This window comes from Bufo gargarizans, chromosome 4 (assembly GCF_014858855.1).
Source record: "Bufo gargarizans isolate SCDJY-AF-19 chromosome 4, ASM1485885v1, whole genome shotgun sequence".
In the NCBI taxonomy this organism is placed as follows: Eukaryota; Metazoa; Chordata; class Amphibia; order Anura; family Bufonidae; genus Bufo; species Bufo gargarizans.
In genome coordinates, this window is record NC_058083.1 from 529,139,855 (window position 1) to 529,211,943 (window position 72,089).

The following is a 72,089-nucleotide window of genomic DNA, read 5'->3' on the forward strand; positions in this document are numbered from 1 at the left end:
CTTTGCTGATTTGCAAGGGGGTTAGATGAAAGACTGATGGACATCGGCTGCAGGTACCAACTGTGGTCTTTCAGCAGGAGACTGGGTGGGAGACAATGTGAAGGAATTGGATCCACTGTCAGCAACCCAATCTACTATCGCCTGTACTTGTTCAGGTCTCACCATTCGTAGAGCAGCATTAGGCCCGACCAAATACTGCTGAAGGTTCTGTCGCATACTCGCACCTGAGGAAGGTGTTTCACTTGTGTGTGTAGCTGGCACAGATCGACCACGTCCTCTCCTTGCAACAGGAGCTCCACCAGCAGCACCACGACCTAGGCCACGTCCCCTATTTGACGCTCTCCTCAAATTTTTCAAAAATAGGATCTTGCCCTGCATAATCGGCGCAGGCGCAGTGGAGATGCCGGCACAGGGAGTGGTCAGACAGTCACTGAGCCTGCGCCGAATACAGACGCACGCGGTGCAGGCGCGAGAATTCGGCCGATGGATGAGATGGAGGCTGGCATTCTAGAGGAGATAGGCGGGCTTGACGGACGAGCGGGGCGGAATATGGAGTCAGTGGACGGAGCCTCTAGGTGCTGAAAAGACGCCACCAGAGGCTCATTTGCATAGCAATAAAAGTTGTTTTTTTAGTGTAACGGCTGCACACAAAGGTCTTAGAATAGCATGGTTAGGTAGAGCAGACACTAGCAGATCGCTAGTGTCTGACAGCTAATTAGGTCCAAATGAGGTGGTAGAAACCCTTTAATTAATAGAATAGAACGACCGTATGTAAAGGGTGTATCTCACACTGCCTAAACAAGACTAGGCCTCAATTAAAGATCTTTTTGCCCAAAATGGCTGTATTTCAAATGCCTGAATCAAACCCCTGTATGTAGAGGGTGTATGTCACAGGGCCTGAACCAGCGTAGAGCTGAATTCAATATTGGTGCACCAAATGGCGGTATTTGAATCTCTGAATCTAACCCAAATGTATTAAGATACACCATCTCACAATGACATCTGCATCAAAGGCTGCCAACTAAATTTTTTTGTCCCAAACGAGTGTTTGTTTAACAACTGAATTTGACAGCAGTATATAAGCCTGTAATTTCACACGTGCTGATGCTGCAAGGCCTGAAAATAGTGTTTTTTGACAAAAAAGTGTGTTTTTAAAACCCCAGAAAATGATGGGTGTATTTCTAGCTTAAATTGCACACTGACTAATCCAGATGTTGTAGATTGCCCAAAAAGTATTTTTTTTTGGTAGCAGAATATGAAAGCTATAATATTAATGTGGGTTTGGATGGCACCCTCCGACTAACAAGGAAAGGGTGCTCCCCCTAAAAAAGAGACACCCCAATCTTATAAGGAATGCAAAATGTAAAGAATTAGTGGGGCACACCTACATCTGGAATTAACACAGACCGCTAGCTGCTATGCTATGCTATGCTGCTATTAGTATTTTTTATATAAAAACATAAAATATCAAGGGTTAACAGTAAAAAAAAATATCAATAAAATACAGCTATGTATACGTGTGGTAATATATTATAATAAGATAAGGAACTAAAAAATTTATGTAACCAGTCTGAAGGTAATAAATAGGTGAAACCAATAATGCCGCAGTTGGATAAAGCTACCAACAGTCTTGTATATTGATATTGGATTGTAGCCAATAGACTGTTGTATTATATATCCAACTTAGGTGCACTTGTAGTGTCCGTGGTTCCCCTTTATGTCGACGATTTTTGCAACGACTTGTGGATGTAAAAAGTTCCGGTAGGAATGATGCCTTACAAATGAGGATAATTTTCCCAGTTGTTAGATGTGTACTCGTAGCTAGAGCGTAACAATCTGCTACTACACCATTACTGATCCAAGCTGTGTTACTCACTGTTTGGAGCGATGATGTCCGAGGTTTTCGTGCCTAGCGTGGCGTCCCATGTTTTGCGGCACGGAAGATCTTACCTCCGGTCTATTCTACAGTGAGTAATGAACTTTTAAGGCTTTAAACAGTCCACTAGACGCCGGGGTCTATAAATATTAGCGTTTTTTTCTTCCTTAGAGACGTGTATACACCAGACGCGTTTCAGAGTTAACACAGACTCCTTCCTCAGTGGTCAAGTCTCATATGTTATGTGATGGTTTATATAGTCCTAGGTCAATCTTCTCATTAGAGTTGTTGCATCACCTTAGGGTCAACCCGAAAACCTGTATCGAACCTAACTGGCCATTTAGTACTTTATATATGGTTGGTTACATAGAGGATTAGAAACATATTTAAAAATGTTAAAACCATATATACAGTATCCGCTACATATTAGCTTAACTGAGTATTTATATTTCCTAGGATAATCATTCGTAAGAGGAGTGCGATTTTTAAAATATGCTGCATATCCTTAAGTCAAACTAGTTATACAAACCATAAAAAATTATGAAGTGAAATCTAAATTTCTACAAAATGTGCTATTTAAGATAAAGGTACATGCATTTTATTCATGTGCGATTTTTTATATATAGATATAGAGTGCGTTTTTTTCCATTATATGCATTTTATTTTAAAAATTAAAAAAAAATTGAAAAAAAATGAAAAGTGATGTTATGTGTTGTGATATAACATATTTGTTAAACTTCCATTTATATCTGTTTATGAATAACCAGTTTGAATCAAGTTAATTACGTTACTCTCCCTTCATTTCTTATACCGACAAATAGTACCATTTAATTTACAACATAAAAAGATCAGATATATAATTAATAAACATTGGCATCATGTTGTCAAAGATAAAACAATAGGACATACAGTACAGACCAAAAGTTTGGACACACCTTCTCATTCAAAGAGTTTTCTTTATTTTCATAACTATGAAAATTGTAGATTCACACTGAAGGCATCAAAACTCTGAATTAACACATGTGGAATTATATACATAACAAAAAAGTGTGAAACAACTGAAAATATGTCATATTCTAGGTTCTTCAAAGTAGCCACCTTTTGCTTTAATTACTGCTTTGCACACTCTTGGCATTCTCTTGATGAGCTTCAAGAGGTAGTCACCTGAAATGGTCTTCCAACAGTCTTGAAGGAGTTCCCAGAGATGCTTAGCACTTGTTGGCCCTTTTGCCTTCACTCTGCGGTCCAGCTCACCCCAAACCATCTCGATTGGGTTCAGGTCCGGTGACTGTGGAGGCCAGGTCATCTGGCGCAGCACCCCATCACTCTCCTTCATGGTCAAATAGCCCTTACACAGCCTTGAGGTGTGTTTAGGGTCATTGTCCCGTTGAAAAATAAATGATGGTCCAACTAAACGCAAACCGGATGGAATAGCATGCCGCTGCAAGATGCTGTGGTAGCCATGCTGGGTCAGTATGCCTTCAATTTTGAATAAATCCCCAACAGTGTCACCAGCAAAGCACCCCCACACCATCAGACCTCCTCCTCCATGCTTCACGGTGGGAACCAGGCATGTAGAGTCCATCCGTTCACCTTTTCTGTGTCGCACAAAGACACGGTGGTTGGAACCAAAGATCTCAAATTTGGACTCATCAGACCAAAGCACAGATTTCCACTGTCCATTCCTTGTGTTCTTTAGCCCAAACAAGTCTCTTCTGCTTGTTGCCTGTCCTTAGCAGTGGTTTCCTAGCAGATATTCTACCATGAAGGCCTGATTCACACTGTCTCCTCTTAACAGTTGTTCTAGAGATGTGTCTGCTGCTAGAACTCTGTGTGGCATTGACCTGGTCTCTAATCTGAGCTGCTGTTAACCTGCGATTTCTGAGGCTGGTGACTCGGATGAACTTATCCTCCGCAGCAGAGTTAACTCTTGGTCTTCCTTTCCTGGGGCGGTCCGCATGTGAGCCAGTTTCTTTGTAGCGCTTGATGGTTTTTGTGACTGCACTTGGGGACACTTTGAAAGTTTTCCAAATTTTTCGGACTGACTGACCTTCATTTCTTAAAGTAATGATGGCCACTCGTTTTTCTTTACTTAGCTGCTTTTTTTCTTGCCATAATACAAATTCTAACAGTCTATTCAGTAGGACTTTTAGCTGTGTATCCACCTGACTTCTCCACAACGCAACTGATGGTCCCAAACCCATTTATAAGGCAAGAAATCCCACTTATTAAACCTGACAGGGCACACCTGTGAAGTGAAAACCATTTTAGGTGACTACCTCTTGAAGCTCATCAAGAGAATGCCAAGAGTGCGCAAAGCAGTAATCAAAGCAAAAGGTGGCTACTTTGAAGAACCTAGAATATGACATATTTTCAGTTGTTTCACACTTTTTTGTTATGTATATAATTCCACATGTGTTAATTCATAGTTTTGATGCCTTCAGTGTGAATCTACAATTTTCATAGTCATGAAAATAAAGAAAACTCTTTGAATGAGAAGGTCTGTCCAAACTTTTGGTCTGTACTGTATATTACCCAATAAACCTCAAATTACTTTTACTAAGGCTCCAAATCTAGGTCTGCTGGCAGCCCCAACAATCATTAATAAAGCTTCAAAAACACAATCAATCCAAAAATGGATGGGTCTTTCAGGCTTTTATAGATGTGGATCATGTATGGGATGTAAAGTTACCTCATTCCCCCAAAAAACTATTGAGGTAAAATCCACTAGCAATACTCATAAACATAAAATCAAAGAATTTCTGACATGCAGTACGGAGCGTGTTATATACCATACATCATATAATACCCATGTAAAAAACAATACGTGGGCAGAACCAAAAGAACTTTGAAAAAACTTATTGCAGAGCATATTGCAAATATAAAAAAAGATACGACAAACACACTTTGTCCCTCCATTTTAAGACCTCACATAATCAGGACCAAAAAGGAATGGTGTTTGCAGCCTTGGAAAAGGCGAACACCCCCTGGAGAGGGGGAGATCATATAAGCAAAATGTCATGGATGGAATCTAGGAAAATATTGGAATTTAATACTATCCTCCCAGAGGGATTAAATGCGGAATTAGAGGTTTTCGGTTTCTTGTAGTGTATGGAGTGTAGGGGAGTCCTCCAGCGGATGGAAGCATGGTTGTATGTCCGTCCCGGCCCAGTCTTGCTGCAGGATCTCCCTCTCCCCCTACATGATACTATTTGTCGGTAGTATGCTGAGTAAACACATGTCCTGAAAAATACTTACCCCAACTGGACGATCAGCTACCATCCTTTCGCAAGCATAACAAGCCCTGTATAAGAAATTAAGGGAGAGTAACGTAATTAGGGTCCATTCACACGTCCGTGGTGTGTTCCGGACCCGCAAATTGCGGATCCGCAACACACCCGGCCGGCACCCGCTATAGAAATGCCTATTCTTGTCCGCAGCTGCAGACAAGAATAGGACATGTTCTATCTTTTGCGGAGCTGCGGACCGGAAGTTCGGGGCCGAAACCCGGAGGTTCGGGGCCGCGCTCCGCAAATGCGGAAGCGGAGAGCACATAGTGTGCTCTCCGCTTCACGTCCGGGCACATAGAGAATGAACGGGTCCGCACCCGTTCAGCAAAATTGCGGAACAGGTGCGGACCCTTTTGCGGACGTGTGAATGGACCCTTAACTTGATTCAAACTGGTTATTCATAAACAGATATAAATGGAAGTTTAACAAATATGTTATATCACAACACATAACATCACTTTTCATTTATTTATTTTTTTCACATTTATTTTTATTTAGTTTTTCAAATAAAACACATAAAATGGAAAAAAAACGCACTCTATATCTATATATAAAAAATCGCACATGAATAAAACGCATGTACCTTTATCTTAAATAGCACATTTTGTAGAAATTTAGATTTTTAATGGTTTGTATAACTAGTTTGACTTAAGGATATGCAGCATATTTTAAAAATCGCACTCCCCTTACGAATGATTATCCTAGGAAATATAAATACTCAGTTAAGCTAATATGTAGCGGATACTGTATATATGTTTTTAACATTTTCTAATATGCTTCTAATCCTCTATGTAACCAACCATATATAAAGTACTAAATGGCCAGTTAGGTTTGATCCAGGTTTTCGGGTTGACCCTAAGATGATGCAACAACTCCAATGAGAAGATTGACCTAGGACTATATAAACCATCACATAACATATGAGACTTGACCACTGAGGAAGGAGTCTGTGTTAACTCCGAAACGCGTCTGGTGTATACAAGTCTCTAAGGAAGAAAAAACCGCAACACATATTCTGCGGATTATCCACGAATCTTCGGAGCGCTCCCGAATGCTGTATACGAATAAGAAACAGTCTCGCCGCCGCGTCTAGATTAAATATTTACGAGGAAACGCCGATTATCAAAGAGGGTCTAATATTTATAGACCCCGGCCTCTAGTGGACTGTTTAAAGCCTTAAAAGTTCATTACTCACTGTAGAATAAACCGGAGGTAAGATTTTCCGTGCCGCAACACGTGGGACGCCACGCTAGGCACGAAAACCTTGGACATCAGCGCTCCAAACAGTGAGTAACACAGCTTGGATCAGTAATGGTGTAGTAGCAGATTGTTACGCTCTAGCTACAAGTACACATCTAACAACTGGGAAAATTATCCTCATTTGTAAGGCATCATTCCTACCGGAACTTTTTACATCCACAAGTCGTTGCAAAAATCGTCAACATAAAGGGGAACCACGGACACTACAAGTGCACCTAAGTTGGATATATAATACAACAATCTATTGGCTACAATCCAATATCAATATACAAGACTGTTGGAAGCTTTATCCAACATTATTAGTTGCACCTATTTATTACCTTCAGACTGGTTACATCCATTTTTTAGTTCCTTATCTTATTATAATACATTACCACACGTATACATAGCTGTATTTTATTGATATTTTTTTTATAGATATACTGTTAACCCTTGATATTTTATGTTTTTATAGAATATGACAGCTGTATATATTCAACTTGAATTTAACACTTGCAGATCAGGAAAAATACTGTTTTTGGGCCAAAAAGTGTGTTTTTAAAACCCCAGAAAATGAGGGGTGTATTTCTACCTTAAATTGCACACTGACTAATCCAGATGTTGTAGCTGGCCCAAAAAAAATGGTGATTTGCAATGTCCCAAAAGCTCAGATAGAGTGCTGGTGCACTGAGCTTGCATAAAATGGCAGCCGCCGCCCATCTAACTAACAGTATTCTAAAAGTTAGGTTTTTTTGGTCAATGAGCTCAGGGCAGGGTAAACCGATAGTGCCCTGCACCCACACAACTATTTGTCTGTAGATCGCTGAGTTAGATTCTCTCCTATTCTCTCCCTGAAATCACAAGTCCAGCAGCATCCTCTCCCTACACTAGTAACGCTGGGTTCAGACCTGAGCGTACTTGAACGTACGCTCTGTATGCGCGATTGTACGGGCGTTTGCAATCGCGCATACAGAGACAAGCGAACGCCCATTGTCGCGCGTTCCCGCTGAAGTCTATGGGCAGGAACGCGCGACAAGACGCCCCAAAGAAGCTCCTGTACTTCTTGGGGCGTCAGGCGTTTTACAGCGCGATCGTACGCGCTGTAAAATGCTCAGGTGAGAACCATTCCCATAGGGAATCATTGGTTCTTGCCTGTTGAGCGTTTTACACCGTGTAGGAACGCGCTGTAAAACGCTCATGTCTGAACCCAGTCTAAGAGCAGAGTGACGGGCGGCGCTACGTGACTCCAGCTTATATAGAACCTGGGTCACATGCTGCTCTGGCCAATCACAGCCATGCCATTAGTAGGCTTGGCTGTGATGGCTTCTAAGGTCAGACAGTTAACCGCTTGGTGATTGGCTGCTTTCAAAAAGCGCCAAGAAAGCACCGAACACCGAACCCGAACTTTCACTGAAATGTTCGGGTTCGGGTCCGAGGTCCGAAACTCCTAAAGTTCGGTTTACAGTTCGGGTTCGCTCAACCCTAGTGGTGATGCCTCATGCACACAACTATATGGCTCTTTCACAGGAGCGGATGACAATTTATCTCACTGTGGTTTTGTAGTAAAAAGATCACAGAGAGGCACGGAGCGTTATCTATCCTGTTAATGCTCCGTGTCTCTGCTGTCCGGAGCGGGGTTTGGCATTCTTTCACACAGCGGATTCCACACGCGGCATTCGCTCGTGTGAAAGAGCCCTATCTGTTTTGAAGTCCACAAGGTGCAGATCAGCAAAATACTGATGTTGACGAGAATGGCGTTTTTATGAGCAGCCTCTGAAAGTCACTCCATCTAGAGTGCAAATGCTGTAGAGAGGACCTGCCAGGAGCAACCGATAGAGGAGTCTATCCTTATGACTTAAGGACCTTTGATGATGTCATGGTCAGGTGAGCAGTCACATGACAGAGGAATAACGCAGAAGTGTTTTTTTCCCCACTGTTTAGCACTTCCTGTTATGTGACCAATGTGACATCTTCAAAGGTCCTGAAGCAACTGTTTACCTCCAGCTCATGTAACTGATCACATGACTGTGACACCATCAAAGGTCCTACAACCACTAAACATTACCTTTATTTAATGTAACTGATCACATGACTGTGACGTCATCGCAGGTCCTGCAGCCCCAGGAGGTGAGATCTGCAGGTCAGTTATTGGACTTGGTTCTGGGTTTATTAGAATGGAGCGGTTCTATAGGTGATATATAGCAGGTCCAGCCAGCAGGGGGCAGCACCGGCCATAGAGAGTCTCTGCTCACAGGAGGGGAGTTCTCCTCAGACATGTCTGCTCTCCCCAGATGGTTGGGACATTTCTGGAATATTGGTTCTTCTCACTGTTTAGCTGCTGGCCTTGGACATTACAGGGTAATTACAGCTGCTCCGTCCCGTTCACTTGAATATCTATTATATTGTGATCAGCAATCTGCTATATACACAGTCCGTCCCATTATTCTGACCACTTCTCACTCTGGACGTCAGCAGCGTGTAGCTCATGAAGGAAGTCACCTGTACTGAGCTGGGACATATAAGACACGCCCGGTAATGCCCACTTTGGCACAGGAAACCGCAAATTTGCTAGGACTTTCTGAAAATCAGGGACAGTCCCGGCAAATTAGGGACTTGAGAGTTGGCAAGTATGGTGTATAAGGTGTACTATGCTGGCTTGGTGGGTATATAAGGTGTGTTATAGGCAATCTGCACACATATCCATCAGTGGGTATATAAGGGGTGTGATAGGCTGTCTGCACACATATCCCTCAGTGGGTATATAAGGTGTGTGATAGGCTATCTGCACATATATCCCTCGGTGGATATATAAGGGGTGTGATAGGCTCTCTGCACATATATCCCTCGGTAAGTATATAAGAGGTGTGATAGGCAGTCTGCAAACATATCCCTCGGTGGGTATATAAGGGGTGTGATAGGCGATCTGCACACATATCCCTTGGTGGGTATATAAGGGGTGTGATAGGCTCTATGCACAAATATCCCTCGGTGGGTATATAAGAGGTGGGATAGGCGGTCTGCACACATATTCCTCGGTGGGTATATAAGGGGTGTGATAAGCTGTCTGCACACATATTCCTCGATGGGTATATAAGGTGTGATAGGCTGCTTGCACACATATCCCTCGGTGGGTATATAAGGCGTAATAGGCTGTCTGCACATATATCCCTCGGTGGGTATATAAGGTGTGATAGGCTGTCTCCACACGTATCCCTTGGTGGGTATATAAGGTGTGTGATAGGCTGTCTGCACACATATCCCTCGGTGGGTATATAAGGTGTCATAGGCTGTCTGCACACATATCCCTCGGTGGGTATATAAGGTGTGATAGGCGGCCTGCATACATATCCCTCAGTGGTGATATAAGGGGTGTGATAGGCTGTCTGCACACATATCCCTCGGTGGGTATATAAGGTGTGATAGGCTGTCTGCACACATATCCCTCGGTGGGTATAAAAGGTGTGTGATAGGCTGTCTGCACACATATCTGTCACAACCAGACAGCTGAGAAGCTCTGACAGAAGCCTTTCAGAACCTCCTCCTTGAGTTCTCTTTGTTGTGCTGTTCAGTTCCTCATCTCGTTAGCCTCTCTCAGCTGTCATGGAGTTGGACTGATTGCTTCCCTTTAAATTCCTCCCCATAATGCATTACTGGGCGGCTTATACTTACTTCCTGGAGTGTGTGTGCATGCTGATCTTGTTTTCCAGAGTCTGCTACAAAGTTAAGTGCTGAACATTTATCTGTTATTTTCTGTTTGCTGGATCCCAGGTGACCCTGACTCCCTCCGTGTCTGGTGTAGGGAGCCGGTGGTCGTGTCCCCTCACTATTGTAGGGTGTTCAGGGGTTATATAGTCGAGGTACGTGGATATGCAACCATCCACCTCTGGGATCGTTGCATAGGCTGAGCAGCCAGGGAAAGTCTCAGGTCTTGTGCAGGGGTCTCCCTTATGGTTCCTTAGCTTTGGATCCAGTGAGTCATATATGCATGTTGCTTTGTCTTGTTTCCTGTACACCGTCCGTGACATTATAAGCCGCCAAAACCGTCTCAAGCATGGATCCGGTTTCACTTTTGGCTGAACGCTTCCAGGGTCTTTCATTGGAGGTAGCTGATCTCCGTAAGACTTTTTCTCAGCTTCAAGTGACCGGTTCAGCTTGCGTTCATGGAGTTTGTTCTGAGCCTAAGATCTCGCTCCCGGATACGTTCTCTGGGGGTAGTGAGAATTTTGTGCGTTTTAGAGAGGCTTGCAAACTCCATTTTCGCCTTCTTCCCCATTCCTCTGGTGATGAGGAACGGAGGGTGGGGATCATTATATCGCTGCTCAGGGGTAACGCTCAGTCGTGGGCCTTTTCGCTGCCGGTGGGGGCACGGCCTCTCCGTTCAGTGGATGAATTCTTTTTAGCCCTGGGTCAGATATATGATGATCCGGATCGTATTGCTCTGGCTGAGTCTAGACTACGTCTATTATGCCAGGGTAAACAATCCGCAGAAATATACTGCTCAGAATTTCGGAGATGGAAAGCTGATACTTGTTGGAATGATGCTGCACTCCGAAGTCAATTTTGCCATGGTCTTTCAGAGGGATTGAAAGATGCATTTGCCTTTCATGAGAGGCCTATTTCTTTGGACTCTGCTATGTCTCAGGCCGTTCGTATTGACAGGCGTCTTAGAGAGAGAGGAGAGATGTCCCCTTCCTGTCATACTCAGTCCCAGGACAGTGCAGCGGTCTCATTCAGCAGGAGCCCATGCAGCTGGGGTTGATTGCTTCTGACAATAGAAGATTCAGCTCGCATGGGAGGGTTTGTTTTTGTTGTGGAGGTATAAATCATTTGGCAAATGTTTGTCCCTCTAGGAGATTCAGGCAGTTTTCTGGGAGTAATAAAGAAACAAACAGTAAAAAATCTTTTAAAAATGTTCCGTCTGTTACTATTGGCAGGGTTGAGGCGGAGATTGAAGGTTTTCCGTTTGCTTGTAGTTCCCGTTTTGTCCTGACGGCTAGGGTGGCGCTAGAGAGCAAGAACATTTTTTGTGAGTGGAGCAGCTGTCAATCTCATTGATAATCAATTTGCAATAACTCATGGTTTCCAGGTGCGCACTTTGGGAAAGGATATTCCTGTTTTTGCTATTGATTCCGCTCCACTTAATCAGAAATCATTAAAGGGCATAGTTCACAATATCCGTTTCATGTTGAGGATGTGTCATGTTTCGTCCTTAGCGGTTTGCCTACTCCTCTAGTGTTGGGGCTACCCTGGCTCACTAAACATAACCCCACCATTGATTGGCAAGCGAGGCAAATAAATGGTTGGAGTGACTTTTGCAGAGAGAATTGCCTCACGACATCTGTTTCTGAGGTTGCTACTAAGACTGTACCATCTTTTCTCTCTGAATTTTCGGATGTCTTCTCTGAGAGTGGAGTTCAGGATTTGCCCCCGCACAGGGAGTACGATTGCCCTATTAATCTCATCCCAGGCGCCAAACTGCCTAAATCTCGTTTATACAATCTTTCCCAACCTGAGAGGATCGCTATGCATGCTTATATCTCTGAGAGTCTGAGAAAAGGACACATACGACCCTCGAAGTCACCTGTTGCCGCTGGTTTTTTCTTTGTTAAGAAAAAAGATGGTTCTTTAAGACCTTGTCTGGATTTCAGGGAGCTGAACAGTATCACTATTCGTGACCCTTATCCGCTTCCTCTGATCCCGGACCTGTTTAACCAGGTTGTTGGGGCTAAAGTATTTTCCAAATTAGATCTAAGAGGGGCATACAACCTGGTCAGGGTCAGAGAAGGAGACGAATGGAAGACGGCCTTCAATACCCCTGAGGGCCATTTTGAGAATTTGGTTATGCCTTTTGGTTTGATGAATGCCTCAGCCGTTTTTCAGCATTTCGTGAACAGCATTTTTTATCATTTGATGGGAAAATTTGTATTAGTGTATTTGGATGACAGTTTGATTTTTTCTCCTGATTTCAAAACTCATAAGGAACATTTACGTCAGGTCTTGCTCATCCTGCGGGAGAATAAATTATATGCAAAACTGGAAAAATGTGTGTTTGCGGTTCCAGAAATTCAATTTCTGGGGTTTCTTCTCTCCGCTTCTGGTTTTCGCATGGACCCCGAGAAGGTCCGCGCTGTGTTTAAGTGGGAGCTTCCTGAGAATCAGAAGGCGCTGATGCGTTTTTTGGGCTTTGCCAATTATTACAGGAAGTTTATTTTGAATTATTCCTCTATTGTTAAACCACTCACTGATATGACCAGAAAGGGGGTAGATTTTTCTTCTTGGTCAGTAGAGGCGCGTAAGGCTTTTTCTAATATCAAGGAGAGTTTTGCTTCCGCTCCCATCTTGGTGCAACCTGATATTTCTTTACCCTTCATAGTTGAGGTTGATGCTTCTGAGGTGGGTGTGGGGGCGGTCTTGTCTCAGGGTTCCTCTCCTGCCAAATGGCGACCGTGTGCCTTTTTCTCGAAAAAACTCTCCTCCGCAGAGAGAAATTACGATGTGGGAGATAGGGAATTGTTGGCCATCAAGTTGGCTTTTGAGGAATGGCGCCATTGGCTAGAGGGAGCCAGACACCCTATTACCGTATTTACTGACCATAAAAATCTGGCCTACTTGGAGTCAGCCAAGCGTCTGAACCCGAGACAGGCCAGATGGTCTTTGTTCTTTTCTAGGTTTAATTTTGTTGTCACGTTCCGCCCTGGAGTTAAGAATGTGAAGGCAGATGCCCTGTCACGTTGTTTTCCGGGAGGCGGGAATTTTGAAGACCCGGGTCCCATTTTGGCTGAAGGTGTGGTGGTCTCTGCTCTTTTTTCTGAATTGGAGGCAGAGGTGCAGGCAGCCCAGTCAGAGGCTCCTGATCTTTGTCCTCCTGGGAGGTTGTTTGTGCCTCTCGCTTTAAGACACAAGATTTTTAAGGAACACCACGATACGGTCCTTGCTGGGCACCCGGGGGCAAGAGCCACACTGGATCTCATCGCTCGGAGATTCTGGTGGCCTGCGCTTCGTAAGTCGGTTGAGGGTTTTGTGGCAGCCTGCGAGACTTGCGCTCGTGCCAAAGTCCCTCATTCACGGCCATCAGGTCCTCTCCTTCCCTTACCCATTCCTTCCCGTCCTTGGACACATCTGTCCATGGACTTCATAACGGACCTGCCTCGTTCCTCAGGGAAGACTGTGATTCTGGTGGTGGTGGACCGTTTTAGCAAAATGGTGCATTTCATCCCTTTTCCTGGTTTGCCCAATGCTAAGACGCTGGCGCAGGCATTTATTGATCACATTGTCAAATTGCACGGTATTCCTTCAGACATAGTCTCTGATAGGGGCACGCAGTTTGTTTCCATAATCTGGAAGGCTTTCTGTTCTCGCTTGGGGGTTCGGTTGTCATTCTCTTCTGCTTTCCACCCGCAGTCGAATGGCCAGACAGAGCGCGTCAATCAGAATCTGGAGACATATCTGCGCTGTTTTGTGGCGGAGAATCAAGAGGATTGGTGTTCTTTTTTGTCCCTTGCTGAGTTTGCTTTAAATAACCGTCGTCAGGAGTCCTCTGATAAGTCACCATTTTTTGGTGCATATGGGTTTCATCCGCAGTTTGGGACTTTCTCGGGAGAGGGGTCTTCTGGTTTACCTGATGAGGACAGATTCTCCTCGTCTTTGTCATCTATTTGGCAAAAGATTCAGGATAATCTAAAGAGCATGAGTGAGAGATATAAGCGTGTGGCAGATAAGAGACGTGTGCTTGGTCCTGGACCTGAATGTTGGTGATCTGGTGTGGTTGTCTACCAAGAATATCAAATTGAAGGTTCCCTCCTGGAAGTTGGGTCCTAGGTTTATTGGGCCTTACAGAAATCCTGTCTGTCATCAATCCTGTTGCCTACCGTCTTGATCTTCCTCAGACTTGGAAGATCCATAATGTTTTTCATAAGTCCTTATTGAAACCTTATGTTCAACCCATTGTACCCTCGCCTTTGCCTCCTCCTCCGATTATGGTTGATGGGAATCTTGAATTTCAGGTCTCTAGGATTGTGGATTCTCGGCTTGTCCGCGGTTCTCTCCAGTACCTTGTTCATTGGGAGGGTTATGGTCCTGAGGAGAGGATGTGGGTCCCAGTGACGGACATTAAGGCCTCTCGTCTCATCAGGGCTTTCCATAGGTCCCATCCTGAGAAGGTGGGCTCTGAGTGTCCGGAGTCCACTCGTAGAGGGAGGGGTACTGTCACAACCAGACAGCTGAGAAGCTCTGACAGAAGCCTTTCAGAACCTCCTCCTTGAGTTTCTTTGTTGTGATGTTCAGTTCCTCATCTCGTTAGCCTCTCTCAGCTGTCATGTGGTTGGACTGATTGCATCCCTTTAAATTCCGCCCCATAATGCATTACTGGGCGGCTTATACTACTTCCTGGAGTGTGTGTGCATGCTGATCTTGTTTTCCAGTCTGCTACAAAGTTAAGTGCTGAACATTTATCTGTTATTTTCTGTTTGCTGGATCCCAGGTGACCCTGACTCCCTCCGTGTCTGGTGTAGGGAGCCGGGGGTCGTGTCCCCTCACTATTGTAGGGTGTTCAGGGGTTATATAGTCGAGGTACGTGGATAAGCAACCATCCACCTCTGGTATCGTTGCATAGGCTGAGCAGCCAGGGAAAGTCTCAGGTCTTGTGCAGGGGTCTCCCTTATGGTTCCTTAGCTTTGGATCCAGTGAGTCATATATGCATGTTGCTTTGTCTTGATTCCTGTACACCGTCCGTGACAATATCCCTCGGTGGGTATATAAGGTGTGATAGGCTGTCTGCACACATATTCCTCGGTGGGTATATAAGGTGTGATAGGTGGCCTGCATACATATCCCTCAGTGGTTATATAAGGGGTGTGATAGGCTGTCTGCACACATATCCCTCGGTGGGTATAAAAGGGGTGTGATAGGCTGTCTGCACACAAATCCCTCAGTGGGTATATAAGGTGTGATAGGCTGTCTGCACACATATCCCTTGGTGGGTATATAAAGGGTGTGATAGGCTATCTGTACACATATTCCTCGATGGGTATATAAGGTGTGATAGGCTGCTTGCACACATATCTCTTGGTGGGTATATAAGGGGTGATCGGCGGCCTGCATTTATTTCCCTCAGTGGGTATATAAGGGGTGTGATAGGCTATCTGCACACGTATCCCTTGGTGGGTATATAAGGTGTGTGATAGGCTGTCTGCACACATATGCCTCGGTTGGTATATAAGGTGTGTGATAGGGTGTCTGCACACATATCCTTCGGTGGGTATATAAGGTGTGATAGGCTGTCTGCACACATATCCCTCGGTTGGTATATAAGGTGTGATAGGCTGTCTGCACACATATCCCTCGGTGGGTATATAATTTGTGATAGGCTGTCTGCACACATACAGTATCCCTCGGTGGGAATATATGGTGTGTGATAGGCTGTCTGCACACATATCCCTAAGTGGGTATATAAGGGATGTGATAGGCTATCTGTACACATATTCCTCGATGGGTATATAAGGTGTGATAGGCTGCTTGCACACATATCCCTTGGTGGGTATATAAGGGGTGATAGGCGGCCTGCATTTATTTCCTTCAGTGGGTATATAAGGGATGTGAGAGGCTGTCTGCACACATATCCCTCGGTTTGTATATAAGGTGTGTGATAGGCTGTCTGCACACATATCCCTCAGTGGGTATATAAGGTGTGATAGGCTGTCTGAACACATATCCCTTGGTAAGTATATAAGGGGTGTGATAGGCTGTCTGCACACATACAGTATCCCTCGGTTTGTATATAAGGTGTGTGATAGGCTGTCTGCACACATATCCCTCAGTGGGTATATAAGGGGTGTGATAGGCTGTCTGCACACATATCCCTCGGTGGGTATATAAGGTGTGATAGGCTGTTTGCACACATATCCCTCGGTGGGTATAAAAGGTGTGTGATAGGCTGTCTGCACCCATATCCCTCGGTGGGTATAAAAGGTGTGTGATAGGCTGTCTGCACACATATCCCTCGGTTGGTATATAAGGTGTGTGATAGGGTGTCTGCACACATATCCCTCGGTGGGTATATAAGGTGTGATAGGCTGTCTGCACACATATCCCTCGGTGGGTATATAATTTGTGATAGGCTGTCTGCACACAAATCTCTCGGTGGGTATATAAGGTGTGATAGGCTGTCTCCACACATATCTCTTGGTGGGTATAAAAGGGGTGTGATTTGCTGTCTGCACACATATCCCTCGGAGGGTATATAAGGTGTGATAGGCTGTCTGCACACATATCCCTCGGTGGGTATATAAGGTGTGATAGGCTGTCTGCACACATATCCCTCGGTGGGTATATAAGGTGTGATAGGCGGCCTGCATACATATCCCTCAGTGGTTATATAAGGGGTGTGATAGGCTGTCTGCACACATATCCCTCGGTGGGTATATAAAGTGTGATAGTCTGTCTGCACACATATCCCACGGTGGGTATATAAGGTCTGATAGGTGGCCTGCACACATATCCCTAATTACTGTCATTGGTAAAAGGGGCGATTTATATGAGTTGCAGGAAGGGATGATCATTGGCTTTTGGGCCCTGGTTGGCGGTATTTCTAAAAGTGCACTGTGTGAACTGTTCTCTGTGTATGGTGAGAGGACAAATGGTACCATTGTAAATAAGTGACATGGAAACTGCTGAGCACCACATGTCATTGATGTGAGAGGGGAACGCCAGCTACGAAGGTGCACAAGTGCGACCGAGATGCCACCGTGGAGCAGCTCGCCACTAAAATGAACACAGGGCTACCAGACGTGTGTCTAACACAACAGTTCAGAGAACCCTACTGCGTATTGAGCTCCAAAACAGACGAACGGTCACTGCATCTCTGCTAATGAAGTTGCATCTCTGCTAATGAAGTCTGCACACATATCCCTCGGTGGGTATATAAGGGGTGTGATAGGCTGTCTGCACACATATCCCTCGGTGGGTATATAAGGGTTGTGATAGGCTGTCTGCACACATATTCTTCGATGGGCATATAAGGTGTGATAGGCTGCTTGCACACATATCCCTCAGTGGGTATATAAGGCGTAATAGTCATTTGAGGATACACTATCCTCAAATGACTAACAGTCTATAGTAAAAGGTCATAAATGCAGCATCTATAGAGCTATCAAAAAAAGCTATCAACGGCCAGCCACAAGAGAGCAACTGCTATTAATAAACTGCTACTGCAATATTAGTGTGACAAATGAACAAACAAATATAAGAATTGCACACACTGGTGCTCTGGAGATAGTTTTAATTTAGTAGGTTAGACATCACAAAAACGTTCACCAATTATTATTAAAAAAGTAAATAATAAAAGTTAAATTTTAAATTAATACAAAAAACATAATATGCACCTGTCAAGAGTAGGCAATCAGTAGTCTATGACTAAATGTAAATACAATAAAAGTGCCTCTACACGTGCAGGGTATATATGAATGTAATATATGATAGTCTGTCTGCACACATATCCCTCAGTGGGTATATAAGGTGTGATAGACTGTCTGCACACATATCTCTCGGTGGGTATATAAGGGGTGTGATAGGCTATCTGTACACATATTCCTCGATGGGTATATAAGGTGTGATAGGCTGTTTGCACACATATCCCTTGGTGGGTATAAAAGGTGTGTGATAGGCTGTCTGCACCCATATCCCTCGGTGGGTATATAAGGGGTGTGATAGGCTGTCTGCACACGTATCCCTTGGTGGGTATATAAGGTGTGATAGGCGGCCTGCATACATATCGCTCATTGGTTATATAAGGGGTGTGATAGGCTGTCTGCACACATATCCCTCGGTTGGTATATAAGGTGTGATAGGCTATCTACACACATATCCCTCGGTGGGTATAAAAGGTGTGTGATAGGCTGTCTGCACCCATATCCCTCGGTGGGTATATAAGGGGTGTGATAGGCTGTCTGCACACATATCCCTCGGTGGGTATATAAGGTGTGATAGGCTGTTTGCACACATATCCCTCGGTGGGTATAAAAGGTGTGTGATAGGCTGTCTGCACCCATATCCCTCGGTGGGTATAAAAGGTGTGTGATAGGCTGTCTGCACACATATCCCTCGGTTGGTATATAAGGTGTGTGATAGGGTGTCTGCACACATATCCCTCGGTGGGTATATAAGGTGTGATAGGCTGTCTGCACACATATCCCTCGGTGGGTATATAATTTGTGATAGGCTGTCTGCACACAAATCTCTCGGTGGGTATATAAGGTGTGATAGGCTGTCTCCACACATATCTCTTGGTGGGTATAAAAGGGGTGTGATAGGCTGTCTGCACACATATCCCTCGGTGGGTATATAAGGTGTCATAGGCTGTCTGCACACATATCCCTCGGTGGGTATATAAGGTGTGATAGGCTGTCTGCACACATATCCCTCGGTGGGTATATAAGGTGTGATAGGCGGCCTGCATACATATCCCTCAGTGGTTATATAAGGGGTGTGATAGGCTGTCTGCACACATATCCCTCGGTGGGTATATAAAGTGTGATAGTCTGTCTGCACACATATCTCACGGTGGGTATATAAGGTCTGATAGGTGGCCTGCACACATATCCCTAATTACTGTCATTGGTAAAAGGGGCGATTTATATGAGTTGCAGGAAGGGATGATCATTGGCTTTTGGGCCCTGGTTGGCGGTATTTCTAAAAGTGCGCTGTGTGAACTGTTCTCTGTGTATGGTGAGAGGACAAATGGTACCATTGTAAATAAGTGACATGGAAACTGCTGAGCACCACATGTCATTGATGTGAGAGGGGAACGCCAGCTACGAAGGTGCACAAGTGCGACCGAGATGCCACCGTGGAGCAGCTCGCCACTAAAATGAACACAGGGCTACCAGACGTGTGTCTAACACAACAGTTCAGAGAACCCTACTGCGTATTGAGCTCCAAAACAGACGAACGGTCACTGCATCTCTGCTAATGAAGTTGCATCTCTGCTAATGAAGTCTGCACACATATCCCTCGGTGGGTATATAAGGGGTGTGATAGGCTGTCTGCACACATATCCCTCGGTGGGTATATAAGGGTTGTGATAGGCTGTCTGCACACATATTCTTCGATGGGCATATAAGGTGTGATAGGCTGCTTGCACACATATCCCTCAGTGGGTATATAAGGCGTAATAGTCATTTGAGGATACACTATCCTTAAATGACTAACAGTCTATAGTAAAAGGTCATAAATGCAGCATCTATAGAGCTATCAAAAAAAGCTATCAACGGCCAGCCACAAGAGAGCAACTGCTATTAATAAACTGCTACTGCAATATTAGTGTGACAAATGAACAAACAAATATAAGAATTGCACACACTGGTGCTCTGGAGATAGTTTTAATTTAGTAGGTTAGACATCACAAAAACGTTCACCAATTATTATTAAAAAAGTAAATAATAAAAGTTAAATTTTAAATTAATACAAAAAACATAATATGCACCTGTCAAGAGTAGGCAATCAGTAGTCTATGACTAAATGTAAATACAATAAAAGTGCCTCTACACGTGCAGGGTATATATGAATGTAATATATGATAGTCTGTCTGCACACATATCCCTCAGTGGGTATATAAGGTGTGATAGACTGTCTGCACACATATCTCTCGGTGGGTATATAAGGGGTGTGATAGGCTATCTGTACACATATTCCTCGATGGGTATATAAGGTGTGATAGGCTGTTTGCACACATATCCCTTGGTGGGTATAAAAGGTGTGTGATAGGCTGTCTGCACCCATATCCCTCGGTGGGTATATAAGGGGTGTGATAGGCTGTCTGCACATATACAGTATCCCTCGGTGGGAATATATGGTGTGTGATAGGCTGTCTGCACACATATCCCTAAGTGGGTATATAAGGGATGTAATAGGCTATCTGTACACATATTCCTTGATGGGTATATAAGGTGTGATAGGCTGCTTGCACACATATCCCTTGGTGGGTATATAAGGTGTGATGGGCTGTCTGTACATATACCCCTCGGTGGGTATATAAGGGGTGTGATAGGCTGTCTGCACACGTATCCCTTGGTGGGTATATAAGGTGTGATAGGCGGCCTGCATACATATCGCTCATTGGTTATATAAGGGGTGTGATAGGCTGTCTGCACACATATCCCTCGGTTGGTATATAAGGTGTGATAGGCTGTCTGCACACATATCCCTCGGTGGGTATAAAAGGTGTGTGATAGGCTGTCTGCACCCATATCCCTCGGTGGGTATATAATGGGTGTGATAGGCTGTCTGCACATATATCCCTCGGTGGGTATATAAGGGGTGTGATAATCTGTCTGCACACATATCCCTTAGTGGGTATATAAGGTGTGATAGACTGTCTGCACGCATACAGTATCCCTCGGGGGAATATATGGTGCGTGATAGGCTGTCTGCACACATATCCCTAAGTGGGTATATAAGGGATGTGATAGGCTATCTGTACACATATTCCTCAATGGGTATATAAGGTGTGATAGGCTGCTTGCACACATATCCCTTGGTGGGTATATAAGGCGTCATAGGCGGTCTGCATACATATGCCTCAGTGGGTATATAAGGTGTGTGATAGGCTGTCTGCACACATATCCTTCGGTGGGTATATAAGGTGTGATAGGCGGCCTGCATTCATATCCCTCAGTGGGTATATAAGGGGTGTGATAGGCTGTCTGCACACATATCCCTCGGTGGGTATATAAGGTGTGTTAGGCTGTCTGCATACATATCCCTCGGTGAGTATAAAAGGTGTGTGATAGGCTGTCTGCACCCATATCCCTCGGTGGGTATATAATGGGTGTGATAGGCTGTCTGCACACATATCCCTCGGTGGGTATATAAAGTGTGATAGTCTGTCTGCACACATATCCCACGGTGGGTATATAAGGTGTGATAGGCTGTCTGCACACATATCCCTCGGTGGGTATATAAAGTGTGATAGTCTGTCTGCACACATATCCCACGGTGGGTATATAAGGTCTGATAGGTGGCCTGCACACATATCCCTAATTACTGTCATTGGTAAAAGGGGCGATTTATATGAGTTGCAGGAAGGGATGATCATTGGCTTTTGGGCCCTGGTTGGCGGTATTTCTAAAAGTGCACTGTGTGAACTGTTCTCTGTGTATGGTGAGAGGACAAATGGTACCATTGTAAATAAGTGACATGGAAACTGCTGAGCACCACATGTCATTGATGTGAGAGGGGAACGCCAGCTACGAAGGTGCACAAGTGCGACCGAGATGCCACCGTGGAGCAGCTCGCCACTAAAATGAACACAGGGCTACCAGACGTGTGTCTAACACAACAGTTCAGAGAACCCTACTGCGTATTGAGCTCCAAAACAGACGAACGGTCACTACATCTCTGCTAATGAAGTTGCATCTCTGCTAATGAAGTCTGCACACATATCCCTCGGTGGGTATATAAGGGGTGTGATAGGCTGTCTGCACACATATCCCTCGGTGGGTATATAAGGGTTGTGATAGGCTGTCTGCACACATATTCTTCGATGGGCATATAAGGTGTGATAGGCTGCTTGCACACATATCCCTCAGTGGGTATATAAGGCGTAATAGTCATTTGAGGATACACTATCCTTAAATGACTAACAGTCTATAGTAAAAGGTCATAAATGCAGCATCTATAGAGCTATCAAAAAAAGCTATCAACGGCCAGCCACAAGAGAGCAACTGCTATTAATAAACTGCTACTGCAATATTAGTGTGACAAATGAACAAACAAATATAAGAATTGCACACACTGGTGCTCTGGGGATAGTTTTAATTTAGTAGGTTAGACATCACAAAAACGTTCACCAATTATTATTAAAAAAGTAAATAATAAAAGTTAAATTTTAAATTAATACAAAAAACATAATATGCACCTGTCAAGAGTAGGCAATCAGTAGTCTATGACTAAATGTAAATACAATAAAAGTGCCTCTACACGTGCAGGGTATATATGAATGTAATATATGATAGTCTGTCTGCACACATATCCCTCAGTGGGTATATAAGGTGTGATAGACTGTCTGCACACATATCTCTCGGTGGGTATATAAGGGGTGTGATAGGCTATCTGTACACATATTCCTCGATGGGTATATAAGGTGTGATAGGCTGTTTGCACACATATCCCTTGGTGGGTATAAAAGGTGTGTGATAGGCTGTCTGCACCCATATCCCTCGGTGGGTATATAAGGGGTGTGATAGGCTGTCTGCACATATACAGTATCCCTCGGTGGGAATATATGGTGTGTGATAGGCTGTCTGCACACATATCCCTAAGTGGGTATATAAGGGATGTAATAGGCTATCTGTACACATATTCCTTGATGGGTATATAAGGTGTGATAGGCTGCTTGCACACATATCCCTTGGTGGGTATATAAGGTGTGATGGGCTGTCTGTACATATATCCCTCGGTGGGTATATAAGGGGTGTGATAGGCTGTCTGCACACGTATCCCTTGGTGGGTATATAAGGTGTGATAGGCGGCCTGCATACATATCGCTCATTGGTTATATAAGGGGTGTGATAGGCTGTCTGCACACATATCCCTCGGTTGGTATATAAGGTGTGATAGGCTGTCTGCACACATATCCCTCGGTGGGTATAAAAGGTGTGTGATAGGCTGTCTGCACCCATATCCCTCGGTGGGTATATAATGGGTGTGATAGGCTGTCTGCACATATATCCCTCGGTGGGTATATAAGGGGTGTGATAATCTGTCTGCACACATATCCCTTAGTGGGTATATAAGGTGTGATAGACTGTCTGCACGCATACAGTATCCCTCGGGGGAATATATGGTGCGTGATAGGCTGTCTGCACACATATCCCTAAGTGGGTATATAAGGGATGTGATAGGCTATCTGTACACATATTCCTCGATGGGTATATAAGGTGTGATAGGCTGCTTGCACACATATCCCTTGGTGGGTATATAAGGCGTCATAGGCGGCCTGCATACATATGCCTCAGTGGGTATATAAGGTGTGTGATAGGCTGTCTGCACACATATCCTTCGGTGGGTATATAAGGTGTGATAGGCGGCCTGCATTCATATCCCTCAGTGGGTATATAAGGGGTGTGATAGGCTGTCTGCACACATATCCCTCGGTGGGTATATAAGGTGTGATAGTCTGTCTGCACACATATCCCTCGGTGGGTATATAAGGTCTGATAGGTGGCCTGCACACATATCCCTCATTACTGTCATTGAGCAATTTATATGAGTTGCAGGAAGGGATGATCATTGGATTTTGGGCCCTGGTTGGCGGTATTTCTAAAAGTGCGCTGTGTGAACTGTTCTCTGTGTATGGTGAGAGGACAAATGGTACCATTATAAACAAGTGACATGGAAACTGCTGAGCACCACATGTCATTGATGTGAGAGGTGAACGCCAGCTACGAAGGTTCACGAGCGACGGAGATGCCACCGTGGAGCAGCTCACCACCAAAATGAACACGGGGCTACCAGACGTGTGTCTAACACAACAGTTCAGAGAACCCTACTGCGTATTGAGCTCCAAAACAGACGAACGGTCACTGCATCTCTGCTAATGAAGTTGCATCTCTGCTAATGAAGTCTGCACACATATCCCTCGGTGGGTATATAAGGGGTGTGATAGGCTGTCTGCACATATACAGTATCCCTCGGTGGGAATATATAGTGTGTGATAGGCTGTCTGCACACATATCCCTAAGTGGGTATATAAGGGATGTAATAGGCTATCTGTACACATATTCCTTGATGGGTATATAAGGTGTGATAGGCTGTCTGCACATATATCCCTCAGTGGGTATATAAGGGGTGTGATAGGCTATCTGCACACATATCCCTCGGTGGGTATATAAGGTGTGTGATAGGCTGTCTGCACACATATCCCTCGGTGGGTATATAAGGTGTGATAGTCTGTCTGCACACATATCCCTCGGTGGGTATATAAGGTCTGATAGGTGGCCTGCACACATATCCCTCATTACTGTCATTGAGCAATTTATATGAGTTGCAGGAAGGGATGATCATTGGATTTTGGGCCCTGGTTGGCGGTATTTCTAAAAGTGCGCTGTGTGAACTGTTCTCTGTGTATGGTGAGAGGACAAATGGTACCATTATAAACAAGTGACATGGAAACTGCTGAGCACCACATGTCATTGATGTGAGAGGTGAACGCCAGCTACGAAGGTGCATGAGTGCGACCGAGATGCCACCGTGGAGCAGCTCGCCACCAAAATGAACACGGGGCTACCAGTTCAGAGAACCCTACTGCGTATGAAGCTCCAAAACAGACGAATGGTCGATGCATCTCTGCTAATGAAGTTGCATTGCCAGAAAAGGCTTACATTTTCGTGGCAGTATTGGAATTGGACCTACGCTGATTGGTAAATGGTTGTCTTCTCCGTCATGTTTTCTGCTTCATGCAACGGATGGACATTGGTGCGTAAGGAGAGAAACATCAGAGAACAAACACCCGGCAACCATTGCCGGAAGAACACAAGCTGGTGGGGGCAGCGTTATGGTCTGGGGAATGTTTTCCTTCATTCTCTGAGCCTACTCATCCATGTGGAAGGCACTCTCACAACCAATTTGGGTATACAGGTCCTTCTAAAAAAATGAGCATATTGTGATCAAGTTCATTATTTTCTGTAATGTACTGATAAACATTAGACTTTCATATATTTTAGATTCATTACACACCAACTGAAGTAGTTCAAGCCTTTTTTTGTTTTAATATTGATGATTTTGGCACACAGCTCATGAAAATCCAAAATTCCTATCTAAAAAAATTAGCATATTTCATCCGACCAATAAAAGAAAAGTGTTTTTAATACAAAAAAAGTCAACCTTCAAATAATTATGTTCAGTTCTGCACTCAATACTTGGTCGGGAATCCTTTTGCAGAAATGACTGCTTCAATGCGGCGTGGCATGGAGGCAATCAGCCTGTGGCACTGCTGAGGTGTTATGGAGGCCCAGGATGCTTCGATAGCGGCCTTAAGCTCATCCAGAGTGTTGGGTCTTGCGTCTCTCAACTTTATCTTCCCAATATCCCACAGATTCTCTATGGGGTTCAGGTCAGGAGAGTTGGCAGGCCAATTGAGCCCAGTAATACCATGGTCAGTAAACCATTTACCAGTGGTTTTGGCACTGTGAGCAGGTGCCAGGTCGTGCTGAAAAATGAAATCTTCATCTCCATAAAGCTTTTCAGCAGATGGAAGCATGAAGTGCTCCAAAATCTCCTGATAGCTAGCTGCATTGACCCTGCCCTTGATAAAACACAGTGGACCAACACCAGCAGCTGACATGGCACCCCAGACCATCACTGACTGTGGGTACTTGACACTGGACTTCAGGCATTTTGGCATTTCCCTCTCCCCAGTCTTCCTCCAGACTTTGGCACCTTGATTTCCGAATGACGTGCAAAATTAGCTTTCATCCGAAAAAAGTACTTTGGACCACTGAGCAACAGTCCAGTGCTGCTTCTCTGTAGCCCAGGTCAGGCGCTTCTGCCGCTGTTTCTGGTTCAAAAGTGGCTTGACCTGGGGAATGCGGCACCTGTAGCCCATTTCCTGCACACGCATGTACACGGTGGCTCTGGATGTTTCTACTCCAGACTCAGTCCACTGCTTCCGCAGGTCCCCCAAGGTCTGGAATCGGTCCTTCTCCACAATCTTCCTCAGGGTCCGGTCACCTCTTCTCGTTGTGCAGCGTTTTCTGCCACACTTTTTCCTTCCCACAGACTTCCCACTGAGGTGCCTTGATGCAGCACTCTGGGAACAGCCTATTCCTTCAGAAATTTCTTTCTGTGTCTTACCCTCTTGCTTGAGGGTGTCAATGATGGCCTTCTGGACAGCAGTCAGGTCGGCAGTCTTACCCATGATTGCGGTTTTGAGTAATGAACCAGGCTGGGAGTTTTTAAAAGCCTCAGGAATCTTTTGCAGGTGTTTAGAGTTAATTAGTTGATTCAGATGATTAGGTTAATAGCTCGCTTGGAGAACCTTTTCATGATATGCTAATTTTTTTAGATAGGAATTTTGGGTTTTCATGAGCTGTATGCCAAAATCATCAATATTAAAACAATAAAAGGCTTGAACTACTTCAGTTGTGTGTAATGAATCTAAAATATATAAAAAGTCTAATGTTTATCAGTACATTACAGAAAATAATGAACTTTATCACAATATGCTAATTTTTGGAGAAGGACCTGTAAATCCATCCTTTCAGATCACGTTTACCTTATATGTTTATTGTCTTCTCAGGGCCAGATAGTCTTTTCTAGGAAAACAATGCAACATGCCACACAGCTAGAAATGTTCGACATTGGTTGGAAGAGCATGACCAAGACTTCCAATTACTACTCCGTCCCCCTATTTCCCCAGACGAACTCGGACTTGAACTTAGGACTACCTTGATAATTGTGTTCGCTCTATGGATCCTCCCCCGCACCCTCTCCAGCAGCTGTGGGATGCACTGCAGTCAGCATGGGTCCAGATACCTATGACAACCTACCAGGACCTTATGGAGTCACCACCAGCCCATCTAGCTGCTGTCTGTGCTGCACACAGCGGTCACTCTGGAGATTAGCTGCTGCTCAGAATAATGGTACTTCACTGTGTATGGGATATCTCAATAACTAAGTAATTTCAATTGTACTCAGAAATACTTTGTAATTCTAAATTTATGAGACACTTTTCTTCATGTAAGATGTTCCTCCAGATGTGATTTTGCTCTCAGTCCTCCATGTTTCCCTCAGGTATCTTAGATACAGGACTTTCTTCTTTTTAAAGACAATGGTCCTTTCCATCAATGACCCACCAAGGATGGAGAAGTACAGAGACCACATGGCTGCAAGGATATTGGACCTCACCCTGGAGATCATCTCCTTGATAACTGGAGAGGTGAGAGTCTCACATGACATCACTCTTATCTCTAGTAATATAACAGGGAAATGTCTGGAAAGGTGAAGGATTCTTAGAATCTCTGTAGTGATTGGCGTCTCCCCATACACAGGATTACACAGTAGTGAAGAAGTCGTCTGGTGAGTGTGTGACACCCCGTGTGTCAGGAGGATGGAGCAGGACCCAGAGCCCCATCACCGAGCCTCCACCTCATTCCCTGATACATGAGCAGAAGATCCTAGAACTTACCACCAGGATCACTGAGCTTCTGAGCGGAGAGGTGAGCGCTGCTGAGAATGCTGGGACATTATACAATAACGCCAAGGGAGGGGTCTGGTAATGTCTGTGTCCTTGTGTTGTCAGGTTCCTATAAGGTGTCAGGATGTCGCTGTCTATTTCTCCATGGAGGAGTGGGAGTATTTAGAAGAACACAAGGATCTGTACAAGGACGTCATGATGGAGAATCACCAGTCCCTCACATCACCGAGTAAGAGGAGACCTTCCATGACTGTAGAGGAGAGACCAGTTTTGAGAGTCAGATTTCCCTGTCATCTGATCATCACATATTGACAATGTATTTAGTCACTGTGTGTATTTCCTATAGATGGATCCAGTCAGAGAAATCCACCAGAGATATGTCCCAGTCCTCTGTATGCCCAGGACTGTCCAGAGGAAAAGCAGAATGTCCCACTGGATCATCAGGTAGATGAAGCTGAGGTTTCTACTGATGTAATGAAGCTTTCTACTGACCTCCTCCAGCAGCAGTGGAGTATACTGTACGCTCCACTGCATCTAAGGGCTCATGCACACAAACGTAAGGGCTCAGTGTCCATGCTGCGGATGCAAAATTATTGACTTGAATGGGTCCACATTCTGAAAGATACGGCAAACGATAGATCATGTCTTATATTTTGTTGTGTGGAGTCACAGACCCAAAAGCCAACGGAAGCGCTTCGTAGTGCTCTAGTTGGTTTCCGATCCGTGCCTCCATTTCGCAAAAGATAGGACATGTCCTATCATTTGTACAGGGGCGTAGATAAGGTTTGAAACCCCCCCCCCCCCAGAGTGTTTGTCCTCCTAACCTGCCAGAGAACGGGCCAGGGCGTGCCGCTGCCTGCAATAGCGCTGCGGGCATTGCGGCACACAGAGAGGTGATGGAGGCTGCAGGGCGGGCAGCATAGCCGTGCGCACAGGGTGTGCCTGGTATGCCTGGGCACACCCTAATCACACCCCTGTGCTCCGCTTCCTGCACTGCTGCCTGCCAGCCCCGCACTAGTGTCCAACCGGCGACCGCACAGATGGTAACTATGACACAAAGACACATACTGTAGACAGTGTATTCAGTCCACCCCCACTGCTCCTGTGCCCCGCCTCCGTGACTCCGTCTTCAGGCGGCCGGCCACGTAACGTCACTCACTCTGACGTCACGCGCCTGCTCCGCCTTCATTAATGAAGTGGGAGGAGCATGCACCTGCGGCGTGACGTAGTGAGTGACGTCACGTTACACTGCCGCCGGCCGCCTAGTTTTAGTGTTTGAAGAGCGGGAGCGAGCCTGCCTGCCTGCCCACTCACCCAGTGCCCAACTGCCCAGGCAGTGAAGGGATCGTGATGTGATGTATTTTGTGCACTGTCTGTGAAAAAGAAAAACTGATGTAATTGTGAATACTATCTGGAGTCCTGACAGTCCCAGTCCCAGTAAGTGTCACCACTGGATGTTTTGGATGAGCTCGCTAAGAGAAAAAAGAAACTAGATATGTCATAACTTTGGTAAGTGATGCTTGTTATATCTCCTGCATGTATTGGGCCAAATTCACAAGACTGAAGAAATAAAAAGAATTGCCCATGGCAACCAATGAGATTCCATGTGTCAATTTTTAAGAGAACCTAAGAATACAGAAGCAAAGATCTAAGTGATTAATATGTGCAACAATTACAGTTTTTCTTGCTCCAGTCCAGGTGATTTGGGCCCACTTTTGTTTATTTTAAATAGACTTTTGGTTGGTGTCTGTGCATATTTTTACTAAGTATTTTTTTTTAAATACTCAATGAAAATGTGCAGTGGGTAGGTACCAATTACGAGTCTTTAAAAAAAATGTTTTTTCCATATGGTGTCAAACAACTAAATCGGTATTGCTCAAGGTAAAGGATTGGTTTAGGAATGATATGGATGGTATATTTTTTTCAAACCCTGGTGTGTTTGCTAGATAAAGTCTTATAATTTGAGAAAGCTGAACCCCCCCCCCAGGAAAAAAAATTATCTACGGCCCTGCATTTGTAGTATCTTGCGAATCACGGACCCATTCAAGTCAATAGGTCCGCTTCCACAGCACTGAGTGCACACGGTCAGTGCCCTTATATGTCACGGAAAGGTGTACAGGAAACAAGACAACACAAAATGAATATACGACTCACTGGATCCAAAACTAAGGAACAAAAAGGGAGACCCCTGCATCAGACCTGGCACTCTCCCTGACTGCTCAGCCTAAGCGAAAATCCCAATGGTAGATGATCGCATATCCTCGTACCTCGACTGTATAACACCTGAACACCCTATAATAGTGAGGGGACACAACCACCGGCTCCCTACACTAGACACGGAGGGAGTCAGGGTCACCTGGGATCCAGCAAACAGAAAATGAGTGCACAACACTTATCTTGTAGAAGACTGGGAAGTAGGATCAGCATGCACACACACTCCAGGAAGAAATATAAACCGCAAAGTGATGCACTATGGGGAGGAATTTAAAGGGATGCAATCAGTACAACTACATGACAGCTGAGAGAGGCTAACGAGATGAGGAACTGAAAGCAAAACAAAGGAAGCTCAAGGAGGAGGTTCTGAAAGGCATCTGTCAGAGCTTCTCAGATGTCTGGTGGTGACATTATATTGCAGACCCGCCTGGTATGGAGCCCTTACGCTTGTCTGCATGAGCCCTGGGGCAGAATACCGGCATAAATTCAGAGTCTTTTGGGGTCATTTAAAAAAGGCTTTACATCATGTTTTCTACTTACCCTAGACCATTCACTTCATGACCATCTGTCACGTTGCCTAGGCGCAGCTCAGCCCTATTTACTTCAGTTGTGTAAAATACTTGGCTGAATGTGGATCCTGTAAATAGGAGCAAAAAATACTGGACACTCTCACTGTATACGAGTATATGTGGTCTCGTATACAGTGAGAGTGCCCAGTATTTTTTTCTCCTGTTTACAACTATTCCAGAGGAAGGGTGATTCCTCTTTACTGTGAGCACCTCCACCATAGATTCTGTCAGTCCTGTGCGCCACATATTGTGTATATTTTGAATGTGGATCCTGTGTGATCGCTATCTGAAGAGGTCCTTTTGCTTTTAGAGCAGCTTGGTTCATGTCTCTAAGGGCTGTTTCACACGAGTGGATGCCGTGCGTGACATCCGCTCCGTGAATGACAGCCAAGACCCGATGCAGACTGCAGAGGCACCGAGCAGTAACATGACTGATAACGCTCCGTGCCTCTCTATGATCTCTTTACTACGAAATCACAGTGAGATAAAGTTGTCACTGTGATTTCATAGTAAAGAGATCATAGAGAGGCACGGAGCATTATCAGTCATGTTACTGCTCCGTGCTTCTGCTGTCCGCATCGGGTCTTGGCTGTCATTCACGGAGCGGATGTCACGCACGGCATCCGCTCGTGTGAAACAGCCCTAAAGGTTTTTGACTTTTATCTAGACTTCAGATAAACTAGGATCCTTCTTCTTTAATCTTTTAGGAAATTTCTGATGAAAGGATGAGTGGACCTAAAAAAAACGTATCAGTGTCCGTGAATGGTGAGAGCCTTTCATAAATCTTGTTTGACTGTAAATTTCTTCATTAATGATATAATCGATAGGAATAGTCTTTTTATATGGACTGATCACCGGGCCAATTATCATGGATAAGTGTTAGAAGAAACTCTCATCCGTAATAATCGGCTGTATAACCACCTGATGAATAAACAAACGCTTGTTCGTCGGGTGATCATGTCTTTTCGTGGCACCAAAAATGTTTTTGGGCAATAGATTGTCCTGTATAATAAACATGGGTCTGCTGCCCAGAAACCGTCATTTCCTATGGAGACACATAACGGTTTCTTGTTCCCATACAGCAGAGATGATTGCGGCATGTTCATTTTCTTATCTGATGGTATACTTATTTTCAGTGCATGATTTGGGGGGCGGCCATCCTGCCTAAGTTGCTGCTCCGTTTTGTTAAGAGCAATTTAGCAGTCACTTGGACAAAGGAGACACGTTGACTTCTATGGGTCAGTGTTGTGGGCATGCTCTGTGACCTGTTCAGAGATAACGGTGCAGGAAGGGGCAGGTAGTGAAACACCTAACGGTACAGCAGCTGGATAGTGAGTCTATTCAGTACACAAAAATAAAACAAAAAAAATCAAGAGGCTCAGCTTCGGGAATTGCGCTGCTATAGGCACAAAGTTATTGTATGCAACAAAAGTCTCTCTCGGGTCAGAGTGCTGTCGTTGTCCATATGTCCTCACAGACAGGTGCCACCTCCCAGGGGAGATCAGTAGTACAGGATATAAGCATTCAGTCACATTCCACAGACAGACATCCTTCAGGCACAGAAGACCACACAAGGCTCTAATAATTAAACAGCAAGAGTTTAGCAAGGTCTCATCAAACAATGCGTTTCACATCTAGTGGTTTCCAGAGACAACATAAAAAGTGCATACTCTGCACAGGTTTAAAAATAAGAAAGGGCACTGAAAGCGGTGGTCAGCAACAATTGGAGATGTGTGTTTTCAAGTGTGTACCTTTTCCTGTTGCCTCTTGTACCCTGATGATGGGACACTACCAGACCTTCCCAGTACACTACTTTTTACATAGGTGGCCTGTGGCTCCCACTGCTCTGCTCCCCAGCTCTTGGCTGCAGTGGCATGGACTCACTGGCCTCTCTTCCATCCCTTCCTGTGGATCCAGCCACTGGAGTAGATCCCTCCACGCAGGTTGCAGCCAGCTTCTTGCCGGCTAGTCCTCTCTCTGCCTGTAAGGCACGTGCGCACGCTCTCTTTGACTCTTAAATGACCAGCATTCGCTCTCTGATATTCACCAGCCAGTGACTTTTCACCTTGGGGTACTTCCCCTGTGGAAAGGTGCCAGAGCAATAGGTTCTAGCCAGAAAGTATCCTGCAAAGGTGTGTTGTTCTACGTTCATCTGCCTGTGTATGGACTGTCACTGACTATGGTTTTGCTTTATCCCCTTGTGATCCATTTCAGTGTTTCTTGATTCCCATGGGTCAGCCATCACTTGAACAGAGACTCCTCCAAGAGGTAGTGGCCTGGAGGTTCCCTTGCAGCGAAGACCAGATCCCTGCATATGGGGGTTAAAGGGTAAAAAACAGGGAAGTCATTTAGATAATGCCGTAGAAGTAGCCCCAGCCAAGTCTGTTCAAGCGACACAGTGGATGCAAATCTGCTTCGTAACACTATTGCTGTTTAAGTGTAGCACCCCTTTGAGTAGGCTTTGGTAGGCAGGATGCATTGTGGTTCTCACCTCACTATGACGCAGTGCCTCCATTCAAATATTGCTCAGAGCTCTATAGGATAACAGTAAGGTCATCCTCTTCTGCCAGGGGCGGACTTGGGTAACCAAGCTCAGTACACACTAACCCCAAGAAAGAGTTAACTGATCAACAGCTTTATTTGGGAGTGGATGAACAATGGGGAAGAACATAAAGATAATACAATAAAATGAACAAAGCACAGATTGCAATTTTGCTTAAGAAAAACCCCTGGTGAAGGGGATGGGATATCTCTAACAGTTAGCAGTGATGGTGGCCACACACACTCTCCTTTGGAAGATAAAGACACTATGCACTTCCCAGCAAAAATCTACTCCTAGCACTCAGCTTACTATACCCTACTGTCTAATGATTAACCCAGTCCCAACTTTGGGACCCAGTTTCAGAAAATGTTGGCGCGCAAATGTTGGTGCACTTATGATTGTCCTGCCTGGGAAACAGCTGGGGGCTACATCATTCAGAAGCTTGGATGGCAGTGGAGTTGGGGGCAAGATCCTTCTGGGATGCAGGCTTGGCTGTAGGGGTAATGCAGCAGTTGTGCTTTTCCTTCCAACACAGGCGCTGTCTGGGAATTTTTGTTGTTTCTTTAATGAGAAAGGGGCGAATTCTAGAGATGTTTTTGGGGTGCAGGTGACATAAGCAGCTGAGAGATTGAATATAGGGGTGAAGGAAAGATCAGTGTCAAACATAACACTGAGACAGCGGGCGTGCTGCCTCAGCGTGATGGTAGTGCCACACACTGAGATGAAGATATCTGGTTTAGGTAGATTAGAGAGAGGACATGATGTTAGAGACGTGGACAGTCACTGGTGTTCTGTAATACAGCAGGGGTGATGTCGGGGGATGACGTGTATAGTTGTGTGTCATCAGCATAGAGATGGTACTAGAAACCAGATCTGCTGTTGGTCTGTCCAATTGGGGCTGTGTAGAGATAGAGGAGGAGGGGGCCTAGACTGAACCCTGAGGAACCCCAACAGCAAGAGTGAGAGGAGTAGAAGTGGAGCCAGCGAATAATACACTGAAAGAGCGGTCAGAGAGATATGAAGAAAACCAGGAGAGGGCAGTGTTCTTTAGGAGCATGGTGAGTAGGAGATGATGGTCTACAATGTGAAAAGCTACAGAGAAGTCAAGGAGAATGAGCAGAGAGAAGTCACTGTTGCATTTTGCTGTCAGGAGGCCATTTGTCACTTTGGTGAGGGCAGTTTCTGTAGAATGTAGGCTGCGAAAACCAGATTGTGATGAATCAAGTAGAGAGTTAGTGAAGAGATAGTGGATTAGACGAGAGTAGACCAGATGCTTCAGGAGTTTAGAGATAAAGGAAAGATTGGAGACTGGTATGTAGTTAGTTGTGCAGGACTGATCAAGAGAAGGTTTTTTAAAAAAAATAATAATGGAGTAATGATAGAGTGTTTGAAAGAGGAGGGAAGGATACCAGAGGTTGAAGATTTTTGTTAGGTGAGTGCTGACAGCTAGAGTAGCTGTGAGGCAATGGGGTCAGAAGTGCATGTGGTAGGAGGAGAAGAGAGGGGCCTGTAGACTTCTTCTTCTGTGACTTGGTCAAACGTGGACAGTGAGCCAGAGGAGATGTGGGGGGATAGATGACACTTAGTGGCTTAGTGAAATGCAACCATGCGTGAAAGCATCCTGACTAACACCACAATCGGTCACACACACACATTGTTTCCAGGCCACATAGGCATTGGGGAGAAATACGGCCACATGTTAATGAAATTTGGGTGTATCACTCTGGGAACCTCAGTGGCATGCCCCACTCTATCATAGGTTAGTATCATTGGGGGAGCCTAGGTTCCCATCTGGGACAAGGGTGTACTATGTATGCATCCTCCCCGACCCCTCCTCTTGGCTTTCAGGCTCACTCTGCATCATGGCTGTTTCTTCATCTGGTGGCTCAATCTCCTCTGAATTCTCCCCCGACTGGGGACAGGGCAAGCTGAAATGTGGACTGGATTCTTCTGGATAGCCCATGTCAGGCGACTGATCCAGACTGTCCTGAACAAAGTGCCTCTGTTGCTTCCCCATCCATAGTCTAGACCCCATTCATTACTTGAATCACTGTCACTTCCTTCAGGAGGAACACTGTGACTGATCCCTCGGTGGTGGTTGCCATGACTCCTCCTCGGAGGCTGGGTAGTTGACTTGATTTAGATCCATCTGGTTGTGACCATCGTCATCAGTCTGACCCACGGGTAACAGGTGCTCACGATGATAGGTTTAGATGGTCCTACTGCCACTCTCCGGCTTCACTCTGTATGCTGGAACACCAAGCAGCTTTTCTACCACCACATAGAGTTCCGAATGCCACCGATTAGCAAGCTTGTGCTTTTCGTGACGGCTCAGCTGTTGAATGAGGACTCTATCCCCAAGTCGCAGAACCTGCTCCCTGACTCCGCAGCCATAGCGGATCTTGTTTCACCTTCCTGATTGACCGGAAGCCTGGTCGGCCAATCTGTAATCCTCCTTCAATTCCTCCTTTAACTGAGACACATATTTCAGAGAGGTCTTCCGAGATGATTGGTCAAGTGATATTCTAAAACTAATATCCACTGGTAGTCAAGCTTCCCTCCCTAACATGAAGAAGTAAGGGGAGTACCCGGTCAACTCATTTTTGTGCAATTGTAGTCATGAACTAGCAGACTTATGTGCTGAATCTGCCTGGGGTCTAGAGTGCCCAACATGTTGAGGTGTAGTTCTAGACTTCTTGATCCTGCAGATCTCACACAACTCCTTAATCAGCCAGCTCTTAAAGTCTCTTCTTCTTCAGTGTGAATGCGAGCTGGCAATCCATATTGTACAAAGGACTTCTACAATGTTTTGGCCACAGTGACTGCCCTCTAATTTTTGGTGGAGTAGGCTTGGGAATAACGGGTAAAGTGGTCAGTTACCACTATTAAATTACTGACATTATCCTTGTCAGGCTCATTGGAGAGGAAATCAATGCACACTAGATCTTGTTGGCCCTCACTTGTGATGTTGACAAGAGGGGCGGATCGATTGGGAAGAGTTTTCTCAGAACATACCGTGCACAGGACCCTCAATGTTGGCTTCCATTCTTGGCCAGTATGTCTTCTCAACCCCAAGATGTCCATGGTCATCATGCAGAGCCTTCACGACCAGGTCCCTAAAACAAGCGAGAAGCACCAGCTGTCTCCGGATCTCTCAAGTCTGCCGTTTGGATACCTGCTACAGTAGCCCATTCCTCACTTCTAGGAACTCCACTTGGTGGGCAATCAAGATAAATTCTTCTGTCTTCAGAGCCCCTTTCAGGCCCCTTTTTACCGACCAGCAAACCACCCGTACAGACGGATCTTCCTGTTGGGCCTTCTCTATTTATTATGTGGTCATTTGAGGCAGGGACTCAGCATTCACCTGAGTAAGCTGGCAAAATGAGTGGAAGGGCTTTCACTGAAACCCCTAAGAATCTGACAACCACGTCTAGAGATAGTCTTGATTTGAAGCCTGCGACACATGGCTTTCACTTCAGGGGCTGCAACTTCTATACCTGCCTCCTCTTCATAACATGATAGGGGCCGGGCCAGACAGGATACGGCATTAGCAATGATGTTGGTGGATCTTCGACAGTACTTCAAGCTGAAATCATACACCACCAGAGAGGGAAGTCCCGTAGCATCCAGCTTGGCTGTGGTTTTCATGTAGGTCAGGGGATTGTTGTCGGTATGGACTTTAAAATGCACCTCATAGAGGCAGCTTGTCCACTACTACCCACTTCAATGCTAGGAACTCCAGCTTGTGCGCTGGGTAGTTGTGCTCACTGAGAGTCAGCCTTCGACTGATTTAGTAGACTGGTCGCAGAGAATGTTCCTGATACAGGACGGCTCCAAGCCCCTCAAAGGAAGCATCCACGTGCAGCATATATGGCTCGTTGGGGTCTGCATAAGCCAACACCGGGGCCTGTGTTAGACAGGACTTCAGCTTCTCAAATGCCTTATCACAAGCAGGCGTCCACTTTTCTCTAAATGGCTTGCTAACCTTGAAGTAGGCCTGCTTAGCGGTCTTCTTGGAGTGAGTGGTCCCTCTTGGGCAATTTCCGAATACTGTGGCAAAAATCTTCGGTAGTACCCATAGAATCCTAGAAAAGACATGAGCTTCCCCAACTTGGTAGGCTTGGGCCATTGGACTACAGCTTCGACTTTGTCAGGGTCTGTGGAGATTATTTCCCTGCTGACAATGTGTCCCACATATTTCACAGCCTTCTGGCAGGACCGACATTTGTCGAGGGATAAATTGAGCTCAGCTTTTTTTTAACCGATCAAGCACCTTGAACAGTCTCTGATTGTGCTCTTCTAGGGTTTGCCCAAACATGATCAGGTCATCTAAGTAGACAAGTACTTCCCGGAAGTTCATTTCTCCATCACTTTTGGAATGTGGCGAGAGCACCCTTAATTCCTTTGGGGCATCCTTTGGTAGAGGTAGAACCCAAAGGGACAAATAAAAGTGGTCTTCTCTTGATCCTCTTTACTCATGTTTTTTTTTATAGTAGACACTCTGGAGATCCAACTAATTAAACCACCGTCTGTCCTGTAAGCAATCCAAAGCTTCATCAATCCTGGGCACTGTATATGGTCAGGGATGGTGTGCTTGTTCAGAGTCTGGTAATCCACACACAGTCGGATATCTTCATTCTTATTCTAAGCAATTACTATGGGAGAAGAATATTGGCTGTTTGACTCAATGATAACTCCAGTGTCCAACAGGTACTGCCTGACATCTTCAATGTCTGCTGGAGCTAGCGTTCAGGATCTCTCTCATAAAGGCTTCTCATCATTCATCTGGATGCAATGCTTTACTACTTGCACCAGGCCCAGATCCTAATCTCCCAGTGAGAAAGCAGCACCACATTCCATCATGCCTGCTACTAGCGACTCCTTTTCGTCCTCTGTCAGGTCACTACCTTCAAAGCAGAGATCAAATATTCTGGGAGGAGCTCCCCTCTTTTCCCCTCTTCCTTTCTCAGATAAGCAGATAGACAGGATGGGTGAATGGTGAAAGTCTGTAAATAATTGTCTCCCCATTGGATCCCCTGACTTCTCGGCACCACTGTGCTAGTGTACGGAAGATGTTTGCATTCGTCCCCACTATTACAGGCACTGATCTCGAGTCGCCTTGGCCGCTGGACAGACTAAGGCTATGATAGGTATCTCCGTCTCCACTCCCACAACTATCTTTGGGAACTATAGCATAACAGACACATATCCTTGATATGGGTAGCTACAGTATGTACACTCAGTCCCCAAACCACGAGTCCAGATAAGGACTGTATGGGCACTTCTGAACAATGTTTTTGTATCTTTTCTCAAAGATGATGGAGACTTGAGATCTACTATACAACGAGTTGCAGGATTGATTATTGATAAAGACTGGCACCTGTGGGGTTGGTCGAACCAGGCCTTCAGGAAGCTGTTACAACTGAGCAACAGCAGGGGGGGCAATGGAGTATGCCTTCAAGGTTGATGAGGGGCAGTACAGGACTCTACTGGTCCCCTTTCCCATTAGCCTGTCCTTCAGATGGGAAGTAGATACAGACACCTTTGAACGCTACTTCTTCGTGCACTGCCAAGCAGCATGGCTGGGATCCTTCTCACAAAAAGCATCCTTTTGTCTTGTTGTCTCTACTCCTCTGAGAATTATCACTTATCTTTCTTGGGAACTGCAGTTGTCTTTTAGTGGCTGCCTCAGCAATCTGTCGTAACCATTCCATTCATTTCAGTCTGGGCACCTAAGAGGTATTAAATCTTCTCCCCCTTTTTCTCAGTGATTTTCAGAAGCTCCTTGTCACGGTCCCTCCTGTGAGATAGATGAGAAGATTGGATAGACTTGCTGCACGTGAGGCTATCTGACAGGTCTCTCTGTTTTCCTCTATGTATGTTGTTGTTTGGCTGGGTCTCACCTCTCCCTAGGTGTCGCTTGTTATCAGTGATGAGGCTCTATTTAGAGCCGCCTCACATTGTTTTTTTTAATTGCAACACTGTTTTTTATCATTGATTAATATATCAAAACATTACAGAATAAAAAAAAGAACACAGTCCCCCCCCTCCCCCCCTGTCTGTGGTGCGTCAAAATAGAGCCCTTATAAATAAAACGGTTTGACCTCAGCTAATCAATCCTCCAACCGCCCCATATCTTAATCCACTGGTCCTCAACTTCCCTCTGTTTGTACATAATTTTCTCATAATTTTTTACCTTATCAATTAAATTTGTCCATGTATTTATATCTGGAGTGGATCGGGCAAACCAAGTCCGACTGATCAAAACTCTAGCCAACATCAATATTCTGCTCAGTAAAATCTTTTGATACTTGTGATTGTTTAATTTGGAAAGATCATTAAGCACAAATACTTGTGGTTCAAAAGGGATTCGAATTTTTAGTTTATACATAATACAATTATTTATAATATTCCAATAGTTTATAAGTTCTGGACAAGTCCATATCATATGGAGAAAATCCGCTCCTACAGAGTCGCATTTGGGGCAGTTAGACGTGTCTCTTAACCCACATTTATTCATCCATAAAGGAGTGATATATAATCTATGGCAAATATAGAATTGTATTAGAACATGGTTGAAGTTCTGGGATAGTAAGACTAAGTTCCCAAAAATATTCTCCCACCCTTCTATTTGTAAATTCGGACAATCCACCTCCCACGCTTTTTGTCCTGGTGACTGTGTATCACTAAACCGTGCCTTAATTAATAACTTATATATATTTGAAATTTTTATTCTAGAAGGTGTACCCCCTACCCAATCATTCAAAAAAGATGAATTATCTATATCCAACACCCGTTTATCATCCAAACTGGATAGTACTGAACGCAACTGCAAATACCTAAACCATGAAAGGTTTCTTACATTATGTGTCATTTCTATAAATGGTTTAATTTCTCTATCTTTAACTACCTGTGAGATATATAGAATTTTATTCTTCTGCCAAAATGTGTCAGCTGCAATCTCATCTAGCCTTTGTAAATACAAATTATGCCAGAGGGACGTAAATGTAAGTGAACCCTTAACCTTCAACCATGTCCTAATTGTAGCCCACACTTTCCGGAGTAATTTTATAGTCTCTCTGTAGCCTCGCTCATAACTCTTCAATAAACCGGATTCCAACAGGGTAAAAATATTATTGTGGGCATGGCTAGTTACCAACTTCCCCAACATTGCACTGTTCTCTGATTCATAGCACATCAATAACTGGACTGCAATAAAGTACCCTTTAAAGTAAGGGAGATTTAAACCCCCGCACTCCATAGATTTATACAGATATTCCAGCTTTATTCGAACTCGCTTTCTTCCCCATAATAAATCATTAATTATTCTTTCCATGAGTTTAAAATATTTATCTTGTATCCAAATAGGTGTATTCCTGAGCACGTAAAGAAATTGTGGTAGTATCACCATTTTAACTAGTGAAACTCGGTCAGCTCTAGATAGGGGAAGTTTCAGCCAGATCCCTATTTTAGCTCTAATCTTTACCATTATGGAGATCAAATTAAGTTGTACAAAATTTTCAACCCGAGGCGATATAGTCAAACCCAAGTATTGAAAAGTATCTACAATATCCAACTGTGTGACAGGAACCTCTTTCTGTGGCAGGGGGTCTATTGGCAACAAACTGGTCTTGGCCCAGTTTATAAGAAGACCAGACACCTCACCAAATGCTTTAACCATTTGAATAATCCTAGGAAGAGTAATTTCCGTATGATCTATAAAAAACAAAACATCATCTGCATATAAGGAGATACGGTCTTGTACTCCTAATGTACCAAATCCTTTAACCTGATCATCCTGCCTGATGGCCATCGCAAGGGGTTCGATATAAATATCGAATAACAAGGGAGATAGTGGACAGCCCTGCCGCGTGCCTCTATTTAAGTCAATACTACTACTCAGGATTCCATTAAGACTCAATTTTGCCCTTGGAGATCTATACAGTAGCTTAAGAGTACGTATAAACTTTTCCCCAAAGCCCATCCTTGCGAAAACCTTCCAGAGGAAGCGCCACTCCACCCTGTCAAAGGCCTTAGAGGCATCCAATGACAGGATGGAGCGTACGGTCCCCCCAGGGGCCTGAATATTAGAAAAAAGCCGGTGTAAATTATGATGTGTGCCCTTGTTCTGGATAAAGCCGCTCTGATCCGGATGGACAATAGAGGAAATGACCCTAGAAAGCCTTGTAGCCAGGACCCTCGCAAGAAGCTTTACATCTGCATTAAGCAGTGAGATTGGTCTATAAGATTCTAAATCTAAAGGGTCCTTGCCTTTTTTTGGAATTAATATTATTGTAGCCTCCATCATTGAATCTGGCAGCTTCCCGTCCTCCATTGATTCAGCAAAGACCTCCAACAATCTGGGAAGAATGCAGTCCCCATATTTACTATAGAATTCATATGGAAGCCCGTCTGAACCAGGAGTGGAGTTAGCTGAACATAGTTTAATAGCTCCCTCAAGTTCCTGAATTGAAACCTCTAGTTCAAGTGCTCTCTTTTGCGTCTCAGTAATAGTTGGAAAGTTGATCCTGTCTAGATAAAAATCTATCTTATCATCTGTTATGTTAGAATCGGCTTTATACAGATCAAGGAAATAATCAACGAAGGCCTTCTCCACCGGGCCCTGTCTAGTGACTATCCTACCATCAATCAATCGAACCTTATCTATATGTTTTTTGAGTTGTTGATTTGAAATTACTCTGGACAGGAATTTACCGGGTCGCCCTGACTCGGTAAAGTATTTTTGCCCTTTAAAGAAAAGACTCTGTTGGGCCTTATCCAATAAAAACTTAGCATATATTTGTGTGGCTCTTTGCATATTTTCCCTGTTCTCCTCCGTCTTATTCATGTGAAAGGATTCTATCGCCAGCGCTACATTTTCTTGTAGATTTTTCTGTTTTTTCCCGTACTCCCTTCTAAGGTTTGCGATGTTACTAACCATCAATCCCCTCATATACGCCTTAAAAGAATCCCATACCACTTGAATTTTTGCTGAGCCATAGTTATTATCCCAGAATCGGCCTATTTCATTTTGAATTATTTCATGTGTCTTTATGACTGATAGCCAATAAGGATTTAGTCTAAAAGGAGGTTTTGGTGTATATCTTTCCTGAGATAAGCAGAGTTCAAGTAATAGTGGAGAGTGATCCGATATTGACCTCGTTTCATATTTCATTCGCTTTACCAGTTTCACATATTTACTACTTATCAATGCAAGATCTATTCTAGACATCGATTTACCTGCTTTACTAAAACATGAAAAAGCCCTTTTCCCCTGTCCCAGATATTCCCAAGCATCTTCAAATCCAGCCTCCAGGCAAAACCGTGCCAGGGGAGACCCCTGGACCGGACTGTCACCCCTGACACTCGTAGAGACCCTATCACGTACAGGATCAATGACACAGTTAAAGTCGCCAATAATCAGTGTTGGACACTCTGGCCATTTATCCATAAATAATAACAAAGAGTTGAGGACCGAAAAGGAAAATGGCGGTGGAATATAGACAAAGGCCAAAATACATATCTTCCCCCTTAATCTACAATATAAAAAAATAAATCTCCCCTGTTGGTCGACAGATGCCTCACAAACGAAATCTATAAGTCTATGTATCAAAACGGTAACACCTCTCGAGTAATTAGAGAAGGTAGAGTGATAAGTGTGCGCAGCCCATCCCCTGTCGACCACCCTAGAGGTCTCCTCAGTAAGGTGGGTCTCTAACAGGCATACTATTGCTGGTAAGTGGACCTGAGTCAAGTCAAAAACCGCTTGTCTCTTACCTCTATCCCCCAAACCACGTATATTCCAGGCAATAATTCTAGTCAGCATTATCCACAACGGTTAAATGGAGAAAGAGGAATTAAAGAGAAGAAGAAAGAAAAAAAAAAAAGGAAAATCACACCTATTTTGACGCACCACAGCCCAACCCCCCCCCCCCCCCACGTGCAGGTAATCTACCACGTATTGTAGTCGATTTCTTTCCTATGACCATCCCTCCCACACTCCCCCCACTCGGCCACCCCCATTAGGAAGCGAAGAGAAATAAATTTAAGGGGATAAGCCCCTTATAACAATTATTATTCCCGCCAGATCATAGAACAATTAAGTCATAGATTATTTCGATCAAGCCAGTCCGCGGCTTCTTCCGAAGTATCAAAAAAAAGAGTTTTATCATTGAAAATAATCCGCAATTTTGCTGGGAATATAAGAGAATATTTAATGTCCCTTTCTCTTAGCCTCTTTTTGACAATTAAAAATGTGCGTCTCTTTTCTTGTATATCTTTTGAAAGATCTGGAAAAAAGGCCAATCTATTCCCGTTATATACAACCGGTGAGCATTCCCTCGCCCTTCTCAAAAGGATGTCTTTATCCCCTGTAGTCAATAACTTAACAAGAAATGTACGAGGTTGTCTCCCTGGAATTGGTCTACCCCCTGGGACCCGATGAGCTCTTTCAATCATAAAAAAAGAGGAAAACGAATCTTTCCCAAAATTCTCAAAGATTAACTTCTGTATGTATTGGGTTGGGTTCTTCTCTTCCGCACCCTCCGGAATCCCTATTATTCTCACGTTGTATCTTCGTGACCTATCCTCAAGGTCCGCCACCTTTTTCTTCAAAAGGTTATACTCTAATTTAAATGTGGAGACTTCGGTATTTATTTTTTGGGATTCATTTTGTATCAGGGCAACGGAGCTCTCGAGGTTGTTAACTCTGTCTCGCATTTTTGACAAATCGTCTTTTATTAGTCCCACATCAACTTGGATAAACCCAAGTTGAGTTGTGACAGCCTGTATTAAATCCCCATTTTGTTTGACCGCTAGCAATATTTCTTCTAACGGAGAGGAGTTGTCGTTAGGGATAACCTCCCCCATTATGCCATCTTCCTCTTCTGAGTATCTAGAGGCTTTTTGTGGTTCTAACTCAGTCATCTCCGGATCGTCATTTTTTTTTGTGACAGGTTCCTTTTGTGTGCCCCTCGTATTAACCCTCGGAGACCTCAGAAACTGGTCTATTTTTGTTGTTTCAGCAGTTTTGGACCCAGATTTCTGACTTGAGAGGTCAGCCGAGCGCCTACTGGCTTTGGGAGCCATACCTTGTTCCTGCTCTCTATATTTATTTATTTATTTTTTTCTCCTTGTTCCGCCTCTTTCTTTCCTTTTGTATATGTGTCACTTCTTATTCCTTTTTGGTTATTTATTATTATTATTTTTTCCTTTTTTTTTTTCCTCTTTTTTTTTTTTCCTCTCTTTTCTTGTTTGTTCTCCTTTTTCTTTTCTTTTGTTCCTTTTATATTTCTATGTGTTTTATGTTTTATATTTATATTCACCTCCTTATTCTCTCTTGGAAATAAACCATATAAAAAGTAGATTACGTATACTCTAGTGCACTTTCATTCTTTTTAATTGGGTTCTTTAGTAGTTAGTATAGGAGGAAAAAGGTCATAGGGGAGCCAGAGGAAGCAAGCAGGAACATGGATGCAGGAACAAACAGGAACAAACTCACCAGCTTTTTCCGCTCCTTGACCACCGAGTGTCCACGAAGATCCCACCTGGATGTCCAAAAAAAGACCCCTCGATCCCAGAAATCTCTGAAGGGGGGGCAGAGCAAAAGGGAGTAGTGGCCGCCAGATAAAACACTAATGTCCAGGACAGGCGGAGCAGCCGACCTCGCTCCTACAGCCACCACAATCAAACCCTGCCACCGAAATCAAGGCCTGGCACACAAAGCGGAGGAGAAGAGCGCTATCACCGGCAAGAACCGGAGAGTCTGAAAGCGCACCCGCAGTCGAGGAGTCCAGGATCCCAGATGCAAGAGGAGCCAGCCAGCCAGCCGACTGCGCTCCAGATAATCCCCACGAGCTGAGTCCCAGAAGCGAGGCGGGAAAGGCAGGCGGACCAGAAGAACCGGAAACACGAACAGCGCCGGGCAACAAGCGGAGTCAAGGGCTAGGGGAACAGCATACACCCCAGGTCCATGGAGGCAGGAACGGCCGCAGAGACGCCAAGAGCAGCAGGATAGCGAGGTAGCCGAGCCACGGGGAGAGAGGAGAGCGTGACGTACTACGTCTACGTCATCACGTCAACCGCCTCACATTGTTGATGATTTTTTAGTTTCTGCTTGGAGTTGCTAGTGCTGGTTTGTCTTGTATCTCCTGCTTCTCCATACATCTCTAAGCTAAGTACTTGTTGCCTTTGCTGATTCCTATTATCTGGTGTGTGTTGTTTCTAGGCCTCAGGGAGACGCAGGTTTCTTCATTCTGGAAGGAACCAGCTGTCTCATCCCCTGGGGCTCATCAGTTTTAGCAGGGCTTTAGGTATCCGTTGTATAAGTATTTCCATTTCCATCAGGATCTGCTCATACTGGCAGGAGTTAGGGAAAGGCCTAGGGATTACTAAGAGGTTACCATCCCTTTTTCTTAGCTTTTGAGGCCTAGATTGTTGTATATTGGTTGTGGTGTGTATTTGGTGTTTCCCTTCCCCTTAACCTGTGACACTCCTCCTCTATACACTGTGACTTAGACTGTAGAGCAACAGCAGCCACTCTTGTGGATTTCAGCTCCCTGGCTGCCAAAGTAGCTTCCTCTTCTCGCACTTCCTTAAGTAGTTCAGGGAAGGAAAGGGGGTCTTTTTTTTTTTATCACAGCACCTCATTCTTTGAGCAATAGAATCATGGGTTGGAGCTCCACATAGTACTTAATCAAGGCAGCGCTGGACCAAGTTCAAGGCTAATCCCTCCTTTGCATACTATCCTGTGAACCAGTTTGTCTAGTCTGTAAAGATAGTCAGACGTCTTCTCGCCAGGATCTTAATAGGTAGTACGGAGCTTATAGAGCAGGTTCACAGCAGCATCCTCGAGCACAGCCAGTATATAGAGAAGTTGCTTGGGGTTTACCCACAATTATGCCAATCAAGAAGCCAAATGTGGGTCGTGATATAATCTACAGTCTTGGACACTAACCATGAGTGCATCCTTGGGACATGTCAGAATCTCACAATGGATCCTAGGTTTCCCATAGGCTATTCCATGCATCCACTACTCTCTCAGTAAAGTAATACTTCCTGATATTACTTTTAAACCTTTGCCCCTCTAATTTAAAACCCATGTCCTCTTGTAGCAGTTTTTCTTCTTTTAAATAATCTCTCTTTTACCTTGTTGATTGCCTTTATGTGTTTTTACTGACGTAAACAAAGGGGGTTTTAGCTAAACGGCTGGCTTTAATCAATCATTACTTAAAATTGTGCATTAAAAACTATAACGTCCTGCAAAAAATAAGACCTCATACAAGTACATTTATGAAAAAACAAAAAAGTTCTAGCTCTTGGAATGCAATTTAAAAAAAATGTGCTTGGTCACTAAGGGGTTAAAAGTTTCTATCATATCCCCTCTGTCTCGTCTTTCTTCCAAGCTATACATGTTAAGGTCCTTTAATCTTTCCTGGTAAGTTTTATCCTGCAATCCATGTACTAGTTTAGTAGCTCTTCTCTGAACTCTCTCCAAAGTATCAATATCCTTCTGGAGATATGGTCTCCAGTACTGCGCACAATACTCCAGATGAGGTCTCACTAGTGCTCTGTAGAGCGGCATGAGCGCCTCCCTCTTTCTACTGGTAATTCCTCTCCCTATACACCCAAGCATTCTGCTAGCATTTCCTGCTGCTCTATGACATTGTCTGCCTACCTTTAAGTCTTCTGAAATAATGATCCCTAAATCCCTTTTCTCAGATACTGAGGTTAGGACTGTATCACAGATTTTATATTCTGCTCTTGGGTTTTTACGCCCCAGGTGCATTATCTTGCACTTATCAACATTAAATTTTAGTTGCCAGATTTTTGACTATTCCTCTAGTTTTCCTAAATCCTTTTCCATTTGGTGTATCCCTCCAGGAGCATCAACCCTGTTACAAATCTTTGTGTCATCAGCAAAAAGACACACCTTACCATCGAGGCCTTCTGCAATTTCGCTGATAAAGATATTAAACAATATGGGTCCCAGAACAGATCTCTGAGGTACCCCACTGGTAACAAGACCTTGGTCTAAATATACTCCATGGACTACAACCCTCTGTTATCTGTCCCTCAGCCACTGCCTAATCCATTCAACAATATGGGAGTCCAAGCACAAAGACTGCAGTTTATTGATAAGCTTTCTATGTGGGAGAGTATCAAAAGCCTTACTAAAGTCAAGATAAGCGATGTCTACTGCACCTCTGCCATTTATTATTTTAGTCACCCAATCAAAAAAATCAATAAGATTAGTTTGACATGATCTCCCTGAAGTAAACCCATGCTGTTTTTCATCTTTCAATCCATGGGATTTTAGATGTTCCACAATCCTCTCCTTAAGTATGGTTTCCATTAATTTCCCCACTATTGATGTCAGGCTTACTGGCCTATAGTTGCCCGATTCCTCCCTACTACCTTTCTTGTGAATGGGCACAACATTTGCTAATTTCCAATCTTCTGGGACGACTCCTGTTACCAGTGATTGGTTAAATAAATCTGTTAATAGTTTTGCTAGTTCACTGCTAAGCTCTTTTAATAGCTTTAGGTGTATCCCATCAGGCCCCTGTGACTTATTTGTATTAATTTTAGGAAGTCTTGAACTCCCGGAAGTACCCATGGGTCTTCCAGAGACAGAATTCTCAGCCAGGAGAACCAAGTTCGACAGGGCAAAAAAGGAGCTAAGAGTATTACGTTCGCCTCGTCTTCCCTTCAACACTTTGGGAATAATCTGAAGAGGGGGAAATGCATAAAATAGACCTTGACCCCAAGGTTCAAGAAAAGCTTCTACTGCTAATCCAGGAAAATCCCTTGGTGAAAGGGAGAAAAACCTCTTTCCTGTTCTTTCTGGGGGCAAACAAGTCTATTTATAGTTCCCCCCAAAAGTGGAACTATCTTAGGAGAAAATTGTCCGACCGTGGAGTGCTGTCAAGGAAAAGGCCTTTTCCTCTATTAAGGAAAAAATCTGAACTGCAAGATCAACCAGGGTTCTGGACTGAGTGCCTTCCTGATGATTCAGATATGCTACAACGGAACCATTGTCTGACAATATCCTGACATGACAATCCTCAATTAGTGGAAGGACCCTCTGTAGAGCTCAAATTACTGCCATCAGCTTATTCATATTTTAAGATTGAGCATTCCCACAACCTTGAAGCAAATGTGCTCTACATGTTGGGCTGGCATCCGTAGTCCTCACTAAAGGGTTCAATATTCTCCAAGGGACTCCTTGCATTACATTGTCTGGACACAGCCACCAGCTCAAAGCCTGACAAGTCTGATTTGAGATTAAAAATGTTCTTTCTTAATTCCTTTGTCTCTTCTGACCAGGTTTGAATAATTTCCCATTGAAGGGCTCTGCAATGAATCTGAGTCCACTGTACTGTTGGAATGCAACATGTTAACATCCCTAATACTGACATTTCTTCCTTATAGTGAACTGAGGATTCTTTGCCAGAGTCTGGACCACTGACCTCACTTTCTGGATCTTGTCTGTGGTTAAAAAGGATCTTTGAGCCTCTGAGTCCAGAAGTATTCTCAGAAAGCGCTGCATCTTTTATTGAAGGAGTCTGGACTTTTCTTAGCTCATGATCTATCCGAGAGACTGAAAATGCCTCAGTTTGCCCTTGAAGCTTAATGCCACCCTCAGATCCTTCTGATGCTCTGGAAAAATCAGGAGATGATAATAGGCATATTTAATATCGAGCACCATCGTGAAGCAGTTCTTGTACAGGAGATCCACCACGATCTTATCGTCTCCATTTTGAATTTTTTGTACTGTAAAAATTTGTTTACGAGTCTAAATTTATAATAGTTCAATACTGTCCACTTGGTTTCTTCACTAAAAAGAGAGTTGAGTAGAATCCAGTCCCTCTTTCCTCTTCCAGGCAAGGAATAAGGGCTCCCTTTTGAAGAAGACACTTTTTTTCTTTCTCTAAAGCTTCTTGAAAGGACTGCCGTACCTTTGTTATAACGAACCTTTCTGTAGGGGAGGATTTGAAATCTATTCTGAACCCTTCTCTTACTGATTGAATCCAGGAGCTTTTTGATATTTTGGACTAAGCTGGGAGGACCTTTCCTAGAAGAGTCAGAGGTCTGATTTTTAAAATGAAATGCCCTGGCTCTAGACTTTGAGAACTTCTACTTATTATTCTTTTTGTTCTGACTTTTTTTCTTTGCCTCCAAACTTCTTCCCCTGCCAAAATGAATTATATGGTTTATGAAAGGTAGAAGGGAACCCCTTTTTTCTATCTCCTGCCCTTTCCAGGATATCATCCAATGCAGATCCAAATATGGAGCATTTCAAAGGCTATTTTTTCATGCTACATTTCCTGACTAGTTATTGAGCCAAAGAGCTTGATGTGCAGAATTAGCCAGGGATGTGGCCCATGTGGACAATCTGACTGCGTCTGCTGGGGCATCTGCTTGAAAATCTGCCTTCAGATTCAGTCGTCAGAGATTCTAGCAATTTCTCCCTGATGATCTTATCCCTAATCTGAGCCCCAAACTACTTGACCCATAAAATAAGACCCGTACAAGTCGATGCAATGTTAGGTTTAAATGATGCTCCAACGGATTCCCAAGTTCTTCTCAAACAGATATCTGCCTTCTTCGTATCCATTGCATCTTTTAGCTGACCAAGGTCATCAAAAGGCAGGGAAGATCTATGAGATACTTTTGCAATGGGGACATCTCTTTTTGGTGCCTTGTCCGAAAGAGCAGAATCTGCATTGTCAAAAGGATATTTCTGCCTAACTCCGTATGAAACTGCGCTTGTCTGGGTGCTTCCATTCTCTGTTATTCATGGCAGAAACATTCTTATGGATACCTACCTTCCAACCCCTCAAACATCACATCCTGTACTGACCGCACCTCTTTACCCTATTCAGTATCCATGGTAGCTGTAGCTCTTGCAGCCTTTAAAAGCTGATCTAAGTCATAAATGGGAAAAGGGTCTTTCCTCCTCTTTCTTCATCCGAAAAAGAATCTGAGTCTACCTAACCACTTTTCACTTACTTCAACATCAGTCTCGTCAGAGCTGGAAATATCAGAGTATTGCAAAGCAGAAGAAGATTTATCCTTGGAATCCCTATGTCTATGATGGTGGTGCTCCTTTTTAGACCACAGGGCAGAATCAACTTATTCCCTGATCATCCTTTTCATACATTTAACCACAGCGGTGGATTCCTCTGCAATGGTATTTTTAATACATGGTCGGTATAATGGTTTAGAGTAAGGGGCTAGCTTAGCTTTAAATAACCCACATTCTCTTTGACATGTTTTAGCTGTTGCTTTCTTAGGCTTATCCTAAAATATGCAACATGAAAAGGAATAAGCTATCCCTCCTACATCACAGTCAAAATAGCCCATACACTTTTACTCAACCCACAGTTGTTGGGATAACTGCGTCCTTCTGAGTTTCTCCAGTGCTTCCCATGCTGTGGTTTTCTGTGTAGCCTCATATCTGAATGTGCCCAGCAAATATCCTGAGGTCGACTGTGCTGGATGACCTAAAGGAAAAGGAACCCCAGGAATCAGAGCTTCCTGGTTAGTGTCTTGTGCCTTGTGACATCACCCCCGGCACGCCCACTATGACGCTGCACACACAGGTCAATGAGATACCTGTTCGGCATTGAGGGAAAGAATTATAAAGGCAATCTGTTTGGCCTGGGTAAAATTTATTATATATTTATTTTACGCACTTATATAGCGCTGCTATATTTCACAGCGCTTTACAGACATTAGCATCAAGCTGTCCCCAATGGGGCTCACAATCTAAGTTCCCTATAAGTATATCTTTGGAGTGTGGGAGGAAACTGGAGAACCCGGAGAAAACCCACGCAGACACAGGGAGAACATACAAACTCCATGAAGATGTTGTCCTTGGTTGGCTTCAAACATAGGACCCCAGCGCTGCAAGTCACCAGTTCTAACCACTGAGCCACTGTGCTGCCCATGCCCAATAATATGCAGTGTTTTGAGTGTGTTGTCACAGGCTTCCTTTGTTGGCACAAAATTCCGACCCAATAATTCTAAAGGCCTAAAATAGAACAGTCCTGAAAAGGTTAAGGGGGATACAGAGGCTAAGAGGGGAAAAAGGATAGGTGTAAGTAAGAGAAAAAAAATACTAGTCATGTAACACGTTATATGTGTAAATTACAAATATAGAACGATTGCAGTGGAAACAAAAGAGATGTATCAAAACTTGTTAAAAGGAAAAGGGAGTCGTTGCCAATGACAACCAATCTATAGTTTTCAAAAAGGTATCTAAAGGATTATAGTTGAAATCGGTTTGATTGCCACCTGCTCCAGTTTTAATGTAAGTTAATTAAGCATTTGGGTGACATATGCTGTTGTAGAATATATAATAGGGCCATACAGCAGGCGTATACACATGCGATGTGTGCATGTCTATGCTGAATTTGCTTCCACTCATGATACTTATTAAACACATTTGTGGGGGGGGGGGTATATTTTGAATTTTTTTTAGCTTTTTTTTCTGTTGACATTGGGAAGTATCATACTGTACGGTCTGGATAGAAACACCTGTCACCATCTCTACAAGGGATTATATTTTGGGAATATTGCAGACAAAAACTCCTCAACATTGAAATTGCAGCACCAAGGAGGAAAAGTCATGGAATTATGTAAAATCACAGGATCGATAGATGTGTTAATGATACGCAAGTAAAAAACTTGAAACTAAATATTCCAAACGTTTTGATTTATTTATTATCAAGAATGAGCTACACACACAGTTACACACCTTGGCATGCTATCAATGAGGCTATTAATGGTTGTCTGAAGAATGTTCTACCATGCTGAATGCACTTGGGCACACAAATCATCAGGATTTGTTGCTGGCAGCTTCCTTTACTCTTGCAGAACAGTGACGTCCCAGATGTGCTTGATAGGGGACAAGTTCGGAGATGCTGCAGGTTTAGGCAATGCAGGATGCTCACGGTACCCGGAGCAACATACAGCTTGAGGTTGTCCAGTTGAAAAAGGTCTCATGAGAAACTTGGAGAAATGGCTGTACTACGTCATCAATGACCAAATCAATGTCATGCCGAGCTGTTAATGAACCTGAAATGAAAACTAAAGGGGTCTGGCTACTATATATTATGTCACACCGCCCCATAATCCCGGTAGTAGGACCAGTGTAACTTTCTTTTGTGAAGGCCTCTTCATGGTGTTGCCCACGTGGTCTACAGGTCCAGACCAATATTCGGCTAAAACAGGACTCAGTTTATCTCTGTGCACCTCTTGCTGTCATCCCAGTTTGTCATTGTTTTCCAAACCACTGGGAAACGCAACATTGAACAGTGCTGATATCTAAGGCTAGACATGTAACGTTTTGCTGGAGTGATAAACCAAGGTCTCTGAGTTCAGGATTCTATCCCTCTTAGCTTGAGACAAGTGGCAATAACTGACATTGCACAAACGTCCCACACAACTTGATCTGATTTTGGAGGTTTCAATCTGACTTTTATGCCTCTATCACATGCCACAGATTAAAGTTAGGTGCTTAAACATTTGATCATCTGTAGATCTTAGTGACACCTGCTAGTTCCTCGATTTGCATTAACTTACAGCTTGTCCTTCTTGGTGCTGCAAGTTTGGTGTTGAGGAGTGTATAATCTTTCTTTGCTGTTCTACAAGAACATGTGATTGTGAAAATAAGAAACTTGTGGGGTTTTTTCCAGGTGAAAACTGGATGAGCGACTCCCATGGACATCTCCATTTATCTTCCTGTCATGAAGCAGAAGATAACAATACCTCACAAGCTAATTCAATAACTCCTAATGTATCCTCTGTCCTTCACAGTGAAGATCTATCCACCGATCCCGCAGGTCTCAAGAAACTGTCTTCTAGTCAATCACTGATTGGCAGAACAAGAAGTAAACAGAAATGTGGGAAAATATGTGAGAAACAAAAAGAATCCAATCTTTATTTACATAAAAGAAATTGCAGAGATAAAAAACTACTTTCATGCTCTCAGTGTGGAAAATGGTGTACCAGTCAATTCAGTCTAAATGAACATCTGAGAACTCACACAGGGGAGAAGCCATATGCATGTCCTGAATGCGGGATATGTTTAAAATATAAATCAAATCTTGCGACACATCTTAGAATTCACACTGGGGAGAAGCCATTTTCATGTTCACAATGTGGGAAATGTTTTAGTCTGAAATCAAATCTTGTGCACCATCTAAGAATACACTTAGGGGAGAAGCCGTTTTCATGCTCAGAATGTGGGAAATGTTTTAGTCTGAAATCAAATCTTGTGAAACATCTAAGAATCCACTTAGGGTTGAAACCATTTTCATGTTCAGAATGTGGAAAATGTTTTAACCGCCAATCAAGCTTTATTCGGCATCAGAGAACTCACACAGGGGAGAAGCCATTTTCATGTTCAGAATGTGGGAAGTGTTTTAGTCAGAAATCAAATCTTGTTAAACATCAGAGAACTCACACAGGGGATAAGCCATTTATGTGTCCTGAATGTGGGAAGTATTTTGGTGCGAGATCATTGCTTAAAGAACATCTAAGAACTCACACAGGAGAGAAGCCTTTTGTATGTCCTGAATGTGGAAAGTATTTTGGTGTAAAATCATTGTTTATAGAACATCTAAGAATTCACACAGGAGAGAAGCCATATTCATGTTCAGAATGTGGGAAATGTTTTAACCGCCAATCAAGTTTTGTTCGGCATCAGAGAACTCACACAAGGTAGAAGCTATATTCATGTCTTGAATGTGGAAAGTTCTTTAGTCACAAATCGCATCTTGTTACACATCCGAGAACTCGCACAGGAGAGAAACCATTTATGTGAACTGAATTTTGGAAGTATTTTGAGCAAAATCATAGCTTATAGAACATGTTAGAACTCATATAGGGCAGAAGCCATTTTCGTGTTCAGAATGTGGGAAATGTTTTACCCATCAATCAAGTTTTATTCAGCATCAGAGAACTCACACAAGGCAGAAACCGTATGTCCTGAATGTGGGAAATCATTTAGTTTGAAATCTAGTCTTGCTAAACATGGGAGAACTCATTCGGGGAGAAGCCATTTTGTATAGTTTAGATCGTAGTACATGTGACAAGTTCCTTTTAACTTCCTGTCTGCTGTGACTAATGCTGATTGATGCATAGAGGAGGTCAGAACAAACAGGCACCCCATGTGGCTTCATTCACACATCATTATGGATATAGTGAATGAAGCTGTTGTCTTACTGGTCAGGAGTACAGGACATTTCTAATCTGTATGATTTCATAATAAAGAAGACACAACCGACAAAGGGGTTTTATTAACTTAGACAAAATGGCCCCTTCCACATGATAATGAAAAGGAAAAATGTGCAACTCATCAGGTTTGAACTAAAGGAAATGCAGCCAGTGGAGATGCTTTATGTTGTCCTAAACTGAACCTACACTAATCACCCTCCAATGTAACTCTGTATTGCAATAATTGCTGCTAAAGGTGATGTCATCAAGGCCATAACAGGTGACCGTCACATCAGCTGGAGTCACAACCACTTGTACTGGAAGGGATTTATCAGTGGCTACTGGAAATGTAGATATGATCCACAGAACTGAAGATGAAGAGAACCCTACTATTCATTTTTTATTAGATTCTCCAATAGGAAAACATCTACTAAAGGGGGATATTACTGGTATGGTAGGGATCATTTTTCACCTCTGATCTGTCACTTCTGGATGTGCCGAAAAACAGACAGATCATCATCAGATCCCATTATAATCAATTTTGGTTTCTATGATGAATGTTCCTTTATTTTTTTGTTGGATTCAGTGTTGACTTGAGCTTCCTCCTGCAATGATTATCCTAATCATCAATCATTTTATCCTACTCAAAGAGTGATCATTCCATATAATGTATATCTTGTGTTCAGGTTTAATAAAGAAGATCTAAAGAAATAAATGTCCTGTGGTGTAATTGTGATGAGAGGTCAGATATAATAGAGAACCTTTAAGTCAGATATGTCCATAGGAGGTAAGGTCCATAGAGGTGCTAAAGGACCTGCAGTTTGTTTCTATAGGATTATTATTTATAATTAAAGCAACTGTCATCCCATGGCGATGTACATATAAAAAGATAAAAAGGAGGTATACATAAATAATGAAAAAAAGTATAACAGGCATGGACAAGACCAGTTATAAACTGGTACAGAAGGAACGATGACCTTGCCCACGAGGGCTTACAATCTACAAAGGATGGGAGAAGGATACTATAGGTGGGAGGGGAGCGCCTGATATGTTGTAGAAAGTTCAAAAGTACGGGGGCTGCACAGGAGGCGATTGTGGGAAGAGGAGATAAGAGGAAAGTAGAGAAGAAGGTCTTGTGAGGATTAGAGATTGCGTGTGGGAGGATTTTTTTTAGGACATCAGGTCACAGATGTATGGAGGGGACACGTGGATGGCCTTGTATGTGATAGTGTTTTGTACTGGATTCTCTGGGTAACGGGGAGCCAGTGAAGGGATTGGCAGAGGGGAGAGGAGGACTAGGGAGGCGGCAGAGTTGAGGATAGATTGGAGGAGTGTAAAAGGGCTATATGGGAGGCCACACCGGAGGATGTTACAGTTGTCTAGGTGGGAAATGATGAGGGCATGGACAATTATTTTTGGAGACTCTGGTTTGAGGAATGTGCAGATCCGAGAGAAATTTTTAAGTTGAGGGCAGCAGGAGGTGGAAAGGGCTTGGATGTGTGACTAGAAGGACAGAGAAGAATTGAAGGTTACCGTAAGGCAGCGGACTTGGTTGCCCGGGGAGAGTGTGCAGCCATTGACTGTGATAGGGCTGGGTAAGATGGGGGGATATAATAAATTCTGTTTCATCCGTGTTAAGTTTTAGAAAGTAAGACAAGAAGGATGATATAGAAACAGACATTGTGGAATACTGTAAGGAGGTGATATTTGGAGCACAGAGGTAAATATGCATGTCATCAGCATAGAAGGGATACTGAAAGCCATGGGACTCTATGAGCTATTCCAGGTTGAAGCTGTAGATTGAAAAGAGCAGGGGTCCTAGGACAGAGCCTTGAAGGACACCAAAAGAGAGGGGATGTGGCGAGGAGGCGGTGTGAGTGGGAGACATAATGGGGGAGATTTATCAAACTGGTATAAAGTAGAACTGGCTTAGTTGCCCATAGCAACCAATCAGAATGCACCTTTCATTTTCCAAAAGGAGCTGTAAAAAATTAAAGATGGAATCTAGTTGCTATGGGCAACTAAGCCAGTTCTAGTTTACACCACTTTGATAAGTTTCCCCCTAAATGTCCAGTCTGTGAGGTATGATTTGATCCAAGAGAGGGCCAATTCCCTGATGCCAAGGGATGCGAGTTTATAGCAGAAGGGAGAGGTCAACTGTGTCAAAGGATGGATAAGTCAAGGCAGGCAGAGGATAAGTCAAGGAGGAGGACATAGTAATGTAGAAGGCAGAACATAGTTTAAGGAGGAGGAGGACACAGTAATGTCGATTAGCTTTGGCAGTTGGCAGGTCATTGGTGACTTTGGTAAGAGCAGTTTCAGTGGAGTAGTGGGGTCAGAAGCCAGATTGTATAAATGGGGAACAGGGAGAGAGGTGGGAGGACAGTTCAAGGTAGACATGTTGTTCAAGTAACTTTGAGCCGTATGAGAGCCGTGATATGGGGTAATAGCACAGTGCACAGGTCTCAAGCGCACAAGTAGTGAGATTTGATCGGGAGTAGGGTGGAAAGTTTTTCTTCTGTAATGGTGGAGATGCTGGTTTTGGGGGAAGAGGACTGAATAGTTGTGTGGAGGGGCTATGGGGACTGCTAGCTGAAGCTTTCTCTGATATTGTCGATTTTTTGTTTAAGTATAGGGCAAAGTCCTGGTGAGAGGAGAGAGGGGGCACTGGAAGATGGAGAAGAGTTAAGTGTTAAATATTTTTTTAGGATTTTAAGACATTGAAGAGTCGAGAACTGTAGTTATTGTGGTGTTCTACCAAGTGACAGCGGCATTTGCATCATGGAGGGAACACATGGTACAGAGCGGCAGAAGAGAGTCAAAGAGCGTATGAAGTCAAGATGTGCTAGTGTGTGGACTGGGGGGCAGCTTAAGAAACAAGTCCATAGAGATGCTTAAGGACCTACAGTTTATTACAGTGGGATACTGGCACAGCAAAGCGTGATTCTCAAAACTAAGAAATTTGTTTTGCAATTTAGCATGTATAAGAGCAGGTCCAGGTAGGGTCGAGAAATGACGTAAAACCCCATGAAACTGCTGCAGGTGATCAGACAAGCTTTAGCTAATGCTTCATTAAGGCTAGTTTCACCCTAGCATTAAAGTAACAGCATCCTGGAGCTAATCTTGTCTGGCATAGCCGGATACTGTCGTTCTGCCTTTCCCTGGCGGAGCCCATTGACATTTTTTGTCCATCTGCACTAATGTTAGAAACAGTCTCGATCCCCGCTGGGTCCCATTATAGTCAACAGGGTCTGACAGTGTTCTGGCTGTGTACATCTATGGTGGCAGGGGCATTGCTAGAGTCTGAAGAGATCGTGGGCACGAGCCCATGTGAATCCACGCCCCCACCCCATGAAGCCACGCCCTCATCACCACCGGGGGGGGGGGGGGGGGGGCCTACACAGTAGTTATTAACCCCTTTCAGCAGTCCCCCCTTTCTGAAAATTTTCAAGATTTGCTTCTAAACTTTTAAGCCTTCTGACGTCTCAAAAAAAATAAAATGTCATTTTCAAAATGATCCAAACATGTAGACATATGGGAAATGTAAAGTAATAACTATTTTTGGAGGTATTACTATCTATTATAAAAGTAGAGATATGGAAATTTGCTAATTTGTCCAAATTTTAGGTAAATTTGGTATTTTTTTAATAAATAAAAATGAAATATTTTGACAGAATTTTACCACTGTCATGAAGTACAATATGTGACGAGAAAACATTCTCAGAATGGCCTGGATAAGTAAAAGCGTTTTAAAGCTATTACCACATAAAGTGACTCTGGTCAGATTTGCAAAAAAATGGCCTGGGCAGGAAGGTGAAAACTGGCCCGGGGTTGAAAGGGTTAAAAATGAAATATAAAAATACATATGCTACAAAATATCAATTAATCAAGTAAAATTCCGATACAGACATGATCCCGTTATAAACTGGTACTCCATTGTGGTAAAGAAATATCCCACATGCTTGTTAATCAGGGATGTTGTTATCCCCTCGGTATTGAATCGATAATGAGGCAATGTATCAATTCGTAGCTTCAATGGAGTTGATTCATTATGTCAATCCATTGCATCCATTCATAAGGGTTTCAGCAAATAATCAATATTGATTCCTGCATCATTTCAAACAACAAATGGAAAGACAAGACTGATTAACAGTATTTGATATGGGTTGTGCACTTACCCCTCCCCCTCTTCTGTTGGAACGCTGGATACTAGGCACAGAGGCTCTTACCGCACCGTACTTGTAGGGAGTCCATGTGCTTGCAAGTCTCACCCCATTAGTTTCCAAGCGATTAGTTCCCAGCTGGTGCGGTATACTGCTCCTTCCTTCCTTCTCAGTATGCCGGCAAGAAAGATTCACTCTGAAATGGAGGCTTCCACATATGTCCTAGGTCCAGACCATATAAATAATTAGCCACTCCTTCACCCACTTCTTCCTCAGTGGCCACTGATTAATTACCACTCCTTCACCGGCTCCTTCCTCAGTGGCCACTGATTAATTAGCCACTCCTTCACCCGCTCCTTCCTCAGTGGCCACTGATTAATTACCACTCCTTCACCGGCTCCTTCCTCAGTGGCCACTGATTAATTAGCCACTCCTTCACCGGCTCCTTCCTCAGTGGCCACTGATTAATTAGCCACTCCTTCACCCGCTCCTTCCTCAGTGGCCACTGATTAATTACCACTCCTTCACCGGCTCCTTCCTCAGTGGCCACTGATTAATTAGCCACTCCTTCACCCGCTCCTTCCTCAGTGGCCACTGATTAATTAGCCACTCCTTCACCCGCTCCTTCCTCAGTGGCCACTGATTAATTACCACTCCTTCACCCGCTCCTTCCTCAGTGGCCACTGATTAATTAGCCACTCCTTCACAGGCTCCTTCCTTAGTGGCCACTGATTAATTAGCCACTCCTTCACCCGCTCCTTCCTCAGTGGCCACTGATTAATTAGCCACTCCTTCACAGGCTCCTTCCTTAGTGGCCACTGATTAATTAGCCACTCCTTCACCCGCTCCTTCCTCAGTGGCCACTGATTAATTACCACTCCTTCACCGGCTCCTTCCTCAGTGGCCACTGAGGAAGGAGCCAGTGCTCCGAAACGCGTCTGTAAGTATAAAGCATATTTATTTATATGGTCTGGACCTAGGACATGTGTGGAAGCTTCCATGTCAGAGTGAATCCTTCTTGCCGGCAAGTGTAGATCCAGAAAATACGGATGTCGACTAGAGTGGAGTTTCAATCAGCAGCTGCCAGGAGCAACCGGTAGTGGAGTCCATCCTTCTGACTAGGAATAGACTTAAAAATTTGTTCTAATACTGTACGGAGATTCTTCTCAATACAGTATTAGAATGTATGGGCTCTGAAGAGACTTAGTATAATACTTTGGGAATTATTACTGTAAAAAACCTTGTAACGAACCCGAGTTTGGTTCCAAGGTTTTTTACAGTAATAATTAATTCCCAAAGTTATTTTACGAAGTCTCACGCGACATTGCAAAGAAATAACTTCAGTTCATCGGAGCCCATACATTCTAATACTGTACAGAGAAGGATCTCCATAGAGTGTTAGAACAAGTTTTTAAGCGAATTGACTTCGGATGTACCATACAAACTTGATTTGCTAATCCCTACTTATCACTTAAGGACCTTTGATGAGGTCACGTTCATGTGAGCAGACACATGACAAGGGGAATAACGCTGCAGTGTTTCCCCCCCCAGTTTAGCACTTCCTGTCATGTGACTAATGTGACATCATTGAAGGTCCTGTAGCCACTGTTTATCTCTATCTCATGATCACATGACTGTGACATCATCACAGGTCCTACAGCCACTTATCATTACCTCCATTTCATGTAACTGATCACATGACCGTGACGTCATCGCAGGTCCTGCAGCCCCAGGAGGTGAGATCTGCAGGTCAGTTATTGGTCTTGGTTCTGGGTTTATTAGAATGGAGCGGTTCTATAGGTGATATATAGCAGGTCCAGCCAGCAGGGGGCAGCACCGGCCATAGACAGTCTCTGCTCACAGGAGGGGAGTTCTCCTCAGACATGTCTGCTCTCCCTGGATGGTCATTTCTGGAATATTGGTTCTTCTCGCTGTTTAGCTGCTCGCTGTGGACATTGCCGGGTAATTACAGCTGCTCCGTCCCGTTCACTTGAATATAAATTATATTGTGATCAGCAATCTGCTATATACACAGTCCGTCCCATTATTCTGACCACTTCCTATTTGTAGGGTCAGCATCGCCCAGCTCATAAAGGACATCACCTGAGCTGGCTTAATGGGTATATAACGGATGTGATACGCTGTCTGCACACATATCCCTCGGTGGGTATATAAGGTGTGATAGGCTGTCTGCACAGATATCCCTCGGTGGGTATATAAGATGTGTGATAGGCTGTCCGCACACATATCCCTCGGTGGGTATATAAGGTGTGATAGGCTGTCTGCACACATATCCCTCGGTGGGTATATAAGGTGTGTGATAGGCTGTCTGCACACATATCCCTCGGTGGGTATATAAGGTGTGTGATAGGCTGTCTGCACACATATCCCTCGATGGGTATATGAGGTGTGATAGTCTGTCTGCACACATATCCCTCGGTGGGTATATAAGGTGTGATAGGCTGTCTGCAGACATATCCCTCGGTGGGTATATAAGGTGTGATAGTCTGTCTGCACACATATCCCTCGCTGGGTATATAAGGTGTGTGATAGGCTGTCTGCACACATATCCCTCGGTGGGTATATAAGGGGTGTGATAGGCTGTCTGCACACATAACCCTCGCTGGGTATATAAGGTGTGATAGGCTGTTTGCACACATATCCCTCGGTGGGTATATAAGGGTTTTGATAGGCTGTCTGATCACATATCCCTCGGTGGGTATATAAGGTGTGATAGGCAGTCTGCACACATATCCCTCGGTGGGTATATAAGGTGTGATAGGCTGTCTGCTCACATATCCCTCGGTGGGTATATAAGGGGTGTGATAGGCTGTCTGCACACATATCCCTTGGTGGGTATATAAGGTGTGATAGGCTGTCTGCACACATATCCCTCGGTGGGTATATAAGGGTTTTGATAGGCTGACTGCTCACATATCCCTCGGTGGGTATAAAGGTGTGATAGGCTGTCTGCACACATATCCCTCGGTGGGTATAAAGGTGTGATAGGCTGTCTGCACACATATCTCTCGGTGGGTATATAAGGTATGATAGGCTGGCTGCACACATATCCCTCGGTGGGTATATAAGGGGTATGATAGGCTGTCTGCACACATATCCCTCGGTGGGTATATAAGGTGTGATACGCTGTCTGCACACATATCCCTCATGGGTATATAAGGTGTGATAGGCTCTCTGCACACATATCCCTCGGTGGGTATATAAGGGTTTTGATTGGCTGTCTGCTCACATATCCCTCGGTGGGTATAAAGGTGTGATAGGCTGTCTGCACACATATCCCTCGGTGGGTATATAAGCTGTGATAGGCTGTCTGCACACATATCCTTCGGTGGGTATATAAGATGTGTGATAGACTGTCTGCACACATATCCCTCAGTGGGTATATAAGGGGTGTGATAGGCTGTCTGCACACATATCCCTCAGTGGGTATATAAGGGGTGTGATAGGCTGTCTGCACACATATCCTTCGGTGGGTATATAAGGTGTGATAGGCTGTCTGTACACATATCCCTCGGTGGGTATATAAGCTGTGATAGGCTGTCTGTACACATATCCCTCGGTGGGTATGTAAGGTGTGATAGGCGGCCTGCATACATATCCCTCAGTGGTTATATAAGGGGTGTGATAGGCTGTCTGCACACATATCCTTCGGTGGGTATATAAGGTGTGATAGGCTGTCTGTACACATATCCCTCGGTGGGTATATAAGCTGTGATAGGCTGTCTGCACACATATCCCTCTATTCTGTAATGGGTAAAAAGGGGAGATTTTTCTAAATTGCAGGAAGGGATGATTATTGGTTTTCTGGTTCCGGGTGGCTGTATTTCTGAAACTGCGCAGTGTGAACTGTTTTTATGCTGCTGTGGTGAAAGTGTAGGGTGAGTGAACACACAATGGCACCATTATTAATAAGGAATGGAAACTGCGGAGCACCACGTGCCAGAGGGGAATGTCGGCTACAAAGGTGCACGAGGATGGACCGACGCGTTACAGAGGAGCAGCTCACCGCCAAAATGAACCAGGGGCTACCAGGTCTAACACAACAGTTCACAGAACCTTACTGCGTATCCAAAATGGATGGTCACTGCACCTCCGCTAACCAAGCTGCATCTGCAGAAAAGGCTACAATTTTCACTGCTGTTGCAACTTTCTGCTTCATCAAACAGATGGACGTTGGCGGGTCAGGCGATAAACATCAGAGAACAAACACCCTGGGACCATTAGTGGAAGAACACAAGCTGGTGGTGGCAGCATTATTTTTTTTTTTTGCGCACTTTTATAGTTGTTACCTATTCCGAAGCGCTTTACAGACATTAGCGTCACACTGTCCCCAATGGGGCTCACAATCTAAGTTTCCTATGCTATGAGTGTGTCTTTGGAGTGTTCGTAGAATACTGGAGAACCCATGCAAACACAAGGAGAACACTTCATGCAGTAGTTGTCATTGGTCATTATTTCAAACCCAGGACCTTAGTACTGCAAGGTAAGGAACCAGTGCTAACCACTGTGCCACCGTGCTGCATTATGGTCTGGGGAATGTTTTTGTGGCATTTTTTGGGCCCATCCAACCATTTGGAAGGTACTGTCATCCAATTTGGGTATCAATCCATCCTTGCAGATCATGTCCACCCCGACATGCTGATTGTCTTCTCTGGGGCAGCAAATAGGATCTTTCAGCAAGACAATACGACATGTCACAGGTAGTGTTGAGCGAACTTGTGTTTTAAGTTCGGCGTCTAAAGTTCAGGTTCGGGTTATCGAAGAATCGCGTTATGGTTTTCGCTACCACGGACCATAACGGAATTTAGAATCCATAACAGGATTCTTTTGATAACCTGAACTCGAACTTTAGACGCCGAACTTAAAACACAAGTTCGCTCAACACTAGCCACATTCTAGAAATGTCCGACAGTGGTTGGAAGAGCATGACCAAGAGCATGTCCATGCTGCAAACAGTGGTTACTTTGGATAATAGCTTTTGGTCATAAAAATGTCACTCCAATGTTTCAATAGCTGAGTGACTTCCCTTGTACTCTATCGGTAATACTTTATAATTCTAAATTCCTGAGACACATTTTTTTATGTAAGGTGTTCCTCCAGATGTCATTTTTCTCTCACCCTCAGCTTTCCTATGTACAGGACTCTCTTCTTTTTAAAGACGATGGACTTTTCCGTCAATGACCCACCAAGGATGGAGAAGGACAGAGACCACATGGCTGCAAGGATATTAGACCTCACCCTGGAGATCTTCTCCTTGATAACTGGAGAGGTGAGAGTCTCACATGACATTACTCTTATCTCTAGTAATAAACCAGGGAAATGCCTGGAAAGGTGAAGGATTCTTAGAATCTCTGTAGTGATCGGCGTCTCCCCATACACAGGATTACACAGTAGTGAAGAAGTCGTCTGGTGAGTGTGTGACACCCCGTGTGTCAGGAGGACGGAGCAGGACCCAGAGCCCCATCACCGAACCTCCACCTCATTCCCTGATACATGAGCAGAAGATCCTAGAACTTACCACCAGGATCACTGAGCTGCTGAGCGGAGAGGTGAGCGCTGCTGGGAATGCTGGGACATTATACAATAACGCCAAGGGAGGGGTCTGGTAATGACTGTATCCTTGTGTTGTCAGGTTCCTATAAGGTGTCAGGATGTCGCTGTCTATTTCTCCATGGAGGAGTGGGAGTATTTACAAGAACACAAGGATCTGTACAAGGACGTCATGATGGAGAATCGCCAGTCCCCCACATCACCGGGTAAGAGGAGACCTTTCATGACTGTAGAGGAGAGAACAGTTTTAAGAGTCAGATTCCCCCATCATCTGATCATCACATATAGACAATGTATTCAGTCACTGTGTGTATTTCCTATAGATGGATCCAGGCAGAGAAATCCACCAGAGAGATGTCCTAGTCCTCAGTATTCCCAGGACTGTCCAGAGGAGAAACCAAATATCCCACTGGATCATCAGGTAGGTGAAGCTGAGGTTTCTACAAATCCTCTATAGACGGATGTAATGGAGCTTTCTACTGACCTCCCCCAGCAGCAGTGGAGTATACTGTACTCTCCGTCTACTGACCTCCCCCAGCAGCAGTGGAGTATACTGTACTCTCCATCTACTGACCTCCCCCAGCAGCAGTGGAGTATACTGTACTCTCCATCTACTGACCCCCCCCCAGCAGCAGTGGAGTATACTGTACGCTCCATCTACTGACCTCCCCCAGCAGCAGTGGAGTATACTGTACGCTCCATCTACTGACCTCCCCCAGCAGCAGTGGAGTATACTGTACTCTCCATCTACTGACCTCCCCCAGCAGCAGTGGAGTATACTGTACGCTCCATCTACTGACCTCCCCCAGCAGCAGTGGAGTATACTGTGCTCTCCATCTACTGACCTCCCCCAGCAGCAGTGGAGTATACTGTACTCTCCATCTACTGACCTCCCCCAGCAGCAGTGGTGTATACTGTACTCTCCATCTACTGACCTCCCCCAGCAGCAGTGGAGTATACTGTACTCTCCATCTACTGACCTCCCCCAGCAGCAGTGGAGTATACTGTACGCTCCATCTACTGACCTCCCCCAGCAGCAGTGGAGTATACTGTACTCTCCATCTACTGACCTCCCCCAGCAGCAGTGGAGTATACTGTACGCTCCGTCTACTGACCTCCCCCAGCAGCAGTGGAGTATACTGTACGCTCCGTCTACTGACCTCCCCCAGCAGCAGTGGAGTATACTGTACTCTCCGTCTACTGACCTCCCCCAGCAGCAGTGGAGTATACTGTACTCTCCATCTACTGACCTCCCCCAGCAGCAGTGGAGTATACTGTACTCTCCGTCTACTGACCTCCCCCAGCAGCAGTGGAGTATACTGTACTCTCCGTCTACTGACCTCCCCCAGCAGCAGTGGAGTATACTGTACTCTCCATCTACTGACCTCCCCCAGCAGCAGTGGAGTATACTGTACTCTCCATCTACTGACCTCCCCCAGCAGCGGTGGAGTATACTGTACGCTCCATCTACTGACCTCCTCTAGCAGCAGTGGAGTATACTGTACTCTCCATCTACTGACCTCCCCCAGCAGCAGTGGAGTATACTGTACTCTCCATCTACTGACCTCCCCCAGCAGCAGTGGAGTATACTGTACTCTCCATCTACTGACCTCCCCCAGCAGCAGTGGAGTATACTGTACTCTCCGTCTACTGACCTCCCCCAGCAGCAGTGAAGTATACTGTACGCTCCGTCTACTGACCCCCCCCCCCAGCAGCAGTGGAGTATACTGTACTCTCCATCTACTGACCTCCCCCAGCAGCAGTGGAGTATACTGTACTCTCCGTCTACTGACCCCCCCCCAGCAGCAGTGGAGTATACTGTACGCTCCGTCTACTGACCTCCCCCAGCAGCAGTGGAGTATACTGTACTCTCCGTCTACTGACCTCCCCCAGCAGCAGTGGAGTATACTGTACTCTCCATCTACTGACCTCCCCCAGCAGCAGTGGAGTATACTGTACTCTCCGTCTACTGACCTCCCCCAGCAGCAGTGGAGTATACTGTACTCTCCATCTACTGACCTCCCCCAGCAGCAGTGGAGTATACTGTACTCTCCATCTACTGACCTCCCCCAGCAGCGGTGGAGTATACTGTACGCTCCATCTACTGACCTCCTCTAGCAGCAGTGGAGTATACTGTACTCTCCATCTACTGACCTCCCCCAGCAGCAGTGGAGTATACTGTACTCTCCATCTACTGACCTCCCCCAGCAGCAGTGGAGTATACTGTACTCTCCGTCTACTGACCTCCCCCAGCAGCAGTGAAGTATACTGTACGCTCCGTCTACTGACCTCCCCCAGCAGCAGTGGAGTATACTGTACTCTCCATCTACTGACCTCCCCCCCAGCAGCAGTGGAGTATACTGTAGGCTCCATTGCATCTAATTGTTATCCATAAGATTTCTGGTTTCAAAAAAGATTGTTGTAAAGTTTGTATGTCCACTTGAGCAACAGATAGTCGATGTGTATAAATGAAAGTTGTGGTATATTGATGTAAATTGTAGATTAACAGCACAATTCATCTAAGGCAGAATACTGACATGGATCCAGAGCCTTTTGGGGTAGTTTTAAAAGTCTTTACATCTGGTTTTCTACATAACCTAGACCATTGACTTCACGACTATCGGTCACGTGGTCTAGGCGCAGCTCAGCCCCATTTACTTGAATTGTGTAAAGTAAATGGCAGAACGTGGATCCTGTCTGATCACCACTTTAGATCCTTCTCATTTTAGAGCAGATTGGTTCATATTCTAAAGGTTTTGGATCTTCACCCGGATATCAGATAAGCTAGGTTCCTTCTCCTTTAATCTTGCAGGAAATGGCCGATGGAACAACAAGTGAACTGGAAAAATCCATACCAGCGTCTGTGAATGGTAAGAGCCTTTCATAAATCTTGTTTGACTGTAAATTACTTCATTAAAGGGGCTGTCCAACCCCAGCAAATGGCATTTAACATGTAGAGAAAGTTAATACCAGGCACTTACTAATGTATTGTGATTCTCCATATTGCCTCCTTTGCTGGCTATGTGCTCTCCGCATCTACTTTTCCGGAGCGCGGCCCCAAACATCCGGCCCCGCAAAAAAATAGAACATTTCCTATTCTTGTTCGCAATTGCGGACAAGAATAGGCAGTTCTATGGGGGGTGCTGGCTGGGTGTATTGCGGATCCGCAATACACTACGGACGTGTGAATGGACCCTTACTAATATTTCAGTTGGTAAAGTCAAGGCATATAAGCCCCACCCCAGGAATGCCCCAAACCTGCCCAGAAAACCCCACTTTTGGGTATATGTTAGCCCTCTCCCATTTTCGGCCAGGGACAGTGGAAATTTGCCGGGACTGTCCTTGAAAATCAGACACAGTCCCAGCAAATTTGGGACAGTTAGCAACAATGCAATTATCAGGGACAAGTGTTAGTAGGAACTCTCATCCCCGATAATTGGCCATGTAAAGCTGCCAGCGACCACCTGATGAACGAGAAAACGATTGTTCTCCGGGTGATCGTGTCTTTCTGTGGCACCAAAGATCATCATTTCTGGGCAGCAGATCATCCTGTATAATAAACATGGGTCTGCTGCCCAGAAACAGTGATTCCCTATGGTGACAAGTAGCGGTTTCTTGTCCCCATACAGCAGAGCTGATTGCTGCATGTAAACATTATTTGATTGTATATTTTCTGGGGATGGTTTTGGGGGCGGCCATCTTGCCTGCGCTGTTGCTCTGTTTTGTTAAGAACAGTTCAGCATCCACTGAGACATAGGAGACAGATGACGGCACATTGACTTCTATGGGACAGTGCTGTGGGTATGCTCTGTGACCTGTTCGGAGAATACAGTGCAGGAAGGGGCAGGTAGTGAAACATCTAACGGTACATCAGCTGGATATTTTATTTCTCATCACTGGGAGGCACTTATCGCCCTCCTTCCCCAGTGGTTAAGTCCTAAATACAAGTAATATTCAGCCAGCTCACAGTGGTTTGACTATTTTCCCTTTTCTATTAGTAGTAGAATCAGGGCTATCAGGAGAACAGGAGAGATGCACCGCGGGGTTATTACATTATACACAAAAATGGTACAGAAAAATCAAGAGGCTCTGCTTTAGGAATTGCGATACATCATGAGTGATCTGTTGTTCTGATGATAGCTCACCTCCTCCCCCCCAATCCCCAAAAAACTGTCTAGCAGTGGTTTTAGCACGTTGCAGCAATATATGGTGGGAAAGATCTTGTAAGATATAAAACTATGCTCGAAGGAAAGGGATTGTTGCTTTTGGTCCAGACCAATGTTTGGCTATTATTTAGTCTGAGACAAAAGCAGGATTCGGTTGCCCTCTGTGCACCTTGTGTTGTCATTCCAGTTTGTCATTGTTCTCCCAACCACCGGGAAACAGAACGTTGAATAGTACTGACATCTGGGGCTAGGTGCGTGACGATCTGCCAGAGTGATGGACCAAGGTCTCTCAGTTCTGTCCCTCTCAACTTGAAACAAGTGTCGATAAGTGGCACGTCGACAAACACCAGGCATCGCACAATTATCACACACAACTTGATCTGATTTTTAAGATTTGAAACTTTGCTTTCAATCTGACTTTTATGCCTCTACCACATGCCACGGATTAAAGTTAGGTGCTTAAACATTTGCAGATCTTAGCGACACCTGCTACTTCCTCTATTTGCATTAACTTAAAGCTTGTCCTTCTTGGTGCTGCAAGTTCAGTATTGAGATTAAGTAATATAATCTTTATTTGCTGTTATATAAGTACATGTGATTTACTTTATTTTACATTATCCTGCTTTCTTGCATCTCCTATTTACTTTGTTTCCTGGCTTGCTGTTGTCTCAATAAAGCTTGATTCATAAATAAAAAATGAAAAAGCTTTGGGAAAATAAGGAAATTTTGTTTCTTTTTCCAGGTGAAGACTGGATGAGTGACTCCCATGGACATCTCCATTTATCTTCCTATCATAAAGCAGAAGATAACAATACCACACAAGCTAATCCAATAGCTCCTAATGTGGACTCAGTCTTTCACATTGAAGATCTATCCACCAATACTGCTGATCACAAGAAATCTTCTTATAGTCAATTACTGGTTGGCAGAACCAGAACTATACAGAAACGTGGAAAAATATTTCCATGTGAGAAACAGTTAAAAAAAGAATCCAATCGTTCTTTGCATGAGAGAAATCACAGAGATAAAAAGTCATTTTCATGCTTTCAATGTGGAAAATCTTGTACCAGTCAATTCAGTCTAGATGAACATCAGAGAACTCACACAGGGGAGAAGCCATTTATCTGTCCTGAATGTGGGAAGGAATTTGGTGCTAAATCATTTCTTAGAAAACATTTGAGAACACACACAAGAGAGAAGCCATTTTCATGTCCCGAATGTGGGAAATGTTTTAATCAGAAATCTCATCTTGAGAACCATCTAAGAATTCACACAGGAGAGAAACCATTTTCATGTTTAGAATGTGGGAAATGTTTTAACCGTCAATCAAGTTTTGCTCGGCATCAGAGAAGTCACACAGGGAAAAAGCCATTTTCATGTCTTGAATGTGGGAAATGTTTTAGTCTGAAATCACATCTTGGTATACATCTGAGAACTCACACAGGAGAGAAGCCATTTATGTGTCCTGAATGTGGGAAGTATTTTGGTGCAAAATCAACGCTTATAGAACATCTAAGAATTCACACAGGAGAGAAGCCATATATGTGTTCTGAATGTGGAAGGCACTTTGGTGCGAAATCATTGCTTAGAAAACATCAGATAACTCACACAGGGGAGAAGCCATTTTCGTGTTCAGAATGTGGGAAATGTTTTAGCCGTCAATCAAGTTTAATTCGTCATCAGAGAAGTCACACAGGGAAGAAGCCATTTTCATGTCTTGAATGTGGGAAATGTTTTAGTCATAAATCAAATCTTAATATACATCTGAGAACTCACACAGGAGAGAAGCCATTTATGTGTCCTGAATGTGGGAAGTATTTTGGTGTAAAATCATTGCTTATAGATCATCGAAGAATTCACACAGGAGAGAAGCCATTTATGTGTCCTGAATGTGGGAAGCACTTTGGTGCGAAATCATTGCTTAGAAAACATCAGAGAACTCACACAGGAGAGAAGCCTTTTGTATGTCCTGAATGTGGAAAGTATTTTGCTGTGAAATTATTGTTTATAGAACATCTAAGAATTCACACAGGAGAGAAGCCATATTCATGTTCAGAATGTGGGAAATGTTTTAACCGCCAATCAAGTTTTGTTCGGCATCAGAGAACTCACACAAGGTAGAAGCCATATTCATGTCTTGAATGTGGAAAGTTCTTAAGTCAGAAATCTCATCTTGAACTGAATTTTGGAAGTATTTTGTGCGAAATCATAGCTTATAGAACATGTTATAACTCATATAGGGCAGAAGCCATTTTCGTGTTCAGAATGTGGGAAATGTTTTACCCGTAAATTAAGTTTTATTCAGCATCAGAGAACTCCCACAAGGTAGAAACCGTATGTCCTGAATGTGGGAAATCATTTAGTTTGAAATCCAGTCTTGCTAAACATGGGAGAACTCATTCAGGGGAGAAGCCATTTTGTATAGTTTAGATCGTAGTACATGTGACAAGTTCCTTTTAACTTCCTGTCTGCTGTGACTAATGCTGATTGATGCATAGAGGGGGTCAGAACAAACAGACACCCCATGTGGTTTCATTCACACATAACTATGGATATAGTGAATTAAGCTGTTGTCTTACTGGTCAGGAGTACAGGACATTTCTAATCTGTATAATTTCATAATAAAGAAGACACAACCGACAAAGGGGTTTTATTAACTTAGAAAAAATGGCTCCTTCCACATGATAATGAAAAGGAAAAATGTGCAACTCATCAGGTTTGGACTAAAGGAAATGCAGCCAGTGGAGATGCTTTATGTGGTCCTAAACTAAACCTACACTATTAACCCTCCAATCTAACTCTGTATTGCAATAATTGCTGCTGAAGGTGATGTCATCAAGGCCATAACAGGTGACGTCACATCAGCTGGAGTCACAACCACTTGTACTGGAAATGTAGATATGATTCACAGAGCTGAAGATGAAGAAAACCCTAATATTCATTTTTTTTATTAGATTCCCCAATAGGAAAACATCTACTAAAGGGGGATATTACTGGTATAGTAGGTATAATTTTTTACCTCTGATCTGTCACTTCCGGATGTGCCGGAAACATCCAGATCCTCATCAGATCCCATTATAATCAATTTGGGTTTTCAGTGTTTCTATTCTATGAATGTTCCTTTTTTGGGGGGTGGGAATTCAGTGTTTACTTGAGCTTCCTTCTGCAATGATTATCCTAATCATCAATCATTTTATCCTACTCAAAGATCGATCATTCATAATGTATATTTTGTGTTCAGGTTTAATAAATAAGATCTAAATAAATACATGTCCTGTGGTGTAATTGTGATGAGAGGTCAGATACAAAGAGAGCTGATCAACCAGATATGTCCTTAGGAGGAAAGTTCCATAGAGGTGCTAAAGGACCTGCAGTTTGTTTCTATAGGATTATTATTTATTATTAAAGCAACATTCATCCCATGGCACTGTACATATAAAAAGGGAAAAGGAGGTATACATAAATAAAAAGTATAACAGGCATAGACAAGACCAGTTATAAACTGGTACAGAAGGAATGAGGACCTTGCCCACGAGGGCTTACAATCTACAAAGGATGGGAGAAGGATACTATAGGTGAGGTTAAAGCTGGTAGCAGAAGGGAGAGGTCAACTGTGTCAAAGGATGGAAAATTCAAGGCAGGCAGAGAATAAGTCAAGCAGGAGGACATAGTAATGTAGAAGGCAGAAGATAGTTTAAGGAGGAGGAGGACACAGTAATGTCGTTTGGCTTTGGCAGGTAGCAAGTCATTGGTAACTTTGGTAAGAGCATTTTCAGTGAAGTGGTGGGGTCAAAAGCCAGATTGTATAAATAGGGAAGAGGAAGAGAGGTGGGAGGACAGTTCAAGGTAGACATGTTGTTCAAATAACTTTTAACCGTATGAGAGCCGTGATATGGGGCAATAGCACAGTGCACAGGTCTCAAGCACACAAGTAGTGAGATGTGATCGGGAGTAGGGTGGAAAGTTTTTCTTCTGTAATGGTGGAGATGCTGGTTTTGGGGGAAGAGGACCGAATAGTTGTGTGGAGGGGCTATGGGGACTGCTAGC

The 72,089-nt window shown here is 44.1% G+C and overlaps 2 protein-coding genes and 1 long non-coding RNA gene across 3 annotated transcripts; all 3 read left to right on the plus strand.

The window, feature by feature from the left end:
* The first annotated feature begins 8,503 nt into the window (after window positions 1-8,503).
* On the plus strand, window positions 8,504-27,495 carry LOC122934847. The gene is made up of 3 exons (XR_006388703.1): window positions 8,504-8,545; window positions 27,190-27,334; window positions 27,447-27,495. It is a non-coding gene; the product is annotated as an uncharacterized LOC122934847 (long non-coding RNA).
* Window positions 27,496-27,591: 96 nt separating this feature from the next.
* Window positions 27,592-54,816, plus strand: LOC122934809 (zinc finger protein 501-like). Its single transcript, XM_044290509.1, has 5 exons — window positions 27,592-27,614; window positions 27,698-27,821; window positions 27,939-28,036; window positions 31,083-31,140; window positions 52,621-54,816. Exons 2-5 carry the CDS (start codon window positions 27,737-27,739, stop codon window positions 53,649-53,651), a joined length of 1,272 nt encoding a protein of 423 aa, XP_044146444.1. The 5' UTR covers window positions 27,592-27,614; window positions 27,698-27,736; the 3' UTR covers window positions 53,652-54,816.
* A 9,039-nt stretch (window positions 54,817-63,855) lies between these two features.
* LOC122934781 (zinc finger protein OZF-like) lies at window positions 63,856-71,214 on the plus strand. The gene is made up of 5 exons (XM_044290479.1): window positions 63,856-63,875; window positions 63,959-64,082; window positions 64,200-64,297; window positions 66,689-66,746; window positions 68,785-71,214. Exons 2-5 carry the CDS (start codon window positions 63,998-64,000, stop codon window positions 70,161-70,163), a joined length of 1,620 nt encoding a protein of 539 aa, XP_044146414.1. The 5' UTR covers window positions 63,856-63,875; window positions 63,959-63,997; the 3' UTR covers window positions 70,164-71,214.
* Window positions 71,215-72,089: the final 875 nt, after the last annotated feature.

Coding starts and splice junctions, on each gene's coding strand:
- LOC122934809 (XM_044290509.1), top strand. CDS start 27,737: ATGGAGGAGTGGGAGTATTTAGAAGAACACAAGGATCTGTACAAGGAC. Junction 27,822..27,938: donor CCAGTCCCTCACATCACCGA/GTAAGAGGAGAC, acceptor TATTTCCTATAG/ATGGATCCAGTCAGAGAAAT. Junction 31,141..52,620: donor CGTATCAGTGTCCGTGAATG/GTGAGAGCCTTT, acceptor GGTTTTTTCCAG/GTGAAAACTGGATGAGCGAC.
- LOC122934781 (XM_044290479.1), top strand. CDS start 63,998: ATGGAGGAGTGGGAGTATTTACAAGAACACAAGGATCTGTACAAGGAC. Junction 64,083..64,199: donor CCAGTCCCCCACATCACCGG/GTAAGAGGAGAC, acceptor TATTTCCTATAG/ATGGATCCAGGCAGAGAAAT. Junction 64,298..66,688: donor ATATCCCACTGGATCATCAG/GTAGGTGAAGCT, acceptor TTAATCTTGCAG/GAAATGGCCGATGGAACAAC.